Source organism: Pleurodeles waltl, chromosome 10 (assembly GCF_031143425.1).
Source record: "Pleurodeles waltl isolate 20211129_DDA chromosome 10, aPleWal1.hap1.20221129, whole genome shotgun sequence".
Lineage (NCBI taxonomy): Eukaryota > Metazoa > Chordata > Amphibia > Caudata > Salamandridae > Pleurodeles > Pleurodeles waltl.
The window spans coordinates 841078863-841150951 of NC_090449.1; the positions used below are offsets into that span (position 1 = coordinate 841078863).

The 72089-nt window shown below is 43.5% G+C and overlaps 1 protein-coding gene across 1 annotated transcript; it reads left to right on the forward strand.

Annotated features, from left to right (window-relative positions):
• The first annotated feature begins 18038 nt into the window (after positions 1 to 18038).
• On the forward strand, positions 18039 to 58226 carry NPY (neuropeptide Y). The gene is made up of 4 exons (XM_069211518.1): positions 18039 to 18327; positions 19216 to 19412; positions 51973 to 52053; positions 58004 to 58226. Exons 2-4 carry the CDS (start codon positions 19216 to 19218, stop codon positions 58026 to 58028), a joined length of 303 nt encoding a protein of 100 aa, XP_069067619.1. The 5' UTR covers positions 18039 to 18327; the 3' UTR covers positions 58029 to 58226.
• The last annotated feature ends 13863 nt before the right edge of the window (positions 58227 to 72089 follow it).

Genomic DNA, 72089 nt, shown 5'->3' on the forward strand with positions numbered 1-72089 from the left:
CAGACAAAAGACAGCTAGTCAAGTAAAATAAATGGCTTGAATATTTTAAGTAGGTATTAAGGTAGTCTGCAGTTTGCAGGAGGTGTCCTAAAGTTGCAGTCTTCTTTGAATTTTGGCACAACTACATAATTCAAAAGGTAAACTTTGGATTGGCACAACAAAAGCAAACCACACAAAATGCATGGTGTAGGAAGTTGGCTCTGTATGTGCTATTTCAAAGTAAGGAATAGCATGCACAGAGTCCAAGGGTTCCCCTTAGAGGTAAAATAGTGGTAAAAAGAGATAATACTAATGCTCTATTTTGTGGTAGTGTGGTCGAGCAGTAGGCTTATCCAAGGAGTAGTGTTAAGCATTTGTTGTACATACACATAGACAATAAATGAGGTACACACACTCAGAGACAAATCCAGCCAATAGGTTTTGTATAGAAAAATATATTTTCTTAGTTTATTTTAAGAACCACAGGTTCAAATTTAACATGTAATATCTTGTTTGAAAGGTATTGCAGGTAAGTACATTAGGAACTTTGAATCATTTCAATTGTATATATACTTTTCAAGTTATTCACAAATAGCTATTTCAAAAGTGGACACAGTGCAATTTTCACAGTTCCTGGGGGAGGTAAGTTTTTGTTAGTTTTACCAGGTAAGTAAGACACTTACAGGGTTCAGTTCTTGGTCCAAGGTAGCCCACCGTTGGGGGTTCAGAGCAACCCCAAAGTTACCACACCAGCAGCTCAGGGCCGGTCAGGTGCAGAGTTCAAAGTGGTGCCCAAAACGCATAGGCTTCAATGGAGAGAAGGGGGTGCCCCGGTTCCAGTCTGCCAGCAGGTAAGTACCCGCGTCTTCGGAGGGCAGACCAGGGGGGTTTTGTAGGGCACCGGGGGGGACACAAGCCCACACAGAAATTTCACCCTCAGCGGCGCGGGGGCGGCCGGGTGCAGTGTTAGAACAAGCGTCGGGTTCGCAATGGAAGTCAATGAGAGATCAAGGGATCTCTTCAGCGCTGCAGGCAGGCAAGGGGGGGCTTCCTCGGGGAAACCTCCACTTGGGCAAGGGAGAGGGACTCCTGGGGGTCACTTCTGCAGTGAAAGTCCGGTCCTTCAGGTCCTGGGGGCTGCGGGTGCAGGGTCTTTTCCAGGCGTCGGGACTTAGGTTTCAGAGAGTCGCGGTCAGGGGAAGCCTCGGGATTCCCTCTGCAGGCGGCGCTGTGGGGGCTCAGGGGGGACAGGTTTTGGTACTCACAGTCGTAGAGTAGTCCGGGGGTCCTCCCTGAGGTGTTGGTTCTCCACCAGCCGAGTCGGGGTCGCCGGGTGCAGTGTTGCAAGTCTCACGCTTCTTGCGGGGAGATTGCAGGGTTCTTTAAAGCTGCTCCTTTGGATAAAGTTGCAGTCTTTTTGGAGCAGGTCCGCTGTCCTCTGGAGTTTCTTGTTGTCGTCGAAGCAGGGCAGTCCTCAGAGGATGCAGAGGTCGCGGGTCCCTTTGGAAGGCGTCGCTGGAGCAGAGTTCTTTGGAAGGCAGGAGACAGGCCGGTGAGTTTCTGGAGCCAAGGCAGTTGTTGTCTTCTGGTCTTCCTCTGCAGGGGTTTTCAGCTAGGCAGTCCTTCTTCTTGTTGTTGCAGGAATCTAGTTTCTAGGTTCAGGGAGAGCCCTTAAATACTGAATTTAAGGGCGTGTTTAGGTCTGGGGGGTTAGTAGCCAATGGCTACTAGCCCTGAGGGTGGGTACACCCTCTTTGTGCCTCCTCCCAAGGGGAGGGGGTCACATTCCTATCCCTATTGGGGGAATCCTCCTTCTTCAAGATGGAGGATTTCTAAAAGTCAGAGGCACCTCAGCTCAGGACACCTTAGGGGCTGTCCTGACTGGCCAGTGACTCCTCCTTGTTTTTCTCATTATCTCTCCTGGACTTGCCGCCAAAAGTGGGGGCTGGGTCCAGGAGGCGGGCATCCCCACTAGCTGGAGTGCCCTGGGGCATTGTAACACGAAGCTTGAGCCTTTGAAGCTCACTGCTAGGTGTTACAGTTCCTGCAGGGGGGAGGTGTGGAGCACCTCCACCCAGAGCAGGCTTTGTTTCTGTCCTCAGAGAGCACAAAGGCTCTCACCGCATGAGGTCAGACACTCGTCTCTCAGCAGCAGGCTGGCACAGACCAGTCAGTCCTGCACTGAACAATTGGGTAAAATACAGGGGGTATCTCTAAGATGCCCTCTGTGTGCATTTTTTAATAAATCCAACACTGGCATCAGTGTGGGTTTATTATTCTGAGAAGTTTGATACTAAACTTCCCAGTATTCAGTGTAGCCATTATGGAGCTGTGGAGTTCGTTTTTGACAGACTCCCAGCCCATATACTCTTATGGCTACCCTGCACTTACAATGTCTAAGGTTTTGCTTAGACACTGTAGGGGCATAGTGCTCATGCACATATGCCCTCACCTGTGGTATAGTGCACCCTGCCTTAGGGCTGTAAGGCCTACTAGAGGGGTGACTTACCTATGCCACAGGCAGTGGGAGGTTGGCATGGCACCCTGAGGGGAGTGCCATGTCGACTTAGTCATTTTCTCCCCATCAGCACACACAAGCTGGCAAGCAGTGTGTCTGTGCTGAGTAAGGGGTCCCTAGGGTGGCATAAGACATGCTGCAGCCCTTAGAGACCTTCCCTGGCATCAGGGCCCTTGTTACCAGGGGTACCAGTTACAAGGGACTTACCTAGGTGCCAGGGTTGTGCCAATTGTGGAAACAATGGTACATTTTAGGTGAAAGAACACTGGTGCTGGGGCCTGGTTAGCAGGGTCCCAGCACACTTCTCAGTCAAGTCAGCATCAGTATCAGGCAAAAAGTGGGGGGTAACTGCAACAGGGAGCCATTTCTTTACACATGGTATATGAAATTGCAATACAAGATCACCAGCAGATATGCAAGATCAAAAGCTTCACAAAAATAGTGTACTAGTGAATAGTCTCTTTAACCCTTAGTGTAGGTAATGCGGTGTTCACATTCTATGCACTCTCTCCCCGGTATAGAAAATGTGAACATCCTCACAGTAGGGGAAGAGAATCCATCCGATGCTTGCATTAGAGTAATTCCCTTTTCATGCCTACTATGTGGGCAGCAAAGGAAGAGATGTAAGTAGCTGAACCTAAAGGTTCTGGCTGCTTTCAGTTCTGTCATTGCCTTATCATTTCCAAGCTCTGATCTCAGTGGGAGAGGTACCATTGGTAAGAGGAGTCTCTCCCCTTTCCAGAAGTATCTCTCTCTATTACATCCATGCTCATGGATCACCACAGAAGGGTAATACCTAAGAAGGGAGCCACACACTTGAAACCAAGATAATTGAAGAATGGGTCTGAATAGCTCAATGCTCTCCCCACCAATGGCCCACATGACCACGAGGGTTTCGATTTTTATTACCAGTAGGTTTGGGGGCTGGTTCTTCATGGCACGGAAACATCCCACTTGCCTCCCCGTCCCGCCCCCACCCACTGCAGGGATAAACACAACCTTTCTGTTCTTTAACAGCAGATTTGGGAGCTTGCTCCTAAACAGACTGTCCCAGAGGTACCCAAAGGCTCTCAAGACGTCAGGCACATGAGAAAGGAAGAATGGGATGAAAACCAAACTGACCTGGCATTGTGCAGCCCCATCCCTCTCTCCTGCACCCAAGAAAGACTTGATGTCCCCCTATGGTAGCTGATTAGGGGTTTATCTCCAATACGTCTGCCCCAGAGGGGCTGAAAGACCATTGGGGCAACATTGTGTTTTTTGTTTTGTTTTGTTTTGTTTTTAAAAAAGGAATGGGAAGGGGACGGCCAGCTGGCATCATACTGTCTCCACCCACCTGGGCATTAGGCAGTACTTCTGACCTCTCACTCATGGAGCATGTTGGGAGCGCCTACCCCCAGTCTGCCTCCACCAGTGGGAGAGGGCATAAATACCATTAGGCAGCAGAGAGAGGATTTGTTTTTAAAAACGGAATGGTGTGGGGGTTAGCCGATCCTGGAATGCGCCCAACACCACTCTCCATGATCCAAGACAGTCTTTTTTGTCCACCTGAAGCCCAGAGCATGAATACAACCTCCATCCCTTATGGAAAGAGAAAGGAAATGTGGATTACTTTGGGTGCAGTTTAGACATAGTGCTGCAATGAAGAGTGGTTAACTCCCATTCCATTGCCCATGCCATTCCTCTTTTGGACTCCATTCCCTGGTGTCTAGTTGACTTTCTGCCCACTGAAGCAGGAACACTGAAGATGAACCCTCCAATTTGGCCCATAAGGTGGCAATAAGGCTGGTGCTATGATGGGGAGGGACGAGTGGTCAATGCACAAACAGGCACTCCTTTTCCCAATTTATCCCTGGTAGTCTGGCGGATTTTGTGCACCCCTTAGGTGAGCTGAAAGTGGGTAAATGCCCAAGACTGCTTACCAGAGAAAGAGGCAGCAAGTTCATTACATGATCAGGGGAAAAAATGCTAAAACAAAAAGCATGGAGTAGTGAGGGGCTCGCCCATCCTTGCATTGGGCCCAGGTTACCCAGGGTCCAGTCATTCTTTCTGGGCTCCTTCATGGGTAGATTGGGGCATTTACCTCTAATTTGTCCTTGCACATTACAGAAGTTCATCTCACAGAAATGTAAGGACATTCTAACATTTTAGCCCAGCATTTGAAGTAAGAGGAAAGTTGTGGGATGCATCCAAACCTCATCTCTTTGGATTCACCCAAGTGACTAGTTTGCATAAGTGGTGGGTGCTGCTCAACCCCAGGCCCAAGTAAGTACAACAGAACCCACAAGCCCTTAATGATTGAACTTCAAAGGAAAAATAAATCTTTATGTTTCTAAGTTGCATCATGGGAGCAATCCTGCTGGAAGGAATAGGTCACCACGAAAGTGTGGCACTATTTTTAATCGAGAGAAGTGAGGAAACGTTGGGTAATGGGACTGGAGGCAGGCAGTAATTCTACAATGGGGGTGCGGTTACACTTACACACTGTAGGAGGCTGGCCTGGCTTGTAGTGGGTACCAAGGGGTGCTTACACTCTGTACCAGGTCCAGTTATCCCTTATTAGTGTAGAAGAGGTGTTTCTAGCAGCTTAAGCTGATAGAACGTAGCTATAGCAGAGCAGCTTAGGCTGAACTAGGAGACATGCAAAGCACCGACTATACCACTGGTGTCATATGCACAATATCATAAGAAAACACGATACTCAGTATGAGGATGCCAACTATAAACAAGATATATGTACACAATACCAAAAATATGCAGTAATAGCAAAAGGAAGTAATGCAAGCAATGTAAAGTTACAGTAGATTGCAATAGGAGCACATAGGTATAGGGGCAACACAAACCATATACTCCAAAAGTGGAATGCGAACCACGAATGGACCCCAAACCTATGTGAGCTTATAGAGGGTCGCTGGGACTGTAAGAAAACAGTGAGGGTTAGAAAAATAGCCCACCCCAAGACTCTGTAAGGTAGGTGTAAAGTGCACCTACAACCCCCAGAGAGCACAGAAGTCGTGATAGGGGGATTCTACAAGGAAAACCAACACCAGCAATGCAACAACAGTGGATTTCCGGACCTGAGTACCTGTAAGACAAGGGGACCAAGTCCAAGAGTCGCGACAGTGTCGAGAGTGGGCAGGAGCCCAGGAAATGCCAGCTGAGGGTGCAAGGAAGCTGCCACTGGATGGAAGAAGCTTGGTGTTTTGCAAGAACGAAGAGGACTAGGAACTTCCCCTTTGGAGGATGGATGTCCCATGTCGTGAAGAAGCTTGCAGAGGTGTTCCCACGCAGAAAGACCGCACACAAGCCTTGCTAGCTGCAAGGGTCGTAGTTAGGGTTTTTGGATGCTGCTGTGGCCCAGGAGGGACCAGGATGTCGCCACTTAGATGAGGAGACAGAGCGGGCACCCAGCAAGTCAGGGAGCCCTCACAGAAGCAGGCAGCACATGCAGAAGTACCAGAACAGGCACTTAGAAGAGGAGTGAACTGGAGTCCACCCGAAGTCACAAAAGGGAGTCCCACGACGCCGGAGGACAACTCAGAAGGTTGTGCACTGCAGGTTAGAGTGTCGGGACCCAGGCTTGGCTGTGCATGAAGGAAATCCTGGGAGAGTGCACAGGAGCCGGAGCAGCTGCAAATCAAGCGGTACCCAGCAATGCAGTCTAGCGTGGGGAGGCAAGGACTTACCTCCACCAAACTTGGACTGAAGAGTCACTGGACTGTGGGAGTCACTTGGACAGAGTTGCTGAGTTCCAGGGACCACGCTCGTCGTGCTGAGCGGGGACCCAGGGGACCGGTGATGTAGTCTTTTGTTGCCTGCGGTTGCAGGGGGAAGATTCCGTCGACCCACAGGAGATTTCTTCAGAGCTCCTGGTGCAAGAAGGTGGCAGGCTACCCCCAGAGCATGCACCACCAGGAAACAGACGAGAAAGCCGGCAGGATGAAGCGATACAAGGTTGCAGTAGTCGTCTTTGCTACTTTTTTGCGGTTTTGCAGGCGTCCTGAGCAGTCAGCGGTCGATCCTTTGGCAGAAGGTGAAGAGGGAGATGCAGAGGAACTCTGGTGAGCTCTTGCATTCGGTATCTGAAGAATTCCCCAAAGCAGAGACCCTAAATAGCCAGAAAAGGAGGTTTGGCTACCTAGGAAGGCGGATAGGCTAGTAAGAAAGGTAAGAGCCTATCAGAAGGAGTCTCTGACGTCACCTGATGGCACTGGCCACTCAGAGCAGTCCAGTGTGCCAGCAACACCTCTGTTTCCAAGATGGAAGAGGTCTGGGGCACACTGGAGGAGCTCTGGGCACCTCCCCTGGGAGGTGCAGGTCAGGGGAGTGGTCACTCCCCTTTCCTTTGTCCAGTTTCACGCCAGAGCAGGGCTGGAGGATCCCTAAACCGGTGTAGAATGGCTTATGCAGAGATGGGCAGCATCTGTGCCCATCAAAGCATTTCCAGAGGCTGGGGGAGGCTACTCCTCCCCAGCCTTCACACCTATTTCCAAAGGGAGAGGGTGTTACACCCTCTCTCAGAGGAAATCCTTTGTTCTGCCTTCCTGGGCCAGGGCTGCCTGGACCCCAGGAGGGCAGAAACCTGTCTGAGGGGTTGGCAGCAGCAGCAGCTGCAGTGGAGACCCCGGAAAGGCAGTTTGGCAGTACCCGGGTTCTGTGCTAGAGACCCGGGGGATCATGGAATTGTCTCCCCAATGTCAGAATGGCATTGGGGTGACAATTCCATGATCTTAGACATGTTACATGGCCATGTTCGGAGTTACCATTGTGACGCTATACATAGGTAGTGACCTATGTATAGTACACGCGTGTAATGGTGTCCCCGCACTCACAAAGTCTGGGGAATTTGCCCTGAACGATGTGGGGGCACCTTGGCTAGTGCCAGGGTACCCACACACTAAGTAACTTGTAACATGTGGCCCCTAATCCCTAACCTAATGAGAGCTGGGTGTGCTAAACCTAATCTGCCAGTACCATGTAGAAGCGCCCTCCAGCCCTCGTTACCTTGGAATGAGATCTCCAGTTAAGACTTCGTGGTGACACAAAGCTGAATTCTGCAGCGAGGTACTGTGCAGCATAGAAGGCGTAGATGGCATCTGGTGGGAACCCCTCTGATAACTTTGTCTGTGTGAAATGTATTTATACAGATCTTGTAGGACCACTGACACAGGTGTGTTCCCAAACAATAGATAAAGGGGCAGGCTTGTGGCGGCAATAATGTAAACGATTTCCACCAAAAGTACAATATGTTCCTTTCACACATAAGTGGGAAAGGGACATGATGTGAATACCTATGTACATCACTTGATTTTGACTCTGATGGTGACGCCTTGACAGAGTGGCACTGATAATGCAAATCAAAACATTTTTATAACCATAACAAGGGCAGCCATCTTATCTTTTGTTTGGAAACATGAAGGCATCAGGGGTCCTACAAGATCTATCTGTATAAGTACATCTCACACAGACAAAGTTATCAAGGAAAAGAGGAAGAAAGAGACAGGGTACACTTCAAACAGTAACACAGTGAAAACACACCACAAAAAGAGCCCACAACAGAGCTAGAAAAATAGAGTAGTTTTTAATAAATAAAAAGACCAAAATGACAAAAATCTAATTAATAGAAACAGAAATACTTTTTTTTTTTTTTTTTTTTTTTTAGAAAACAGAACCAAAAAGGCGCAAAGTGCAAACTGTGGACATCTGGTCGCACTGGATTGGGACATTGTTATAAATTCAGGCTGACTGCGATGGAGCCCAGGTCGTCTACAGGAACCCCATTAGGTATGCTGAACAAAAGTACAATCAATTCTATTTTGCGGAGTGCTGTGTGGATCCACATCAAAGATGTGTCAGATTCACCAGTCCCAAGATGCGGCAAGGCTGCAGTGTGAGGTCCTGTGGCGTTGGCACCGAGGATCCCATCAATAGGTCTTGTGATGCGAAGACAGGTCTGGGGGATGCAACAAGCGGTCGGGAGCTGCATTGGTTCTGAAGGGCGGCGAAGCTGCGATGTGGAATCCGGCATTGTTGTTTAGGCTGCAGAGAGATGCAAGGGCCTATACCGAGGATGCATCGCTCAGTGGCGGGTCAGAAGGGGACATGGGCTGCAGCAGTAATGCGAGTCTTTGCAATGGGTCCAAACCACACAGCAACAGCAATGGGTCAGTTCTGCTCTGGGTTGCGCCAAGCAGCAGAGGTGATGTGTTGATTCCACTGGGTCCACAGAGGCTGGCAAAGTACCTTCAGCCCACTTCCAAGGGCCCAGAACTGGGGTGGCACCACTTGGCAGGGTAGACTCACAGATGACAGAGTCCAGATGCAGATCCAAAGTTGTTGGAAGCCTATGTCCCTGAGGCTTCAGACCAGGAGCCCAGCCAACTAGCCCATGGAGTCACTCTGGGTTCTTGGATTTAAGAGATGAAGGTCCAGTCCTTCTCACACAGGCAAGTGGGCAGCAGGCAACAGGGCAACACAGCAAAGCACGGGGCCAGCAGATTGCAGTCCAGCAAAGTGGCAGTCTTTAGCAGCACAGCAGTCGTTTTTCCTGGCAGAGTATCCACAGATCCAGAAGTGTACTGAAGTGGTGGTGCATGAGGCTCATTTGTGTACTCTGGTTCTGGAAGGTGGGAGAAGCTTCTAGACAGTGGCTGTGAAGTGCAAGGCATTCCCTGCCTCCCCTGCCCTCCAACCTGGCTGGAGTGACAATGCAGGGCCATTAGGCTATTTGTGTGGGAACATGGCACAGCCTAATCATGTGTGAGGCTGTGTCCAGCTCCTCCTTCCCATCTCGCCAGTGATGGCCCATTCAGTCAAACCTAAGCTCCTATTGTGTGTGTCTTTCTTGGAGGAATACATAAATCCCAAATACACCTAGTCATGTGACCAGAGACAGGCAACAGGCACCACATGGTCAAGGCAAGAAAATGCCAACTTTTTAAAAGTGGCATTTTCAGAATTGCAATTTAAAATCTGACTATATTATAAAATGGGATTCAAAAAATTGAAATTCCAGAGACACTAAACATGAACTACTTATCTCTTGCCATTTGGAAATTACACTTATGAAATGTAACAAGCCAACTTGCTCTGAGCAGCGTCAGGATTGGCCGCAGGGCAGGCTGGAAGCCTGTGCCTACAGCCTTCCTGCATTAGAGGAGCAGCGCGGCGGTGACAGCAGCCACGATTATGGTAAGTTTTTTTTTTTATTATTCATTTCACCCCTCCCTTGTGCATGCCGCCCCGCTCCCTGTTACCACAGCGAGACGCTCCTGATGTAGTTCCTCTTTTGGTGTAAACTGGGCAGGGGCTACATGGTGAAATAAGTAACTCACTGCTGTGTCTGTCACTCACTCAGAGAAAGATGCCCCCTCCCCCCACTGCATTCTGTGTTTTTTGGCTCAGTAAATTAAATCGACGGATATAGGGCTGTCTGGGACCCACGGGACCCATTTCAATTGTTCCTTTTAATTACTGGCACTGCTCAGACACAGCAGAAAAAGTTCCACTTTAATCCCTGATAGAGGGCTTTTGGTCAGTGGGCTTCCTCCATTGGTCTGTTACACTGCCATTCACATTTTACATCCATCCAGTACATCATACTGCATGGTATAATGGGCCAGCCCACTTTACCCACTGGCTCCCTTCACTTTGAATGACTGACCAAAGCCTATTGACATTGATCACAATGGCCTAAAAGAAGTTCCTTTCTATTTGGTGACAAAGCTGGTTCAAATGTGTTTATTATATATTATCTAAAATACAGGCCATTTATCTTGCATGTAAATTGGGTGCCCACTTAGGTGATTTATTTTTCAATTTCCTTTTTAAAGCTGCTGTAATAAAGTGTTTATTTGACATTCTAACATTGTAGCTGTCTGCAATTTGTGTTCTTAGTTTGGTGATGATATATTTTCTTCTACCTAGCAAATAACAATCTTAATAATAAAATGCACAGCAGTACTGAAACCATTGTAATTTAATAAACATCACTAGTAAAGTGGCTGCATCAGTGCATGTTTTTTTTGTTTAATTTAGAACTTTTTATGGAAAGAATATGGCAGCCACATTTGTTTAATTTAATTTTATTTTGCGGCATATGCGTGCTTTCAAAATATAAAAAGAATTACCCATTGAAATAGATTGTGAAGGCCAGACAGGTTTTACAAATGCTTGTGCTGGCCTGTTGCTTGACCCTCCTGTTTATACACTTGCAGCAGTGAGACACCTGTAAATACTATGTTAGTTCATTCACACAACATTTTAATTGAGGTCTTACAGTTTAACAAAGAGAGAACATAACTGTTGACATAAGAGACATTATTACACTGAAACCAGGGAAACCATAACTAAAAGACTGTATTTTAAATGAACAACAGCATCTGTGGGTGCTTCTCAGTGCTAGATGTGAACCAAATTATAAAGCATAGCACACTAAGTATGTGAGAGTTTACTATCCTTTGTGAACACATGAATGTATGGCAGTTCCATAAAAGGTTTAGCTGTTTCTTTTAGGGGTGTTGTACTTCTTGTTTTTAAAGGTACAACAATCCCATGTAACCCCTCTCTCTGCCTCTTTAGTGTTGTTAATGATCTGTGAGGTATCTCGTCTGCACGTGTGAAAGAACTATGAGATATTCCACCTATTGCTGCCACCTGTGCTTTACTTATTCTTTGTGTTAAGTAAGGTTACAGTACTGCTGCCCATGTTATGTGTTGTGAAGCTTGGTATGAAACTTGCCACAACAGAAAAGGCCAAACAATTTGCGTTGTCAATAGCTGTTTTAAAGCATGTCGCAAATGAAACCACAAACCTTTAACAAATATGTGAACAGAGTTTATGATTGGCTCTAAATGTGAAACAAGCAATTATTGAAACAGACTAAGGCCCTCATTATGACATAGATGGTAAATGCTGCCTACCGCCACGGCGACGGCTGCCAAAAGACCGTCGCCGTGGCTAGCAGCCGACCGCCATATTATGACAGTAGCCAGAATTCCACCATAAGGAATTCCCTGGCACTGATAGTGCCTACCGCCATAGTTTTCGTGGCAGTAAAAAAGCCACGGAAACCATGGCGGTGGGCAGGGTCATATTACCGTGGGCGGCCTAGTGACGCCCGCCATGGCGGTCGGTGTGGTACATTGGCGGTTTGGCTTTTGCCAGACCTCCAATGTCATAATATGGCAGTATGTACTACCAGCCTGTTGGTGGTACTACCACCACCATAACACCGACTGCCGGGGTCAAAATGAACCTCTAAATGATTTTGAAACATTTTAAAACATAGCTAATAAATAGCTCCATGTCATGTATAACAGCTTTGGCCAATTCTGGCATTTTAGCCAACAGCACTTTGGATACTAGGGTATGAAGCCCACAATAACAGCATTACCAACACAGCAAGTCCAACAATATAAAATGCTACTGGCTAAAAGCCAGGAATGGCTGATGTCATCCTGCCACTGGGCAGACTTCTGAAGTGCAAAACATAAGTTAGCTCCTGACGTTCTGCCTGTTTTCCTCTATGCAATCCAGAGTTAAACAATACAGTGAGTGAGAGGGCTGAACAAGCTTTTAAATGGAGATGTGAACATCTCTCTGCTAAAGGGCTAACATTAACAGGACTTGGAAAAGCAAACTGCATGTGAAAAAGATGTTATTTGTGCGAGCATAAGCTGAAGATGTCTTAAAAGACAATGAGAATGGAAAAACTATACCCCAGGACTCAAGTTTCTCAGCGAAATCTTGGCCTGCAGGTTCCTGTGATTTAGGTAGAGTACCTACAACACCGCTATGATCATGCCCTGCCTTTTAAAGGTGCAACAAGTGCTGGATGTGCTACGACAATGCACACAAACGCACCTTTTTCAACAGTGCATTTTTATGGACAACACATTTTTACCTGTCTTCTGTTCCACAACAATCTCAGTCAATCACTATTTGTAAAGTGCAGCTACTCACCCGTGAGGGTCTCAAGGCGCTGGGGGTGGGGGACCTCATCCAAAGAGCCACGTCTTGAGGTTCTTCCTGAAGATGGTGAGCAACGGGCTTTGTCTCAGGGGGAGGTTGTTCCAGCTCTTTGCTGCAATGTAGGTGAAAGATCGTCCCCCTATGGTGGTTTTGCAGATGTGAGTGACGGTAACCAGGGCCATCTGGGAGGAGCGGAGGGATCTGGCCGGGGTGTGGAAGGAGACGTGGTGGTTCAGGTAGGCAGGTCCTGCGTTGTTTGGCCTTGTACGTGTGGGTGAGAAGCTTGAAAGTGATCTGCTTCCCGACCGATAGCCAATGGAGGGTCCTCAGGTTTTAGGAGAGGTGTTCTCATCCAGAATGAGTCTGACAGCGGTGTTCTGGATGAGTTGAAGCTTTTTGATGCTCCTAGTTGAGGTGCTGGTGTAGAGGGTATTGTCGTAGTCGAGCTTGCTAGTGACTAAGGCGTGGGCGACTGTCCTGCGACAGTCTGCTGGGATCCATTTGAAGATCTTCTGAAGTTTGTGGAGTGTGTGCCAGCAGGAGGTGGCAACAGGGTTTACCTGGCGTGTCATGGATGGGGAGGGGTCAAGGAGGATTCCTAAGTTGCGGGCGTGCTCGGTCGGGACAGAGGGGGCGTTGAGGGATGTAGGCCACCAGGAGTCGTCCCAAGCTGAGGTGGTGTTTCTGAAGATGATGTGCTCTGTATTGTCGGAGTTGAGTTTGAGGCAGCATTCCCGCATCCAGGTGGTGACGACTACCATTCCTGAGTGAAAGTTTCTTTTGGCCGTGTCTGGGTCTTCAATGAGGGAAATGATGAGTTGTGTGTCATCGGCATATGACATGATGTTCATACCGTGGCTTCTGACAATGGCAGCAAGAGGAGCCATGTATATGTTGAACAGTGTGGGACTCAGTGAGGATCATTGGGCGAATCCGCAGTTGACTCCTGTGGGTCTAGAAAAGTAGGGCGGGAGTCTGACCCTCTGCGTCCTTCTGGAGAGGAAGGAGTGGATCCATTCCGGGGCCCTTCCGCAGATACTTATGTCGTGGAGTCTGGTGCGCAGAATGCTGTAGGAGACCGTGTCGAATACTGCTGAGAGGTCGAGGAGCATGAGTGCTGCAGTGTGGCCATGGCCTAGGAGTAACCGGATGTCATTGGTGGCAGCCAGGAATGCTGTCTCTGTGCTGTGATTGCTGTGGAAGCCGGACTGGGAGCTGTCCAGGGAGTTGTTGGTTTGATGAAATTCCGTATTTGTCAGTTGATAGCTTTCTCCAGAACTTTGGCGGGGTAGGGTAGCAGAGAGATGGGCCGGAAATTCTTACGTCCTGATGGGTCAGACAAAGGTATCTTCAGGAGAGGGCATATTTTGGCGTGTTTCTAGTCCTCGGGGAAGGTACCTGTGCTGATGGGCCAGTTGACTGTGTTACGGAGCTTGTGGGCAATGGATGCAATGGCTCTAATGTATATGTGGTGCGGGCAGAAGTCTGAGGGGGCTCTGGAGTGGGTGCTGTTCATGATGTTGACTGTTTGCTATGTGGTGTGCGTGGACCAGCAGTGGATGGTCTGGGTGGGTTCTGGGGGGGTGGGTCGATCACAGGTTCCAGTGCCAGGATTTTCCAGGAGGAAGCTGTCGTAGATGTCTTGGATCTTGTGGTGGAAAAAGGAGGTGAGTTTGTCGCAGAGGTCCTGTGACGGGGGATGCTGATGGCTTCGGAGGGGAGATCTGTGAACTCGTTGATGACTGAGAAGAGTTCCTTAGAGTTGTGTGCGGAGGAGTTGATGCACTCCCCAAGTGCATCCTTCCTTGCGTTCTTTCTTGGTTTTTCATTGGTGGGCTGCAGTTGCGGCTCTGAATGATGCGAGGTCTTCACTGGATTGGCTGTTCCTCCATTTTTTCTCTAAACGTCTGCAGGTACACTTTGATTCTTGGAGTTCGTTTGGCCGATGTCAGCCAGATAGGGGCTAGGGTGTTGGCGCATTCAGTGATCCATGCGTTGAGTTTACATGCTGCTGTGTTGGCGTCATCAGAAGGGGGAAGGAAGGATTTGGTGATCCATAAGGTGAGTTGCTCGGTGGTGATTTCATTCCAACCCTGTGGAGGGTGCTGGAGGTGTGGGTGCGGCTGCTGGGTGCATTGATTGTGAAGTGTATGCAGCAGTGGTCGGTCCAGTCTGGGGTGGAGATGGTCTCGATGGAGATCCAGCCTCAACTAACATATTAACAAAATAGGCATCAGAGCTATCAAATTGCTCTAGACTTTCCCTCCACTGTTTACAGCTCAGAGAGTGCATACCTGAGGATAACCTGCATTCTCAGATTCCACTCACATGGCTACCACGGCAATCCATTCGTATCACCATTTCCCGCCTAGCATGACTGCTTGCTCCAAAGCTTTAACAAATCCTTTCCAGAACTGGCTGCAGAGCATACAATTCCCTTTTGAAAGTTCCTTCCTCTGGCCTAAGCATGACCCAGGGAGACTGGCAAGCTCCATTTAACACTACGTCAATAGAAAATGTGCTGCCTCTTGGCAATTCCAAGGCTGCTGCTAACCCTCTGCCATTATCTATGCTCTAAGAAGATGATGCATTCTCCAATCTGCTGTCAACTCGCAGGCTACTAACAAGACACTGCTGTGTCCCACGTCCTATGTCACCCATCTTATGTCTGAAAGCTTTCCACTTGTGTAGCTGGGCCTAGTGCCAGCGACAGGAACAGATCCAATCGAGGTCAATAGGAGTCTTCACACAAGAGCTCCCATTGTCCTTGGTTTGATCTGTTCCTGTTGCAGCACGAGGCCGAGTCACACAAGAGGGGCAGCATTTTTATTGGCACTGATGGGACAATGCTGGGTGGTAGGAATTTTGTGGATTCCTGCAGATTCAAGAACTTTCCATCACAGAACTGTACGGAAAATGCATGATTTCAGGAAAAGTTTGAGGTTTGCACGCCATTGTGACAGTGGCGTAACAAAGGCCCCTACAGCCCCTGCGGTGCGGGAGGCCCCGAGCTCCAGGGTGCCCCCTCAGCACAGTACACTGTACATGGGCGGCAGGCCCCTGACTGGGTCCAGGGGGGCAGGGGGGCCCTCCAGATACTTTGCAGGGGGCGCCCTCAAGTTCTGTTACGCCACTGCATTGTAAGAAAACCTACTGGGATCTACGCAAGTCACACACCATCCTGTATTCCCCTAGGTATCTTGATTTCAGAAATGTACAGGTTGGCTAGGTTTCCCTAGGTAGGGCTAATCTAGGGTCCAAAATCTAGAGCTACCCACATCGGAAAAAGAGTCCGTTTTCGGTGAAAAAATGCGCTGCATACATGTTGCATTTTGGGCTGTTTCTTGTCACGGGCCCTAGGCCTACCCTCACAAGTGAGGTACCATTTTTATTGGGAGATTTGTGGGACCATAATATAGTAGAACATTTGTTACTACCAACTGGATTTTGCTGCAGTTGTGCCTTTCAATTGTATGCCAGTGTTTAACAAAGACATTTTAAAAAATATCCTCCAAATAATACGCTAGTACGGATACCCACAAATCCAGAGATGTACACATAACTCCTAAACTCTATATCTTGTGCCTATTTCCGAAATACATAAGCTTCCTTGATACCCATTCTTCACTCTGCCTATTTCGTTATAAGAATTGGTCTATACTTGGTACTCAATGAAAAAACATTGTACGGTACAGCTCAGTTGTTGGCTCTGGGTACCTTAGGTTCTTGGAGAACCTACAAGCCCTATTTATCCCTGTAATCAGAAGGGTCTAGCAGACATAATGGTATTTTGCTTTTGTCAATCGGCTATTTTGACAAAAAAGTTAGATGAAAATGTTGTCACAAATGTCCCCTTTTTTCTACTCATTTTCAATATTTCTTTATTTCAACAGTTATTTTCTTTGGGCAAACCTTAAGGTATCTACAAATGTGACCCCTTGCTGAATTCAGAATGAATGTTGTCTACTTTTTAAATTGTATAGCTTTTCTGGATCACCTCTAGGTTTCCCACTGGTTTCCACAACAAACTGGAAATAGGTGGCGAGCATAAAAAATAGGGCAAATAGGTTACCGCATGGAAAAATGCTAAAACTGTGGTATAAAATCCGTTTTTTTATTCAGCTCTGCATGTTCCTGAAAGCAGGTGACTTTAGTATAGCAAAAGGTTTGTGGATGCCATTTTAGGGAAAAAACGGACACTTTTATCTTGGGCACTTTTTCTCTATTTTTTTCACAAAACTAAAAATCTTGCTATATTTTTTCTATTTCCCCAGTCCCCTCCAGGGGCATCGACAAATCATGGGCACCTTTAGAATCCCCTGGACGTTTGTAAAAAAAGGACGATTTTGGCTTGGATACCTTATGTGCACAAAAAGGTATGGGGAACTAGGAGGGAACTTCCCCAAATAGCCAAAAAAAGGCTTAGCACTGAGGGAGGGGGGCTTTCAGCAAAAGGCTTACACTACTTCAAGGCTGCCACAGTTGCTCCTAGTGCCTAACTAACTAGACCCCACCTGGATATTGTATTTTGCGACTAGTCAAAAAAATGCGAAATTGCCACTTTTGTAAAAATCCTGCTATTTTTACACGTGTCTGTCATTTATTAGCCAATAAATGCGAAATTTACACTTTTGCAAAAATCCTGCGATTTTTACACAAGTGTCTGTCATTTGTGCTCTGGCATCAGGCATCCTCCTGTTTTAAGGTATGATGCTGATGATTGTGACTTGACAGCCCAAGGATCGAGCGGTATAATTGTGACAGTTACATGTTCTACCTGCTGTAAAAATACTACAAATGTACGGGTCTAGGACTGCAAATTAAACTCCTATTAGGCAACGTTTGCCACCCCGGGCTGCAGACTCCTGGATGGCATTTTGCTGAACCAAAGTTAAACAGCTGTACTCCCCTGAACCGTGGGCCCTACCAAACCCAACCGCGAACGCCTCAAAGTCCAACGCAGTGCAGTGTGCCACCTGACTACTTACAAATACGTCAGCACCCTTGGTTTTGGCATTAGTCTCTCAATTTTTAATGCACAAAAATAGCACCTTTCAATGTGGAAATTAATCTCACCCAATTTTGGTTTCTATCTCGCCCTCTTGTTCAGTCACAACTATTAGCATGTGTGTTCAAGGGGTGACGCCGGTTTTCTTCCCCGCACCTATGTCCTAATTTCACAATAACCTGACACTGCCACGACAAAAGCTACAGCAGATGTCCCATGCAATAATTTCGTGACAGTTCAGAATGACTATGAGGGAGTGTTTCAGGGAAAACAATGGGAAATGAACTTCCCAGTTAACTTGCATTGGAGCGAAGGAAGTTTTAGGAAGAAGGAATCTAAAATAAGTTTTGCCCGAATCGTGAGCGCTGGCTGACACACAACCCTTAACGTTAACATGCCACCTGAGCCCGCTCTTCTTAATGTGACATCTACAATCCCACTCTCCCGCGGCGCTCAAAGGGACACTGTGGTCGTGACTTGTCGCTTTCTTGCTGGCGGAGCTCCCCCACTTTCCGTCATGCGTCACAAGTGCAGATCTCCCCAGGTCAATTTGTGCGTGCGCCTTGTGCGCCACAGGGACCTGCGCGTATTACGCGAAGACTCGTCTCCTAGAAGCCCACACTTCACGTGCTGAAGGGGGCAGGTTCATCCGACTGGGTGGACCGTATTTTTATGGGCGGCTCATTTATACTCTCCAATCACAGGCTTCACCGTGAAGCACAGTCACAAAAACCCTACTAATAACCAGCCTCGGATTGCCTCCCTTTGCCTTCGCGTTGAGAAGTTAGTTGGAGCAGCGAGCTGAGTAGAGACTACCGCTGCAGAAACTCGTCTTTCGGGAGACCGAAGGTAAGGCTTGTGTAGAGATTAATAGTAGAAATTCCTATCATATTTGATAGCTTGCTACCTCCGTTGTATTCTGTTGGATGTTTGGGGTGCGGTTATTTTACTACATTCTAATACCAGTCATTTAACACTTTTTTTTCTTAGTTTTCATTTGCTTAGTTTTGGAAACCGGTTCCATTTTGTTATTTTCATCTATCAATCACTTTATCTCTTGCTGTGTGGGATGAGAAAAAGGAAAGTATATCTGCATTGAATTCTTTAAGTGAACCCGTGTTTCTATAATTAATTTACAAGAACAGACCACAGTAGATCATTTTATAAAAAATGAACTAATTCCGAATGAAAACATTTTGTTTTCATGTCATATAGGAAACAGGAATAACTCTGCACACAGTCAGAGGAAAAGGCGTCTGTGTTTTTCAGCAACGTTCTCTTAAATATCATTTAAAAGGACAAAATGAGTAAAGCATTAATGTTTTTATTCAGTGTGCTGCTGTGTACGCTCTTTATTAAGGGCGAATCCACGTTGATAAATTGTGTATTTCGTCATGTTTAGGATCTTTCATTTTAATACTTAAATTCGTGTCGCGATTCACGAACTGTGAGTGGTTAGCTTAAAAGGTTCAATTTTCGGATATTCGATGCTGGAAATAAGCACTTTAAAATCAAGGAATGTTCCTGGCAAGTTTTAGCATCATTCACATTTATATATTTATGTTGCCGTATTTAGGGCACGTGACCTGTAGGAAGTCGTCCACATATGACCTATGGTGTATTAAATTGGATTTCTGATTAGATGAGAGATGGACTCCACTTTTGTCTACCTTCCCTTGTTCATATAGGTGTGCTAGTCCTTAACCCTGCGCTTCCTCCTTTCTCGGTACCGTGCAGATGCAGATGCAAGGGGGCAGCATGAGGTTGTGGCTGTCAGTGCTGACCTTCGCCCTGTCGTTGCTGATCTGCCTGGGGACGCTGGCAGATGCATATCCTTCCAAACCCAACAGTCCTGGAGAAGATGCCCCTGCAGAAGATATGGCCAAATACTACTCTGCACTGAGGCACTACATCAACCTCATCACGAGGCAGAGGTATGATCACACATGTGGCACCGGGGAGGTGTGACACACATCTGTCTCCCTTCATACTAATGATAACTCTCTCAGCCCTTAAGCATCTTCCTAAAGATATCTCACACTGTCTAAAATTCTGGATTTACTAACCCAAAGGGTATTCCTTTGTGTTTCTTTTTTCAATTCCATCTCGAAGCCCAAATACTGTATTCCCATTAGAATCATGATAATTGAGGTAATTTGAAAAGGGGGAACAATGTAGTAACCCAAATTGTGTCTAAAACAATTACATGCATTTTTACTTTAAATAAAGACTTCTTCTGCTAAGGTCACTTTGTGAGCAGAGGGGGGTCAGGCTGTCTGGATAAAACAGCCCAGATTTTAGCAGCTATCTACGTGGGGTTCCTTTCTCTTTTTATCTAAGTCAGACAGACAAATCATTGGAATCATACAGTATTTTTTTAAATGTTCTGTGAGTGAGAGAGTCCATCCATCTCCATTGAAAGGGCAGTGTGGCCCCGGAAGTCTTGGAGAAGCTGCACACATCCAGACCACAGGGACTGTTCTACAAACAAGTTTTTCTAGCCGCCTACACACAGGCAGACTCACACGGGTGAACTATCTTTGATATTAGGTTTTCTAAACAAACATTTTAGTCTATGTCTCACATACAATCACCCATCAAAATCACCCATCAAACCGCCAGGCACTGTGTCCCATAAGATGGCCATCATGCATAGCTTCAAAACTTTTCCCACATAGGCTCAAAACAAAAACAATAATCTTCCAATCACACAACGTACATGGTATGACTTGCTATCCATATGAGCAGGTTCTTAAGCTCCCCACATAGGGAAAGTAAGTGCTATGCAAATGTTAGAATAAAATGCAATCCAGAACTACACGTGCAGAATATAGTTAGAGATGTCTTCGTCACTAGTGGCATTAAGTAGTGCTGGTAATGAAACATAAATCACCAAGGGAACTGTGCTCACCATGGAGGTGGAAGAGAATAGATGGGAGGGGGCAGGATTAGAGCTGGGCATGATCAGTCCAGGTGGCAGACAGCTAGTAGGCTGCTCAAAAGAAACATACTTTTACAACCCATCTCCCCTCCTGCACATTATTGAAACACCTTAACATGATTGGCATACTTTTAAAGTCACACTACCAACACCTCGCAGCAGAACTATTGTACATTATTGGGACAATGGAAGCACTATCCAGCAAGGAGTGTGTTCTTTTATTGGACTATTCCAGCACTTCTCAGAAGCCTGACATGCCCATAAAAGACAATCCCAGCACTACTCAGCATATCTGCAGTACTAGTAATGGGGAGAGCACAGCAGAGGTTCCTATGCTTTTGATGGGGCAGGGCAAGCATTTGTTTAGCAGGACTGTAGTACTGTGGAATAGTACCAGCACTTTATGGAAGAGCTACTAATTCAGCTCCTCTCGTAGGGCTAATATTTTCTAATGAATGGCACCAACACTGTTTAGCACTTGTGCTGTGCCATTAATGGATACTAGAACAGTTCTCTGGAGAGCGGCTATAAATTTAGTGTAACGTAAAAGCATCTCTTGGCATGGGTATTGTCATGTTAACGAGACCAGATATACACTTCTGGAGTCCTGCACTTTAATCAGAGCAGTTACAGCACTTCTCTGCATCAGTATCTTATTTTCAACGGGACAGTGCAAGCACGTCTTTGCAGGTAAAATATATTTAGGGAAGTTTTTGCACCTCTCCAGTTTGTTCAGCGCGTACAAGGATGACCCAGACACAACGTTTACAGATTTTTATCACAGGGCATAGTTTACTTGCCAATAACATGCTTACCACGCATTTCTCTTTTTAAAACCTAACTGCATCTGTTTATACTTTATGTGCCTTCTTGTGTGAAACATCAGAATACAGAAACTGACAGCTCGCCTCAGGACCCACTACAAGTACTTTAATGGAATCTGCCTGAAAAAATAACAATCCCATTGTTAACATTAGGGTGACCACCTCCCCAACAGCGTTTCTAGTCCAGAACTTATCACCTACACTTCACTGTTATCAGGTGTGTCAGTGTATTACATCAGTGAATGCGAGAACACATCACCCTAAACACGCTAGGCTCACAAACAAAGATTGTATACCCTGCCCTAAATGACATGGAATTAGGTTGTCACCCTAACTGAAATGAAGTTCTTTAAAGCCGATCCACTATACTTGGTGACCGTGTCTACTATGCAGACACAGAGGCAGCCACATTGGTATGTTTGTGCTGGAGAGCAGTCGTAAGTGGAGACATTGTGCATCTCCGTGATGAAGGCTCTGGGTCCTTGACTTTGCCAGTCCGCCCCCGTGAGTGGCAGCAGAGCTCCCGCCGTGATATACCAGGAGGTGCCGTGACTGCGGCAAAGATCGATCTGCAGACAGGGATGCCTGCCTGCTTTGATTTCTTCTCCCCTTTTCTGCGTCTCTTAAAAACCTAATTGATGCACTTCCAGATGCAGTAATTGCCACCACGAAACACCATTCCAGGGTGTTGATTGCCTTTCAGAGACGATTTATCAGAATGGCAGCACTGCAACTGAACTTAATGCATGTGTGACAGGCGCTGGTACTGGGCTAGACATCTGCCTGTCCCTGTCACCACATCAACACATTATCCACTGTTTCTGGAATGATGGAAGGATAACGATGTTGGCCAGAAGGAGTGAAATGCAACGGCTTTATCTGCAGCACGGAAATTGATGCACTTAAGAATTTCAATAGGTTTAAGATGCGTAGAGATTTACAGGATGCTGGAATGTGCTGTGTGAAAGAGGGGGATTAGATAGTGTCGATTATAGTTAATTTGACAGTTAATCATTTTTAAAACATGCTGATGGCATACACATATGTTGAAGCCGTCCTCGGAGGGCACACATTTTTGTTAAATGCCTGCCCTGCACTTATGAGATAGAGTCGATGAAGAGACCTTGCAATGACCGACATGGCAATGAGGGTTTGAGATAACTTTTCAATAGTAGTCCAGAGATCACACAATACCCTAGTCACTTTCAGATTGCATCAACGTGACACGAGCATCGTCCCTGTTGACCGAACCCCTTTAGATGCATGAACTATGAGTAATAATAATTTCCGAAAGTTTACTAAAAGCTCTGAAGGACGGCCAAAGGATTACCAAGAATTTTGTAACCTGAAGATTAACGATCTGACTGAGAACTGCACCTGGCATAGCCTAGCAATAACCCCGCCCTTCCTGTCCTGTTTCACGGAGGCGTAGATGATAGCAGATGGAAAAATTGCTATTCTTTTGGTGCACAGAGTAGGCGGTGTGGACTGAGTCAGCCGTTCTACTTCCGAAGTCAATAAAATGAGCCCGAATATTTGCACAACTGCCTCAAACCTTATAAAGCAGCAGAATATAATTTAGTGTGAGGTGTGGAGTAGATTAATGGTATATAGTTTCAAAATAAAGAAAAAATGCTACACCACGGAACGAACTTGAAGGGAAGCTCTCAAAATGTATTGGAGGGTTGCATTGCTCTGATCCCAGCTCTTTTCACATCCATCACCTTTCAAGACCTGTCCAGCTCCATCATGTATCTAAGTTTTAGGTATTTCTATGGGCCATTCACCATCTTGTTTAGAAGACTTCATAGGCCAGCGGGGCAGTCGGACACACATGAAATTAGCTTTATATGTCAGCACCAGCCTTTTTGGAAGGATGTATATAGATTAGCTCATACGGTGGCAGGATGATAACCTTATTTATATGTCATCCTAGCCCTACAAGTGGAAGGTGCTGTTGATCTCAGATACACTGTCCTTTAAGTACATGTCTCAATTTCTGTGCGGCTTAATCATTTCAGAGCCTATAGAAGAACACTTTTCTTGCTTTGTAAGAAGGATCAGTAGGTTAATCACATACCGAATAGACCCTAGGAGAATAGATAGGTCAGGTGGTTAATGCACCTGGGCAAAATGTAGGTCACATTTTCGAAACCAAATTAGCCCAACTCAGCCTTCCATTATTCAGAAGTACATTAAATGTACAGTACTTAGTCTGGCAATAGTAATATCTGTGTGATCCCATTGAGACTGGTCACTGAAGGCTGCTCATGTTGTAAACCAGGAACCACCAAGGTTGGGAGCTGGTAATTGGAAGACACAATAAGGTGCTGCTGTTTTCATTTCCATTTATTTGTCAAATAATTTTCCACCCCATGTGTCCTAGGCAGTGGAAAACAGCTCTAAGGTATTGCCTGGTATACTAGCACCTGACCCACCATATTCGCCCTACGTGAGCACACAAAGAAGCCAGTTGCCCATAGCTGCTTCAACAAATTGAATTGAAATTGCAACATATAGATATATAGTGAGTACTCTCCCTGTGATGAAGCACTGTATGCCCCTGGTTCAGCTTTTTTCGAACATAAAATGATCAACTCGAGGGAGCCACCATAATAAAAAAAAAAAGCTGCTGGTGACCTATGTCCAGTGGGGGCAGTTACCCTAATGTGTTTTAGGCGGCAGGCGTCAGTAATGGCTTATTATGTATGTGAGCATCATTTGGCGGAATTTATCCCAGCATCGGAGCACATATATTAAGTCATTAGATGGGTGCCCCACAATGATGAATATTCATTGAGTTGTGCCCAGTAGGCCGCCCTGTTTGTTATGTCAGACTCTGTTATCACAAAGACAGTCCCTGCTTTGTCCTTAAAGTGCATCTCTGTAACAGCAGAGGCCGGCGCAGACTGCTCATCAGAAACAAGCTTTTGTGTGCTGCGATCCCTGCACAGACATCTTTATAGTAACACTGGATTCACTCATTTCCAGGGACGTGTCTTCTGAGATTCCCACCATTTCGAGCCATTTGGTTTCAAATTCAGTTTTCATATCGATACCACTTTCATATCCCTTCTGTCTATTTTGTCAGTGCAGAGATTGTCTGATGCTTCTATCTCCATTCCAAACTAAAATAAAGTTAGCATCTTCAAGAAGCAAACATCGCTGCACCCAGTAGGAATTATTTGGTAGTAAATCGTTTCATTGCCTATCACAAGTGGGGCCATAGCCTGGTTTTATAAAAGCACCTGGTGCCCTTGAGGCTTTTGCAGTGAAACCTTGAAAGAATGGTGCTTGTTTGAGTTTGTTCTTATGCAGAATATACCGCATATGCATAACTTACAACATGTGACAAGCACATAGGCCATGCTCATGGATAAGTGATGCGGTGATGGGCATGGTTGCGGTGGGTTCAGAAGCAAATGCATGTCTTCGATAGATAAGTCTGAGAGCATATGTGCTCACCCAGGCGCCCCCTTCCGCTGTGGTAGTGAGCGTCTGTCGTACGTCTCTAAATATCTAATAAATATGTATTTTATTCATCTTGAGCTGAGTTACTAAAAAAAAGCCAGGAAGTCCCTTTAGTCTGTAACGTGACTAGGGGGAAATTAAAACCCATAAATACAAAAACTATAATTGTGAAGGGACGGGCGAGTGTATCGCAAAGTGACCATTAGCTTCCTGTACCTGCCGCGATTTGTTGCGGCTTCTTGCTGTCAAATCCAGTCTAATTTTTCAGAGGGGCCAAACTCTGAGATTGAAATGGAGTGCCCTAATCCCGTGCTTGTTTATTCGAAATGTCAGGCTAATGCATTTTTTTTGTATTTTTCTTCTGCAAACTTATTCATGAAATAATTTAATGCCATCGGTTTTCAAGAAATTGGAAAAAAAGATGTACTTTTAATGCACAAGGAGGCTGCTGTCCTATGGTCAGATATGTATCCTTCCAAAATTAGAACCCTTGGACTTTGGGGACTGGTGCAGCAAGGGTTTAGACCCAGGTGCCGCACAGGCTGTGAAGGATAAACCTATTTTCTCAAGTTTGATACACAAGTGTGATCTTGCTGCTCTCTTCAACAATTTGGGCAGTGCTGTGAAATATCTGACTAAAATATTTTAAAATGAACACATTGATTCCAAAAATATTATCTGTTACACCTGTTTTCAGTGGGATTTTTTTGGTGCAAATACTTCTGCAGGTGTGTAGCAAAAATCAATAAAAGCGAATTTGCTGCCAAACCATAACTGAAGAAGAAGAGAGGAGTAAAGGTGGCAGTCGGACAACAAGCGCAAAAGCAAGAAGTTAACGGAGAGAAGTTACGCTAGTAGCTACTCTGTAGCTAAACACGAGAAAAAAGGGTGAGTGTAAGATGTAAATATGCTTCTAGCATAAAACTCAAAAACCAAAAGGGCAGAGGGAATAGAATAAATCTAAAATGCCATCAAAAAAGCTAAAGATGTCTTTCATCCAAAGTGTGGGGTGAAGTAGGGGTCGGCGCTGTTCGCCATTACCTAATTGTATTCTCTATATGATCTGCTTAAGCGCTTTGCATAATGTCATAGCCATGTCTATGACACTTTTATTCATATCTTTTTTATCACCTATGCTCACTTCTCTTTTTATGGTCATCTTTCCTTTCTTTTGCTGGATCAGTGAAAGCAGGCTAACTTTGCGATTTACTTCACATCTACTCTGTTAGGGTGCTGGTTTCAACCAATCCAGGCCTTTGAATGCGGGGACTAGACAGATTGTAGGATCCAAACCAATTAGATTTGTATACATTTTTACCATTGAGGGAGCAATTTAAAAAAGGTGTTGCTTGAATGAGTGTGTAAAGTAGATGTCACAGAGCCAATATTAAAGGGTAAATACGCAACACAGCCTGGATACTTAGGACGTGGGCCTGCATATTCAATAAATTAGCCAAACTTAATTTCCCCAGGCAGATGTGGCTAAACAAGGTGTTCCCAAAACCAACGTACACGTGTATCAAAAGAGCAGCATTTTCACCTTGCATTGGTGAGCTGCATTTGGTCTACAATGGATCATGCAAGCCAACCCTTCTGAGGACACTGCCTATGCACCTATTTGCATTTATAGAGACATGCGAAGGTTTTCTATTCATTTATTTGTCATGCAACAGTCAACAACCAGCAGGAGATTAAAACAAGGAGAATGGTGCTTAAATTACAATGGGCTCTCTATCGATAGGGTTACGCATTAAGCATGCCGAAGTTTCATTGTTTCCAGAGACAATGCAAAATATTTATTGTTTTATTTTACAAAACAACTCAGACTATGTGTGAGTGCATGTTGGGGCCGCACAATAATAATAAACAGTTCACTTTGAAAAGTCGTATTCATGACAAACACTACAGGGCAGTGAGCAGCATACTTCATAAATTGCTTTAGCTATTTTGCTAGGGGAGATAGATAAACTGAAAAATATGCTAGCACTTGGTCTGGACTTGAATCACTGATTAGTAAATTCTAGTTAGGTTTTCCCACAGACTTGCCAGTAATCTGCACTGTCATTCTTTATGTGTAAATTTGCTTGTTACATATGCATTGTAAATCTACTGAAAACTGGACACAATTTTGATATTCAGTTGCTCACCGAGCCAGCCCCTAGCCTACATACAATTGCTGCCTGATAGGCATGACCTACTACATGCCCAGAAGTAAGCACGTTTGTCCCTGACAAATTACTTAAATTCTAAAATGAACGTGACACCATCTTTCTCGGTTGTTGTAAGGATAACACAGATAAATCATGAAGTGATTAGAGCACAAGGGTAAGAGGGTAAATTGGAACCTTGTATTAAATAAGACAACCAGGTTTGACTGAGTGTGTATTACCTTATGAGGTATTCTTCCACTCATTAAACTATCTTATAAAATAGTTTAAACTGAAGGGTTAAGATTGTTGAGGCCGCATTACCATTCGAGTTATTCGTCCAAGGCTTGAATTAACCTGTACAATAGTTTGATCAAATGATCGGGCACATTAAATCACCCTGCTGGGATAGTAGTGAGCGCACCTGATTGGTTTCGTAAGTATTTTTTTTCACTGTGCAATTTACAAATGTAATTCTTCTTTCAGCCAAGTTAGTATAGTCCAGATCTTCCAGTAGACAATTATGGTTTAAAGGGCAGGATCCATCAGTCTTCTAGGTCATCAACTATTCTTCGGAATATGCAGAATATACAGACAAGGAGGAAATATGTATTTAAAGTGTTTGCATTGGAGACTTCTGTATGCCAGTATTTGTAGTCTGTGATGACTACCATTAAGGCTTCAGCAATGCATTAGCATGTGTGCTGGTAACGGCACCAAAGTGGCATACCTCTTTAGTTCTACCCTGGGTCTCTTTGAAGGATCTCAGGAATCTATGCTCAGAGACAAATAGTTTACTAGATTGTGTTGGAAAATAAGATTACTTACCTGTAGACCACGGGGTGGGAGCTCTGCAGCTGTATTTTTAGGAGCCTGCAAGGACATAAAGAACTTAGTTTTATTGGGATGAAACAGTAACCCTGACCCTGCCAAGGTTTTGTGGACTTTGCTTTGCGCAACCTGAAACACCAGTCAATGTTTTAGTGTGTTGTTCTAAGTGGGACCCATGCACACTGTGCCACTGGACAAAGTTATACAAGACTGATGACATCTAACAAGTGTGAAATCGATCTTGGATTGCTTGTGTTCTAGTTCAGGTAGGACCTGATCTGCCAGTTTAGGCAGGGCTGTTGCCATTGCAACAGGGTCAAGACTGATTTACATATGACTGGATCCAAACTGAGGTGGCTTGGTGTGAAAACTAAGAGTGGACTGGGATGCGACCCGAACAAAACTACCAGTAGCTGAAATTAACTCAAGCATTCCATCCATCACTTTTTGTATGCTTCAATGACTAGAGAATGGCATCCACAAGCTGGGCAACGCCTAATGAAAAGAAAACAGTAGCTAGGTTGAAAGAAATAGAAGGGCCAGCAGTAATCGGGAAATGTTATCTTAAAAAACCTAAGACTGATTACTACTCCCTGATAAGTCCCAGCCTAGAACTGCAAGATTATTGAAAGCGGAACAAGTAACAAATCAGAAAGTGAGAAACATGAAAGGAATTGTCAAGCATAAAATCTGGAATTAACTCTCCCACACTGCCATACAAGAGAATATATACAGTTTTAGCTTTTCCCTCCTTGTCCTCACATATCCATTGCCTCAGTCAGAGCCTGCAATGGTTTATTTCCAGTTTCCATTTTCTAGGTTCTTAACTTTTATTCCTCGTACATTTCTGATGTGCATTGGTACATTGTCTTTTGCGCACTGTTTCTAGTGCCATCCATAAAATGTATTTTGGAATACCCTCCCCCTTCCCATCACATGCATTTGTTTGGATCTTATCCCAAGTTGGTGGTGCAGATATGCTTGCAGGCATACCATCTCAGCTAATTCGGATTGGCCTAATGTCCCCTCACCCAAAACAATTGGGGAGCCTGCTTTGCCACAAAACCCTCCAACCCCACCTCACTCGCAGCTTCTGCATAGCGGCCCACTGAGGCCCCATACAGGCACTTGGCAAATGTGAGCTTAATATCCCTCGAATCCAGAAAAGCCTGCAATATATGGTTGAGTAATTCATCATCTGCATGTTTATTCCCCATGTTTACTCCCTGGATCATTAGGTCTGGCCCAGGTGTGCCCCTGCAGAGTACACCGCCAATTAGGAATAAAGAGCAGTGTTCTATATTTTAAAATATTTTTAAAACTGTTTTTCAATATATTTTCTTGTACTGATGCACCAAAATTACAGGCAGCCAACAAGTGCTTACATAAAATGAGCGTGTTTCCGGTTACTCTATGAAGACAATCTATGGCACAATGCCACAGGACGCACGGCTGCTTTGTCTTTGTGAAACGTTTTCCTTTTGGGTGTGACGTGCTGTTTATCACGTGTAGCAGGCAGTTGGTATCTTTAGAGTACAACACCCCTCGGAGAGTTTGTCACAACTGTTGCAGTCGATGAGAGAGAGCTTCCTCTTTTGGGGTTTGAGACTGCTGGGGCATAGCTATTTATAATAGCAGTTCTGGTTGGGCAGGGATATGTATTATCCTGCTGTGAAATATGTTACAGGAGATGTCGTTTTCATTCAATGTTCCTGTCAATTATTGTTGGCCATTATTTCACCAAATGGGGTTTTTCCATTGTTCCCGGTTATAGTTGCAGTAAATAAAACCTTACTTTGTACACATATTCGTTATAAGGGTGTTGTTTTTCTTGCATTTCATTTTTGCGTACATTTGGTTCTGCAGGGGTGGGCCTGTAAATATATACTGAGCACAAGTTTGATTCTGCTGTTTGTGCAGCCTCTTTGGGAATGTGATTCTGGTGCAAGTGCAGAATGTGTGACTTTTTTTTTTTAAGTTGCTGGGTCTTGTTGAGGCCCCTAATAGTGCTCTGGGGCAGACTCTTCATTGGGCATTCTGGATTCAGTGAGCTATACAGATCAGTTCTCAGTTCTTAGCCTGTGGTAGAAAAGTCAGTGATCCAACCCCCTGCTTTCACAGTAGCTACTGCCTGAATATTAATCTTGCTCTCTGTCCTTTATGGAGGAACAGATTGGCAGAGCATGTTAGAGGGACAACGATAAGTGAATGACACAACCAAACTTGCTGTTGCACCATGTGGGATGTACTGTGAAAGTTATGAACAAAAGTAAATCCAGTGTGTGACCTACTAAGTGTATAGGTCGGCTGGCATGTTGGTTGATTCTCAGGGTGCTTTTATACATTGTCCATGGATGGTTTCACTTTGGTCAGTCGAGTCAACAGGGGAAGCATCATTTTAGGACATGTGTTTTTTCAGATTCAAGGCCAAACCAAGAATCTCGACCAGAAAATTGCGGCCATAGCCTGAAGGGCAGTGAATGATAACTACTTTACAAAGAAACTCTTTGAATTTATTGTGCATCACACTGTCAATGAATGTGGCCTGCTTTTTCTTTAGATCTAAGTGTGTTCTGTGGAATAGATAAGTGCTCCTTTGCTTTATTTTTCATAATCTGTGCTTTTATGTAGTTAGGCCACTCAGGAACATAGATTCAAATATGGTGATATAATTCTTTCTGAGCAATGTTTCTGTGAAACTGATTGTGTTACATTCTTTCTCGTTTATAGGGTCTCATACATTGAGTGTAAGTGTATGAGATTATTGCCTGCTGACCAGGTCCATTTTTATATATTTTTAGGGAGGTCCCCATAATCTGAGATATTGAATGGGGTGGAAAAGTGTACCATCATTTGGGGCAATACTACAGTTATCTGATAGTCAGTAGAAAGTGTCAGAGGTGTAATTGGTAGTTCAATAAGGATACAATTGGCAGAAGTGAGTGTCTTTTGCAGTAAATGCATAGTTGCTTAAATGCTTAAAATCTTTGTTGAATAAACTTTATGATACTAAATGGAATGAGGGTCTGGCTTTATGGATCTTTAGTAGTAATATATGGGAGTGTGGCTGTTGAGTATGATGCTGTTGCCATTCAATTATTATTTCGTAAATGGTTGTGTAAGTTTTTTAAGGCTTGTGTGTTTGTCCATTGGCCCGGATCATTGCAAAGGCATTAGTGTAGACATGTATTGCTTGCCCTCTGTAGTTGTATGTTGCTGTCAACTTCATCCAGTGTTTTCAGGACTGTTTCTTCACATGCCTCCGGATGTTTCATGAAAAAAACAAATGGGCTCATGACGAGTTTGGCGGTCTCAACACAGGACCGCCATACTCGCTGGGAGGAAGCCACCGCCTTGGCAGACGCACCCCTCTCCATTATAATACTCCTGCAGGTCTGACCAGTGGGAACATTGTAATATGGTGTTCCACAGTGCAAGAAAAAGCACTTGGCTCCCTTAAAGGAGCCGAAGTGCTATCTTATAGCACAGGGGGGCCAACCAGCACCCACAAAATGCACACTGTCTGCAAAGCAGACAGTGCACATTCCAATGGTCCTGGGCGGGGAGGCCCATGCACTGCCCATGCCATAGGCATGGGCTGACAGCAGTCTAGGTTGTAGTTAGACCGGGCACTGCCCGGTCTAACTACAACCTAGACTACCGTCAGCCCTTTGGGAACCATGTTCCCAGCAGGGACATTGGTCCCCTGCCCTGGTGGATCCGCCCCCTTCACAGTTGTAATTGGGTGGTCAAACCGCCCGGAGTGTGGCAGTCCGACCATCAACACAAGTGTGGTGGTCCTCGGACCACCACACTCGTAATGAGGCCCTAATTCTATATTTCTTGCACCTACTTTCTGCTTGTGTACACTTCTGAAATCATGGTCTTTGGGTACTTCGGCAGAATGGCAACCTTGAATCTTTACTTTGTCTTTTTTAAATAGATTTTGGATAAGCTGTCACAGAGCTCTCTAGGGCAGCATAGCATATAGTACTGTTTGCACTTTCTTCCCTAGCTAAATGTGGAATTGCACTTTTTGTGGGTCTGTCGACTGAGAGGGGAGGAGAGAGTAACTGAGACTCCTAAGATGTAAGACTTGGCATTTGGGTGCACCATAAAATGGGGATGCCATATGGAGAGCACGCACAACAAAGGGACAATAGGATACAAATAGCATACTGGTGCTGTTGACAGAGCATTAAAGAGAATTACATATTTGTATTGTCAGTGAGTGTAGACAGATGAGAATTAGGTCAGGCTAGGTAAAGTGGGTCAATAAACAGACAGTCTTACTGCAGCATAGGTGTTCAGGCTGTTGTAGGAGGGCTTCATACAGCTTGTTATTGTTATTGGGGATTTGCATTTTCTGTATCCTTATTTAGGTAGTCCAAGACAGGATATTGACTCTGCAACATGAAAAGAGGTTCTATGACATTTGCAACAAGCAAATGAAATTTGCAACAGGCAAATTAAATTATGTCAGCAGGTCAGTGGGCTCCAGGCACAGTGAAATGGGTGTTATAATGATAGGCTCTTACACATATTGATGAACACAAATGTTCAAATAGGTACAAATATGCATGGCGTAGGTCATGATATATAAAAAGGGGCTTATGCCACATTAAAAAATATATTCTAAGCTCTCCACTACAGCTAGATCACATTATGTCAGCAGGTTAGTTGGCTATTGTTGAAGATGCCATAAACATATCTAAAACGTGCTCAACACATGCACTGCAGAACATGCAATCAGTCCACTTTCTCTGGTGTCAAATGTGTTGTGATTTGAGAGCATGAGTGAGGGTATGTTGCAAGCATTTATACTTTGTCATTGCATGTGTGGTCTATCATATTAGTAAAGTACCATTGATTGAATGGGAGGCCAGTACATTCCTTTTTCCAGGTCTGTGAATTTCTGTATGCAGTTATGCCAAGTGACGGTATGAAAACGCTTATCAGGTTAGTGGCAGAGAACAAAGGTATCAGAATCATGGCAGTCAGCTTGATAGTATGGCTAGCAGAGTAATAGGGTCAAGCCTGCTGTCAAGGGTCCGGAAGGGTGTGTTAGGATATGTTAAGTCCATCTCCAGCCCAGCCAGTATTACAGGCAACTGTGGAACCCAAAGATGGAGCCGACTGAGAGAAACACTCAGGAAAGTATAAATGCCACATGAGAGGTGGCAGGAGCACTAATGAATAGCAGAGTTAGGTGTTTAACAACAGTGAGCAGGATTCAGAGGTAAGTCTTGGCGTAGGCTTCCTAGAACATCAAGTTACAGGGTGCTGTTGTAGGCTGCTAAGGCAAGTTACAAGGGGAGGTGCATAATAGTGAGGTTCTGGCTGATCTGGGCTTCAGTGCAGTGTTATTAACCAGGCTTCCTCAGTTATCTTTCCAAGGAATCGTAGTTGTCTGACAGGTTGGCAATTGCAAACTCATCAGGGCTGAGGTTTTCTATGTTCAGTTGCCGGAGGACCTATCCTATTGTAGGCAAATTGATTATGTTCAGGAGGTGAATGGGGTCTTCTGTGAAGGTGAATGTTAAGACAAAGTATGGAAGAATATAATCTTTTTACATGGTATCTTTAAGGCACTTTTTTCACAAACAGAGACTCCCAAATTAGAAGAAAGTCTTCAAACAATAATGTCCTTAATGTATTGTATAGGTTTCTCTCAGCATCCTGGAGCATTTGCATACATTTCCTGTCTGAAACTACAACTGTGTCCATGGTGTAACCAACCTGACAGCAAAAGAAAGCCAATGTACAAACTGTCAGAAGTGGTGCTCCAATTAGGGTGGTATGTGGACCATCATGCATAACCAAGGCCTTTCCAACTAGAGGGTTTTCCAAATGGTGGAAATGGCATCATCACCTGTACTCGACATGAGTTAAGAGATTTGTGACGTGGGCAGATGGAACAGGCAAATTCTTCTGCCATTTGTCTCATTTCAACACACCTTTAAATTAGGCATGATTAATTTATTTCTTAACTATAATGGTGTTTTGGTGTTGTTGGACAGATAACCCACATCTATTTTTCCCCAGATGAAAGCTGATATGTTTGTGCAAATAGACCAATGGAGAGTCCAGCATTTCTCACAAAAAACAATTTTTTAGGAATCAGATCTATTTGGCTTTCTGAGAACTCAGCCACATCATGAAGACTGCTGCCTCTCTCATAGTATAATAATCTGGTTTTCTACACTAACTTCACGAAAAGTTTGTGACAATTTAGCCAAACATTGCGTCAATTGCTAAGCCAGATATTCCCCAGGTGTGACATTCCTTTGCAGTCCCTCCTTCTCATTTCTTTGAATTTATGCGTGTAACCCATAACGCAGTTTAGGGCATGTCAAGTAAAATCAAAGCCACTGACCAAGGGCTTGAGATGTGGGACTAGGCTGGGTGTTTTATTCCTACATACACTTCTCTATAAGAGAAAGGTCAAACCTGCGTATGGGAAGTCCTTGTCCAGCTAAAAATGACAAAAACAATACTACTGCTGATAAACCCAGCATAACTCCTGCATACCTTAGCAGCTAGCATCCCACTGCTGAACTCCCAGAACTGGGTAAGATGCTGGGACAACTGGTCAGCAGGCACTATCAAGATTATCCATACAAACACGTGCTGCATGGCCCCCAACAAGTGGATTTCAAACCAATGTAGGCATCAAGGATTGGATATTGAGGCACTCATTAGGAATTTGGCAGGTGGAAAAGGCCGCCCGCCAAACTGCCGCAAGTCAAGAGACTGGCAGTGCGGTCTCCTTCCCACTGGTCCTATTATGAGTTCCCAGCGGGCCCAGCGGGAAATGCACAACAGCAGTGATGCCGGCTCGTAATATGGCAAGCGGCAATGCTATTGTCCGTCGGGTGCACCAGCACCCGTCATGCAAATCACTGTATGCCAGCAGGGCCTCTGGGGCCCCCAGCACCCCGTCTCCACCAGCATTTACATGGCGGTTTCACTGCCATGGAAGCACCAGCGGAGCGAGGGGTCGTAATCCCCAGGGTAGCTCTGCTTGCAGCGCTGCCCTGATGGATTGGGACCGCCTACACCGCCAGGCCACCTGCTGGCCGAAAAGTGGCAGTGCCAGCAGGCCGACCTCGGCATTTTAACATGGTCATAATGTTGTGGTCAGACTGGTGCTTTGGTGGCGGTCTGACCGTGATCCTGGTGGTCTGGTGATGGCCAGGGTCATAATGAGGCCCTGAATGTCTGGCAAGTTTTGTTCTTGTTTGTCCAAAGAACTGACTCCTCCTCTCAGTAGTCAGTATTACCCTGCACTTAATAGTACATGTAAAAGATGTAAACTTTCTCCTTTAGAAGGTCTACGTTAGAAGGAGAAAAAAAAAAAAACTCCTTGGCAGTCTTTTAGCTCTTGAGTGAAGGTGGATATTTGAGCAGAAGGCAATAAGCAAGGCATCAAACTGCTCTTGATCAACCAAGCAGGGTATTTCCAGAAGAAAATCCCAGGGAAATCTGCCTGCAAAATCAGGAGTAGAATTACAAGCAAGCAAGCAGTGAAAGCACTGAAAAACAAATGAGCCAATACACTGCATCACATCCATGGCCCTTGAATTACGTATGTATGTATATCCATCTCTCTCTCTCTCTCTCTCTCTCTCTCTCTATATATATATATATATATATATATATATATATATATAGATGTGATCAAGACCTTTGGTGGTTGAAACGTGTTGGTGAAGTTTGGGTTTCTTTTCTCTTTTGGAAGAATAAATTCTTCAAACACAAGGTTTCCTGTGTGTGCCGTGTTTGACCTTGTGTAATTTGGTGGAGAAAGTAATTACAGGGTTGGCCCGTCCCTGACACGAGCACCAACTTAATGGAGCGCGCTTTGATTGGGGCCACTTGGGAAAAAAATATATATATATATATTTATATATTGCCACTAGGTAGTTATAGTTAGGACCTAGTTTCTATATAAACATGTTTTTTACTTGCCTAAATCTTTGGCGCAGCTTAATGAATCTTCAGGAAACTTCCCCAAAAAAATTGCCCTTCACGTCAGTGGGGGCTGAGAAAAAGGGAGGGTCCAAAAACTTTGTCCCCATTCATTTTTATATAGGGATTTTGAACAGTAATAGCTACTGGACAGAATTACACCAAATTTAGCAGAAAGGTAGATCTTGGTCCAGAAACCAACCTTTTTTCGTTTTGTGTGAATCCGTTCAGTAGTTTTGAGAAATTACAGGGAAAATAAATTTGTATATATAGGGATGTAAAGGATTGGCGACCCCTCCCGATCTCGTGCTGAAATCTGATTGGCTGTCAGCACTTCAACCAGGAAGTGTTGGCAGCCATATTGGGACTCAGCAGCCAAGACCCCAGAGAAAAATGTAAAAAAAAAAAAAGAAAAGGGGCCCCTTAACTCCCCCCTCCCTCGGGCTAAAAAGCATTTTCTTTTTATTTTCAATGCGTTTTGTGGCAGATCCATGGATCTGGTGAAGTTTAAAAAAAAAACAAATCATGGGTTCCCGCGCTTTGTCTTTTTTAAGCCCCCAGGTGGGCCAAGTCCAGGGGGCATTCTTTTGTTGGAGTGTGGAGTGGGTGCCTGCCAAACAGGTCCCACTGTCAGAAAGGAGATATGCGTGCAGGGAACAGAGATAAAAGCTTTGCTTCAGCAACCAGGAAGCTGCTACTTAAAGCAACTCCTTGGTTGCTGGAGCAATGGGACTGTCCCAGATAGCCCAGAAATGACACGTAATAAAATAAAGGAAAAAAATAGTCAGGTACAGTGGGTGAGGCCTTGAGGCTCCCCTGTGGTCCCAGGTAGCTTGTAAAGGGCTCTAATAAATTTAAAAAAAAAGAATAGTCAGGGACCAAGGGGGAGGCCTTGAGGCTTCCTCACGGTCCCAGATAGCAAGTGAAGGGCATATTGTAAAATAAAAATACAAATCTGCAGGGACTCGTGCCCTGAGCAACTATAACTTGCCCCCTCACCATGCAGTGCTAATTATGCCACAAATTATGGCACTTATGACATCTTAATATCAATGTAATATTTGCAGTAACATTTTTGACGAAAGACTGTGTAGAGTGAGGACGTGAGTTATAGTTATCTTGGGGCATGAGTTAAAATTACTTGAGGTGACTAACTATAACTTGTGAATTACTATGGTTTTGTATGTTTAAAATGTAAGCCTAACTATAACATACCTGTAGCGTTTGTTTTTTTAAGTGAATATATATAGACATACATACACAAATCAATTCCTCTATTTATGCCATATATATATATATCCTACAAATCAACTTCTTCTTTCTCCATGAAAACCCAACGAGTGTGGTGCACATAAACGAGCCCAAAGAGCCCGGCATCAAATATACAGAATTTGACCCAATATAACAGTGCGCACTCTAAAACCACAATATGATGTTGTTTATTTATTCTGACAAGACAAACATCCAACACGTTTTGGCATAATGTCTTTGACCCTTGAGCAAGGCTGTCAGGCCAAAATGCTTTGAGTCTCTATCGTGCCAGAATAAATACACAACAGCATATCGTAGCTTCAGAGCGCATGTCTCTTCTGTTATGGGGGTGCCCTCACATCAGTGTCTGGAAAGTTTCGGGGTGATCAACCAAGCGGGGGCCAAGAAAAAGGGGGAGGGTGTCCAAAACTCTTTTTCCCCATGCATTTTTCCATAGGGATTTTGAACAGAAATAGCCGATGAACCACTGGACGTAATTACACCAATGTAGCAGTAGGGTAGCTCTAGGTTCAGTAAGCGACTTTTTAGTTATTTGGTGTAAATCAGTTCAGTAGTTTTTTAGTAATTAAAAAAACTAATTTGTATATATAGGAACATGAAGGCTCCGCGAACCCTTCCTGATTTCGTGCTGAGATCTGATTGGCTGCCATGTTGGGATTCAGCTTCAGATGAGTCCCAGAAAAAAATATAAAAAATAAGAAAAGGGACCAGGGTAGGACAACTTGACCCTCTTAGCATTTGTGATGGGGTCCCAGAGGGAACCCCCCCAAAGCAAAACAACATTTTATATAGAATTTTCAGTTGGAGCTGTGGTGGATCCACTGAAACTTGGAAAAAAACAATCTTGGGCTCCTGTGCCTCCTTAACTGCATCCCCCAGGTGGGCCAGGTTCCGGGGGCATTCAATTCTTGGATGCGGGGGAGGGCTGCCCCGGCCCCCGCAGCCCTGAGGACCGCCACCTTCCCGGGGCAGATTGAGAAAAACAAATGCGGGGGCGTCCGACCCCCGCATCCCTCAGGTTGCCACTTCCCTGGGGCACAATGTGGAAAGGAATGCAGGGTGCTGCCCTGCCCTACTCCAGCCCCTGGGTGCACCACCTTCCTGGGCCAGATTGTGAACAACAAATGCGGAGGGGATGCCCAAGCTCCCCCCCATGCATCCCTGAGACCGCCACCTCCACGGGGCACAAGTTCTATTGTTATGCAGAGGGCCTCATGTCACTACATGGCCCAAGGGACCGCCACCTCCCTGGGGCTACTTTCATTGGAAGGAGGCTGTGTGGAGCCCCTCAAGGAGCCACTGATAGCTCTGGAGACGGCCACCTCCCAGTCACGGCTCCTGATATGTCCCAGGATGAACACCCCAGGGACATAGCTGTTTGCTCTGATTTGGCTGGAGCTTTGACAGCTCCCACCAAGTCAGAGGAAACACACTTAAAAAACTAAGACTACAGGGACGTAATAGTTAGGCTCATTTTAAACATAGAAAACCATAGAAATTCAGGTGTTACAGTTACAGTTATCTCAAGTAACTATAACTCATGCCTAAGGTAACTATAACCCACGCCCTCGCCATGCACTGCTAATTACCCCACAAATTACAGCACTCATGACATCTTTGATAACATCATTGATAATATTAATGTAATATTTGCAGTGACATTTTTTGATAACTCTAACTATAACAGTTGAATTTCTATGGTTTTATATGTTTAAAATATGAGCCTAGCTGTAAAGACCCTGTGACCTTTGTTTTTTTTAAAGTGAATTTTTATGTTTTTTTAAACTCTATTTCCTAATTATAACGTCCCTTTAACCTTTGTGTTTTTTCAGTGAATACACACACACATCCACACACAAACACACACACACACACTTTCTAAACAGTAAATGACTTAATGGGAAAGATTGAACTTCATCTTCAAATGGATTGGAGACATGGCAAAACCACCATATTCAAAATTTTGTTTTTTATGGTTTGGCTATGCCCCATTCTTCTAACTCATGATGTCCACAAGGCAGGCAAAGGAGAAACCAAACTTTGACATCTTTCCTTGTTGCTCTTCCCTGTTGTTGCTCCATGCAAGTCATGGAACACCCCTCAGGATTACCACAGTCATAAAAATATTGATGCAGTCTCCAGTCCAGGCAGTGATGACTCCCAGGCTTGCTGAGCGCGACCTGTCTGACTGCATAATAAGCACAACTTCTTAACACACACTGCTTCAAGTAAACTCCCAGTGCTGGTGTGACAATATCACAGCTGCCCCAGCCAAGTGTAATAGACAAATGAATATTGTGAGAGAAAAGCATCCTCATCTGCTTCTATGAGAACTGCCAAAACTATGGGATCTTGGGAAGATATGACAAGTCCTTATGTGTCCAACATACAATTGACAGACTATCCCACCATGAATTGGAAAGAGCATCTCAAAAACTGAATTAAAGAGAAAAATGTACTTTCATTAAAAAATTATGTTACAAAAGAAGTAGCACTCTTGGCAGGTAATAGATACTCCTTGGATTCTCCATAAGAAGATTTTCTGCTCTGATTCTTAGAGGCTATCAACTGGTTGACCCTTTCATGATTTGGTAGGCGCTTCTATATTTGGGGTTTTAGTAAAGATGTAGTCATGAGAATGAAGATCAAAGCTGAAAACTTCAAACTTTTTTGGAACAGAATACAAGAGGATTCTTGAAATCTCAGATTAGGAGATCTTCTAGAATGTATCCCTGATAGAGGCAAAATTAGCAACGTATTCAAAAGTGTTTATGTAACAGCTAAATATGCCAGAAGAAAAGAAAGGGAGGAATCCATCAGATGGGATAACTGTAGTACTCACCTCTTTTGCTTACAAGGACACTGGAAAATTAAATCTCAGCAGTAACGTTCCAGCACAGCAAGCTATGTCAAAAGAAATTACGTTCTGAAACATAACATTGACTGGCTGTGCCAACAGATTCAAGAATTCACCAGCAAGCATTCCACACAGAATTGGACCTCTTGATTAAAACTATCCATACAAAACATTGATTTGTTTCAAGTTAGAATTGTTATTTACAAGGTGCCTAATTTATGAAAATCGTTAGAGGGCTGAAAGAGTACAGTTATAAGTTGCACAGATCCATCCTGGTTCTGAAAGTAAAAAATCATGGTTCAAGATGGAACAATTTTGAACATTTGGGAAGTGAAGTGGTGGCGGAAGCAGAATCGGAATCAGAGCGCCACTGCCTGAGCGGGTGGCAGTCAGCATCCACACAGCGTTTCTCCGGCTTTGTTGGGGGCCGGCGGCTCGGCGGACAGCTCAGCGGCCGGGCAACCAGGCAGGCCGGCATCCCGGCAATCTGGCAATCCGAGGGCCAGGAGCCGGTGTCTGAGCCTGGTCGGAGCGTGTCGGAGCCAGTCGAGGCTTCGAGGTGGCAGCCCGCAGCAGCCTGCCCAGCCAGAGCTTGGAGAGCCGAAGCTTGGGGAGCTTGGGCGTCGGAGGCATTGGAGGCTCGGAGTCGAGTGGCCAGGCAGGCTGGCAGCACCCTGAGCACCCCGAGTCCAAGGAGTCCAAGAGCCTAAGGGAAGCGGTAAGAGGACCAGGGCTAGGACTGGGAACAGCTGGGACGAGCTGAGCCAGCCGGCCGGCCTAGTGAGCACCCGGCAGGCAGACGCAGGAGCGAGGTGTGGGCAGGGGAAGAGCGAAGCTGAACCTCGCAGCAGCGGCGGCGGTGGGCTGCAGGAGCTCCGGAGGACCGGGGAGCCGTTGCGGGGGCATTTGTCTCCCCCTCAGTGCGTCAGGGGAAAAAAACAGAGCAGCAAGTAGCAGTGAAGAGAAGGACGCCGCAAACCAGAGGTTCCATGAGGAAGACACCGCCGCTGGGCACAACAACGCAAGAAGGATCACAGAGAAGCAGGGCTGTGGGGACCCGCCGGTTTCACTGCATCCTTCTGCAGGGGGTACAAAGCGCAGGCGCGCTAGAGAAGGAATCCACAAACTGCTGCCAGCGTGGAGCAGAAAGTCCCTTTCTTCACCAGCCTTCCCCGCTAGATTGGAGCTGCTTGACTCCACTCGGCTCTCTTCCTCGCAAAGAAAATTAGTGTAACGAGTTTTGCCAATCAGGATTGGTCTGAAGTGGGGAAGGAGAGGCTTTCGCACGAGTGCGCTTGGGACACATTTCCCGGATACTGTATGGGTTTCCGCACATAAAGGCCACGAGTTAAAAGGCAGAGGAAGAGCAGTGGAGTTCTGTGCTTGATGTGGGCAGTGACACGGATGTGAGACTCTACCCACCAGCAGCTCCCGACCTCGCCAATCCTGCAGGGCAGACTCCGTGCCAGATCACCTACTATTACAAGCTTTGAAAACCATAAAAACACACTCCTAGCAAGGTACTGAAGATGTACAATTATTCCGCTTACAACTGATACAGCTAAAGCGATGTTTCGGAGGTGCGCAAGGCAAGGCACATCTAGTTCCCAGGTCTCCAGGCACCCTCAGAGTGCAGAGCGTAGATCTCCTGGGACAAAGAACACACAATAAACACAGTGAAACTCAGTGACTGTGTGGGAACTGGCAAACTAGCAGCAAGCCCGTGATCACAAATCACCTAAAGCACGTGGCTGCACGCCGCCCTTCCAGCGCTAAAGCAGCCAGGAATAGTTCATCATGATTAGCACACACACAATTTTAAATCAATCACCAGTCGAAAGCACTCAGATATTGCCTGTCAACCCAGAGGCGACAGCAAGGATGACATTAACACGTGGAAGGAAAAAAGCAGTAAAGAGGCAAGGCTCCCCAGGGGAAGGCCAGCACGAGCCAAAAAACGAATCAACAGAAAGGAGAGTACCCACAAATCCGGCACAAACAAAGAAACCGCCTTGCAAATCTCCAAGCAAGGGAAAAAAAGCAGGATACAAAATCACAGACTTCTTGCTCACTAAAAAGGAATCAAATTCTTCCAGCTCCCTAACGGGCATAACTCCTGCCAACGACTACGAGACAATATGTATAGCCGACAAGAAGGCTGTGCAGGACACTGAAAGGACCTGTGCGGACTTGGGAAAAATCAACATGCCAATTCCCCAGCCAAATAAAACCGGCTTAATGATCAGCGCAGAAATCCACAGATGTTACCTAGATGACACTTTTTCTACTTTAAACCTCAGTGACTGGAACAATTGGGGTGAGAGCCCCACTCCTTTTTCCAAACAACTCTTGCAAGTAGAGAACGACACAGACTGTATCATAATTGAGGAATTTCCGCTGATAGACCTTTCAGATACCTGCCCAGATGCACCTCAGGGCACTCAGACTACAAACAACAAAACACAAATGAGATCTACCTGTAATGCAAGCACACAACGAAAAGATCTCTCACCATGTAATATAACAACTACAACAACACTCGACACGCATGTATCCTCAGCTGGCATGGCAATGGAGCAACCAGAGCAATTAGAGGAATTTGAAGACTCACTAGACCACACAATGGGGGCTAAAGCAAATGTAGTACCATCAACATCTGGAGACTTGTGGAAGGCCTTGTTAGCAACAATGGACGCAATATCAGCAGCCATCCAATTTCAAGCAGACAAGCAAGACACTCAGGTAGATTTACTTAACATCCTGGCCATCCATATTGTGAGCATCGACAATAAGCTACAATCCTTGAATGATCTGATAAAGAGGGCTCAAACCCACTCATACACCCAGCAAGTGACATGTCAGTGCTCCATCACAGGCGATAATTCACAAAGATCCCTGGACATCCTAAATGCCATCTTGAAAGAGGTAAAAATCCAGACCCTTAGAACGGAAGAGCATTTTAGAAGTAGTGGCGAGAAGATCCCCAAAAACCTAACGAATAAGGAAAACCCACAAAACGCAAAGAAATCCTATGAGGAAAGCAATAATATCAAGGATATTCATTTATCCGGACAGGGAACGTCTCAGAGCAACACAGAGGGCAGATCATGCCTTAGTACACAAGAAACGGGATCCCCCACGGGAGGATCGAAGGACTTAACTTTCAACAACTCAATAGTGGAGGAGACATCTCTCACGAAACGGGAAAAGAAACAAAAAAGGAAGGCATGGAAAAAAACAAAGGGGGTCCTGCAAAGCTGCATATGGAAATAATTTGCTAAATTAAATGGTACGCAGTCTAAGGAATCAGAACGCACTGAAAACAGAACCAAGAGCTGCCAATCTAGACAGATCAGGTCAGAACGGCCAGTCAGCGAGGATAATTCTACAGGCGAACCAAGTGCTTTAGTTCATCAATCAACATCAGAGCAACAGTCTCCGAAAAAACCCGTTCCAGTAATAAGCAGGGTAGCAGCCTTTTGCACGGAGAGTTGGCCTCAAAAGAATTCCAGGGAAACAGAACAATCACCAGGCAGTGCCCAAAACAGGAAATTCAGCGGTCTACTGACAGACAGGAAACTGGCAAACCCTGGGCACATAACCCTCAACGCATAAGCTCCGTACATAACATGACTATAACTAACCAACCTGCAGGTAACAACAAACAAATTTTAGATCATGGTTACCATCTCTGGTCAGATGTTTGCACAAAGAGCGTGGCACAAAAAAGAATCCCAGGACACCAGATAACGCAGGACAATGCGGCCTCAGAGGAAAATAAATTACTTTTCATACCTTGCTATAATTCGAAGGGGGCTTCTGACATTCTAAATAGAGGCACCATATTTAAGTTAATAAATACAATTTTGCCCCTGGCTCACATTTCAACAACAGAACTGATGACTGTGGAGTTCACTCCCCATCCAAACAATAAAGACAAAGAGGCAACGCTGACATCCTGGGCCACGTCTGCCATTATTGATCAAATTCTAGTACATCAAGATACGTTTAGCACATGAGGCATCGTCCTGCAAAAACTAGAACCGCCCAGATACCCTAACCTTCTGGTACCACAACAAAAGAAGGGCGGCTCAATCTTAAAAGGGGCCGTGGGAGTAGAAACCTCCCCAAGCAGTTGGGACCACATAACAATTGTAAAGCACCAAAGCATGCTCCATTCTGGCATGCACCAACAGATCTTCGTCGGTACTTCCTCAACAGTCAAACAGGCTGGAAGGCAAAATCTAGCAAACAACAATCATAAATGGTCCTGCCGAAAACCCAGAATATCTCCATATTTGCTCCTGGAACACTCACGGTTTAAAAGATTTGGTTACCGACAGGGCGGCTCTGAGTTTCCTTCAGCAGTTTGAAATTGTCATGTTGCAGGAAACATAGTGCATGGAGCCGATACAAATTTAGGGTTTTTCTGGGATAGACGTCTCTGCCAAACAACCTCAAAAACATGGTCACCCCAAGGGGGGGCCTCACAACGTATTGCTCCACAAAAATCAACTGGGTGATCAAACAGATCGACCTGGGAATCGACTGGCTGCTACCAATAAAATTGGAACACCGGGCGCCACTAGGCAACAACAGAACTTTGCTATTGATCAACGTATACATACACCCTAACAAAACCCAAAACAGTGGAAACATTGAAACATTGACCAGTATTTTAAAAATGCTGCAGAAACAAAACAAGGACGCAATCCGCATTTTGTCTGGCGATTTCAATTTTGATTTGAGAAAAGGCAGCACAAAATACCCTAACAGAGCATGCACATATACAAAGTTTGAAACCCTGGGCTTGCGCTGCCTGACGCCTCCCCCTGAGGACGCCTCATCTGCACAAGTAACCTTTTCAAGCAGCACAAAAAAATCCAATATTGACTTTACATTAATAAACGAAATCGCATTGCCACTGGTCTCAGCATATAGGATCCAACAACGCACCGAGAGCGATCACTGTCCACAACTTATTAAGATCCGGAATAAATGTAATCGTCTCCCCACCGCCAACATCATAATTTCTGCCCCAGTGACTTATGATACAAAAAAACTGAAATGGAAGGGGCCGGGACTCGACAAAGTAATGGAAGAAGTGTACCACAGTGCAGGCACAACTAAAGAGCTCAAAGAGTTGCTAAGAGTGCAGGAACTAGAAGCCCACCCCCCAAGGAGAACGAGTGATCGCTTGGATGTACTTGTGTGACTCCTTAATAAATACATTTTCCATCAAAAAACGTCTCCGAATTAAGGTCATAGAGTCAAAAAATAAAGTCAAGAGTCGCACAGAAGAGAAGAGAAGTCATGGTGCAACAGGACATTGCGCAATCAGAAAAATCAAGTCTCTAGAGAATTAAAAGAAGTCCTAAAGGACGTACACTGGGGGAGGAAATCTGATGACACAAGGCTTTCTGAACAAAGAGCCAAATATAAGAAAAACTGCTGGATGGCAAAACAGAGTTATCACGAGGATCTGTGGACCAAGCAGCTTATGTCCAACAAACAGAAAAATAACAAAAAGTTCTGGGAACTAATAAATGGACTTACTAAGGGAAGAAATCGACACACGAATGCAGGTATCGATGCAGCCACATGGGAAGCCCACATACAGACAATGTTCTCACTTCCAGAGCACCATGTGAAGGAGGAGGCCACACAGATAGCCAACGACTTAAGCAAGATTCATTTTGGCTTCAGAGTAACAACGCAAACAGACTCATCCCCAAACAGAAACAAAGGAAAGCACGCATTAATGACCATTGACATAGAAATGCTGATAAACCTTATCAAGAAACAAAAAATGGAAGGGGCAGCTGGTCAGAACGGTATTCCGAACGCCTTGTTTAGAGGAGACTCTTCATTCGGGGTGCACTATTTGGCGTTGCTTTTTAACGATCTACGAGGCACTACGGGTCTTCCAGATGCATGGAAAGGCAGCATTATCCACCCTATATACAAAGCAGGTAACCCCGCAAATCCTTCAAACTACAGGCTAATTGCATTGATAGATGTGGAAGCAAAACTCTACGCATCCTGTCTACTGCAACAACTAGCAGAATGGATTCATGACAGACAACTAATTCCACAACGCCAGACAGGTTTCAGAGCTGGTATGGGTGCTTCCACCAACCTGACAACCCTGGCTCTGCTGGGAAACAAATCCAGGCTTAAGAAAAAAAGGTTACTTGCTTGCTTTATTGATCTAAAGGCAGCTTTTGATTGCGTACCAAGAACCAGCCTATGGGAGAAACTGAAAGGTTGGGGCCTACCATGCGGCATTCTTGGCGCAATGATGGACTTGTACACAGGTACTTGGGCGCAAGTAAAAATCGTAGAGGGAAGCCACCTCACCAACAGAACATTAACAGCAAAAGGACTTAAACAAGGGTGTGTATTGGCTCCCACGCTGTTCAACTTATATCTTGCAGACCTAGCCAAGGCTCTAGCTCCTGTAAATAGCCATCCGCCAGTGTTGGCCAAGAAAGGAATTGTATGGCTACAGTACGCAGATGACATAGTTCTACTCAGCCAAACACCTGTTGGGCTACAGCATAGCATTGATGCATTTTATACTTATATAACAATACAAGGCCTAGAATTGAATTTGAGTAAAACTAAGGTTGTCCGCCTAGTTGACAGGAAGTTTAAATCTGCTTCATGGTTCATAAATGGATCCCGGGTGGAGGTTGCACCCACATATAAGTACTTGGGATTCACTATGGACCGTCTCTTGTCTTTCAAGCCGCAGCTTGCTGTCACTCAAGCAAAAGTTCTCTCATTGACCTATGGCTTTAAAGTTCTAAAACAAAAACTGAGCTGCACTTCATACACTCACCTGCCTTCTGTCATGGCAGCGCGGCTAATGCCCACCACCACTTATGGCGCCAAAATCATGCTAGGGAAGGAGGCAGTTTCTATCAATCGAGTCCAGACAAAGGCTTGCAAAACAGTTTTTCGGATACCACGACCAGAATCTCCAACTCAGGTTCGTTTAGAATTGGGTCTGAAAAACTATGAATTTCAGAGGAGATGTGCCTTCCTTAAACTATGCTGGAGGATGTGTGCAGCTGAGACTGGTACACTAAACAACCTATGTTGGATGGAAATTGAGGAGCAACAGCGTCATAATGATAAAAGCACCTGTGGTCATCACTTAAATAGCTGCATTATAGCACTAGGTTTGCTAGAGGCCTGGGACCTGAACTCAGACAAAAAGTAGTTTTTTCGAAAGGCAAACGCTGTCACTAAGAAGAAATCTTTAAATTCTGACAAACAAAAACTGGCAAGTAGACAGCACGCCTGGATTATAATAACATCATACAAAACCTTACGGACACAGGAATATCTAGCAGCAACCTTCAACCAGTCGCTGAAACATCGGTTCATGCTTATCCGCTTTGGGTTGATGGAAACGAAGGATATGGTCCCTTCATGGAAACAGCAGGACATGACATACTCCTGTCGACTGTGTGGGTACAGTAAAGAGTCATTAGAACATATTTTTTGTGTGTGCCTGAAACCACAGAATATTTTATCTGAAAAACATTTTTAAGACACTGAACATATGCTCATGTAGACCGGCCATTATTAGCTGGCTTAGCGGACTTTCAATCCCGTTTTCTTGTGTAGGGACCAAATTCTTGGTACAGGCCCAGAAAGAATTAGTGAACAAAGTTGAAGCCAAGTGTGCAAGGGCCATCATTTTATGACTAGTAAAGCTCTGAAAGTTTTGTTCCAGCCAGGAAACAGCCCTAGGTACTATTTAAGATGCTCTCTCAGCTTCACTCATCTACTATTACAATGGTCGTAAGGGAGCAAGAAAGTCCTAAAGTAAAGTTTAAGACCAGGTTTTGGAATCAGTGGAGAACATTTTAGTTATGCACAACTCTTTACCATTCCATGTTTTAGTTTTAAGCTTTTATGTTTTTACGGGTGTCCATTAACATAATGAGAAGGCAAAGTTTTATGTCATTATGTATTTTGGAAATTGCGATGGTTTTAATTAACTGTATCAATAAACTTAAACTTTAACTTGAACTTGAACATTTGGTTCTTCTTTTCTTGCCTTTTTCCTGGATTCCCAACATCCATTTTCAAGTGCATAAGCCTGCTGTTCTATTGAGACCCCAGAGTAAAAAATTACATTTTGGTCCTTTCTCCTACCTAATGTTTATATTATCTCTTTCCTGTATAAAATGAACTAAGGGTTTTGGGCACTTAGCACTGGTTATTCGCCCTAGGTTATTCGCACATCAGTTAATTTTTTTCCTATTTGCTTTTAAGAGCACCTTTTGTGCTTTTTTAATTATGATTTATTAAAATGTGCGTATGATATGAATTACAGTTAAGGTAATCCAATTTCTTTTGGAATTCTGAAAGGGATATGTGTTTCAAAGCACATGTTCAGAGATTCTGTACATATGCTGATATTAAGTACATATGAAGATGATTATGGCTACCAGTGATGGGGAACTAGAATTACAATGATGGTACTAGTCCTTTTTCTGGCCAGCCACTATTTTCATATTGGTTAGACATTAGGGGGAATTACATATGACTTTGTAAGGTGCTCCGTGGCTCTCTTCTCCACTTCAACCCAGTGCCTAATTTGTAAAAATAAATTATATATATATAGATATATATCTCTAGATATATATCTATATATATTTTAACCTAGTGGCAGATGCCACTAGGTAGACATAGTAAAGACCTAGTTTCCAGAGTCTGAGCTTTTTTGTTTTGCCTACAACTTTGTCAGAGCTAGAAGAATCTTTACAAAATTTTCAAAACGTATACTTTGGTCAGTTCAGCTTCTGTCTTAAAAGTTTCAGGGTGATTTGTCAATGGGGGGCTGAGAAAAAGGGGGGACCCAAATCACGTTCTCCCTGTTCATTTTTCCATAGGACCTTTAGGCACACCTACAGCCTGAACCACTGAACAGAAGTATGCCAAATTTGGCAAGAACCTAGATTCTGTTCCACAGATTACTCTTTTTGTGGTTTGGTGCAAATCTGTTCAGTAGTTTTGGAGTAATGTAAGGCCAAAAAATATACTTATCTAGTGACACGGATCCTGTGCAGATCCAACTGACCCCGTGCCTATATCTGCTTGTCTGCCAACACTTCAACAAGAAAGTGTTGGCAGCCATCTTAAGACTTGGCTTCACTCGAGTCTATAAGCAAAACAAAAAGAAAGGGGGCCAGGGTACAGTCACCCTGACCCCTTAGCTCTGGTGCTGGGGTACCTGAGGCCCCTGGCCCGGGCTAAAAAGCATTTTTTCTTTTTTAATCGGAAAATTCCACGGATGGATCCACAGATATTTCTGAGATTTGTTTTTTTTAAACATGGTCTTCCACGCTTTCATTATTTTTTTTGTCCCCAGGTGGGCCAGGTCCTGGGGGCATTTGTGGCTTAATAGAGGAGGGGGTGCATGGGGCCCCCCTCCTTGGGCTCTAATAGGCCCTGGGGACCACCACCTCCCCTGGGCAATTAAGTAATGTGAGCATGGGGTTGTGTGGCCACCTGTGCCTCGGAACCCACCACCCCGGGTCAAAATGCTTTTTTGTTTTTTAAGTGGGAGAGGCCCATTTCCCTCCCCTAGAGCCCCAGGGACCGCCACCTCACTGGGGCGAATATTGAAATATGAGCGGGGGACCGTGCAGCCCTCTGTGTCTGGGGACCACCACCCCCGGGGGGCATTCAAGAAATTAAGTGCAGGGGCACTCTGGCCCCCCTCACAGCCCTGGGGACCACCACCTCCCCAGGTCAGTCAAGCAGTAGGGTGCAGGGGGGCCCTGTGGCACCCCCAACCCAGGGATCACCACCCCCCCCGGCAAATACAAAATAATGTAAAGGGGGTCTGTTTCAGAACCCCCATTAGCCCCAGGGGCTTATATACATCTCTCTGTTTTCCCATTAATCCTGTCCTTTTTTTCTGCTCTAGGCAAACTTAAGTAGGTTGATTTTCTCAATGCCCCCTTAAGCAAAGATTTTTTCCTAAAATTCTGATTCCCCTTCTCACTTATTCCCTTCCTTGTTTATTTTCTCCAATGTGCATCTCTCGCTAATAAAAGGAAAATGTTATCCTGATTAGGTACAGTTAACTGTTGTCATTCTTCAAAGACAACTGTATAATTCTTCTGAAATGTTTCCAATTCATTGGCTCTTTAATTTCACCTTTATATTTTTGTCATGACTGAGTAGCTTCCTGATAATAGTAAACAAAAAAATTGAAAAAACATGTAAATTTTTCTATTAGTTATGAATAAATTGATATAAATCCACCGAATCTTCTATCCACATCTTCTATCAGAAAACTGTATGAGAAACATTTTACAAAAATATGTTGTTACTTACTGTGGTTCCATATAAAAATATTACAGATTTGTTTCTCTTTGCTAGTAGGTTCATATTTATGCCTAATCATATCAAATGTTCCTCCTAGTAAAAATATTTTATATTTAGTCATATCCAGCATGTTTGAGATTTGCTTGTTTGCATATACTCACTTATCATATAAATCAGTTGATGTTTATTAGTCCACCATTTCAACCTGTTTGTTACATCATTAGCAGTAGCACATGACACAAATCAGGACTATGGGCCAGAATGATCATTTTAACCGGATTTATTTTAATAAACTATTCCAATTCCACATTTTAAGAAGGGCAAACATATGCTTAAAAATCCTTTCTAAGTATTTGAAATTATTCAGGCCCTCATTACGACTTTAGTCTATCCGCCCTATTAGGTGTTTTCTGCTGGGTCAGCGGGCGAAAACAGTGATTCCACCTGCTGGTCCAGCAGAAAACTCATTCATATCCATTTATTAGGTTATCTATAACCTTTCAAACTTTTGAATCAGTATTATAAATATGTAGCACCCTTGTGCATTGCAATTTTGAGTGTGGTTTCATTACATTAAGCTTTTTTTTATTGGGTCTCATTCCTACTAATTATTGTTTATGGCTCTGTATAGTAATTGAAAGGGCAGGAGGCAGGGGATAGACATGTAACATGTCCCTAATAATCCAAATGCTCTTTGAGAGATGTCATTAACCACCTAATTCTTTTGTTTTACTATATAGGAATTGAAAAACTTTTATAATTTTATCTCAAATCTGACATTTTCATAACACAACCCAAATAAATTCATAGGAGATATTTTCAAAATCCCTTTCGGCATCTATAAGTACCATAGCAAGAGTTACATTGTGTTGTGCCTTATCTGCTACTGTTAATAAGGTATTGCCCTATCAAAACGGGCTGCCAAATATAAAAATGAAATAGATATTACTCACCACTAAGGTTTACCTTCCTCACACAAGATGCTAAGAGTTTATAAAATAACTTGAAATCTATGGTCAGCAACAATACAGCAATGATATGTCAATAATGAATTATGTGAACAAGTTACCTTTTTCACTTGATGTTACAAGTGTTCCATTATTCTCTTTTTTGTCTTTTCTTATAAAGTTCTTCAATTCAGGTTTCTTCAGCTTATTTCTATAAATTATATGTGAAGACATTTTGTCTCTGATATAGCCTTGCATATTTCACATGCAACTCCATAAATCCCTGCATGAAGATGCACAAATAACATTACATAATTAGATTATACTCATGTAAATGAATTATGAAGTATTCAACAAGCTCATTCTACCACATATGTAGTTGGACAATAAAGTAATAGAAATAGTTCTCTTACCAAAACCTCAGGAACAAATCTAGACATACTACAGCTACACAAATACCTTTTTAATGCCATTTAATATCTGTATTTTGCTATGTAATCATAATTCAGTTCGCTCTTCCTTCTATAAATTGCTAGTTAGCCCTCTTGAAAAATCATTGGGTTTTGCTGCCTCTTATTAAAAATGTAAATTAAAAAAAAATTCTAATGTAAGTCATGTTTTATGTTGTTGATCATTAATGATGAAAAGATTTGACATATTTGCCATAGCTTACACAATGAATAACAAGGCAATCCATGTTGATTACTTATATTAATTAAAAGTGTAAACACTTGGTGGACTTAATAAACTATAACTCTTGAAGATATTTGTATTATTAAGATGTAACTGGGTGTTTTCAGGGTCACCCAATATATGTCCTTTTAAGCTTGGTGAACATTTTAAACTTGACTTGTACATTTCTTCTTTAATACAACAGATACGGTAAAAGATCCAATCCAGAGACAATGCTTTCCGATGTTTGGTGGCGGGAAAGCACAGAAAATCTACCGAGAAGCCGGTAAGATATAGCATTATATTTTGTCATATTGGAAGCTGTGCAGCTCCACAAGAGAGTCACTGAGCATTCCTAAGTGAGGTATACAATAAAAGGTTCATCTGACCATGGGTTTTTTCAAAGGAAATGAAAATGTAGACTAGGGAATGAGATTACATTATAGTATCTCGATACCTACAAATGTTGGTGTATATGAAATCTGTACATATTAAAATTATTTATACATGGTGAAGTCACAGTTCTTTTAGCATATGGCTAATACTGTGTCACACTTGGGAATCAAAGGTTAATGAAAGTGAGATAAGGGAACTCAGTACATGTGTGGGCAATTTTTTTTTGTAATAAATATAAAATGGAAAGGGTATAGGTAGAATGGGATGCTAATTCAAAGCTTTTAATCAAGAGATGAGAGTATTTGAAAAAAGGCACCCTTCGAGAGCCCTAGTATACATTCTAAAAAGTTGCTAGTTTAAATTACATTGTGGAGCTTTTCTGGAAAAATTATATATTGCTTGCAAATCTGCTCATTAGTGGTGGCCAAACCCCCGTTTTAAATCATATGGGAAAAGCATGTCCCACAACATCGGCAAATGATACATAACTCTGCGCTTTCCAATATATGTTATCTTCTTATTTGATATTGAGAAGGAGAAACAAAGGGAATGCTGGTCTCTGGGGCCTGACATTTCTATATGAATAAGACGGGGGTCATAGAGCGTGTATCATGGGGAAACAAGTTGACTGCTATCTAGTAGGGCACACACTTTTTTTAAGAGTAGGTGGTGGTCAATTAATTCTAGGCTCACACTGGCATCCACAAAACATGCTAACAGCTGGAGCATGCACTGTACTCCCTGGGTGACCTTGCCTGGTTGGAGTTTTTGAGGCATAAAAAGAAAGAAGGGTGCTGACATTTCCCAAAGATGCTAAAGGGAAAACAGAGGCAGTCATACTGGTGGCACCCCCCCAAGTGTATTACAATGTTCCTGCTAGGCTGTCCGGCAGGAGCATTGTATTACACGTTCCTGTCGGGCTGACTGGCAGGGACAGTGCTACGATATTGGTCTTGTCTCCCTTCAGGGAGCCAAGGCCAATACCGTGGCACTACAGCACCATTGGAATGTGCACTGTATGCAGATCAGACAGTGCACATTCTGATGGTGCTGGGCTGGGGGGGCCTGCACTGCCCATGCTGTTCAATTGGCTGAGCATTGCTTATTGCACCTTCTACAAAAGACGACCACCTTTCATAGCAGCCAAATTCCATTACTATACCCCTGCCATAATCCCCTCTTTTTCTGAACATTAGCTTTCCATTCTGCCTTTAGAGATCTCAATGGCTTCAGAACTTTGGAACTTCCCTTCCTTTATTGGACCATAACATACTTAATAACCTTTTCTTACAACGCTTTAAAAAAAAATAGCAATTACAACAGTAACCACCCAAACTATCCTGCCTACCTGGTTCTTTGCTCCATCTTAGGCACATTAACTTGGTGATCAGTGTTAAATCAGAAATACGCTAAAGCTAAAAAAAAAATAATAATAATGATGGTAATAATAATATTATGAACAATGGTGCTCTCTGAAGCATCCTTGCAATCATTGGTGGTCTCGTCATATCTTGACAATGTGCCCTCTTCTGTTAGCAACATGCCAAATAATATAGCACATAAAAATGCTGTCACACCATGCATTTGATAAACAAGCACATATCCCTTTATTAACCTAGAATGAATCTACTTTCCTGATATGTAATAAGAACGTGCTGAGCTAGGCTCACATAATCCTCATTGGTTTCCTGAGTTTATCCACTGCAACAATATTTTCTTGATTTAAATCTACCTCCTTCATTTCTTTCCGATGGACAGGTTTCTTCTTCTTCAAGGCCAGTCCTTTTCCCTTGGAGACAATCATATTTTCCTCTGAATGCCAATGTCACTGGCTACCCTGGGCATAGGGTACATAACTTGCACACCATTGCCCTCATTTACATTAGTATCATAATCAAGAGAAAGATACATCATTATCTTCATCTATGTAGGATCTTACTTTTATGTGATCCTTTTACATGCTCATCAGGGGCCATAGGTACAAACACATTTTCCCATAGACATAGTATGGGGAAAACCCTTTCGTACATCTGGCCCCAGGTCCCTTGCTATCTGCTGATGGAATCTCCACTGGAACATCTCTATTCCCGACCTCCTAAATAACTGTTCTCCCTTTTGCTGCCTATTCTTCAGCTCATCCTGTCCTCTTGAGCACAATCTCCTGAAATATCTTTTTTTCATTCAAGATATTGTCATCACTATGAAAATACTCGCCAAAATCTTTATTTTTAATTTACCAGACATAACCCATATTTGTTTTGCATTCCATTCAGATATCAAAGTGTGGCTCACTTGTTTCCCTTTTCATACAAATTTTATTTCTGGCTTAGCAGGAAGACACTGTTTTAGATTAGTGACTTCATATGGCCCCTGGTTTTAAAGATAGGCCTAAGAATATTTTGGTACTTCACCCTTATATCACCTGCAAAGTATCATGGTACCAGAATATTGTTAAACAAATTATCGAATAAACAAGGAAAAAATATTGATGGTGTGTTTATATACTTAAGTACAGATTTACTTTATGTAACTCCACATGCATGTATCTTGATAAGTATATCTTCAAGGTGTATAGATGTTAAGTTAAGAATAATAAATCTGTATTTAGCTATTCAGCATTTTTGGCCTCAATATTCTTGACTCAATATATTGGTACTACAATATTTTTGTTGTTGATATTTAGACATACTACCAATTGTTTGATACCTTTTTCATTATGGTTTTGTTTATGCTCTGTACTTTATTTGTGATGATGTTATTGAATAATATTTTTAGCTGGCTATAGACTCAATAACAATATAGAGTTACTGAAAATCACCTTTAAAGCATCTTTGTTCAAGCCTTTTGAGATTCTGATTTGGACTTTGGCAGATATATACTCTATCACAAACATGATGGATATCCTGTACACCTTATTACAAGTGTCAGACTCTAAAGCAAGCTACTTGTCTCTGTCACAGATAGCAAAGTGATGTTTTGTCAGCTTCAAAGCATAGGCCTCCCCTTGTGGTGACTGAATGAAAGGTTGATTGTTTCGTATGTGATGTTAGGAAGTATTATCTAGCCAATTGTACCTTTCGTGACTGCCTCCAGCAAACAAGAGCTGATGAATATGTTTACAGCTGTGAGTATGTTCTGTGGAAATACAAAAAAGTGTAGGTTTGATGCTGCAGTCAAAAAAGCTTAAAGGTGGCCCAAGGCTGTCCATTGTGCCTTTGTGTCTTGTCATCTCTTGGTCCATGCTGATGTTGCTAGTGATTTATTGAGGTGCACTTTCATCTCTGCTGTTCAAATGTCTATGTAGAACAGGTTTTTACCAACTGCTGTGTACAGAAAATCCTTGTGTTTTGAATTAGAAGAATAGGTTGAGTTAAATATTACTACAACATGACTGTCCTGGGGTTTTACCAAAACAAAGTGCCTACTTTGTTGCTTAGCTAATAGGTGGCCAAAATTTGACGTTCTTGTGCATTGTCTCGGATACTGGACTAACTGTTGATGTCAATGCAGATGGACACTGCTGTGGAAACGTTGACTATCTTGTCAATGACTGGTTTTTGATTAATATGTGCATCTTCATTTATGCATATAACATTAAATTCAGATTCAGCTAACTGAAAAGCTCCACTCTTGAAAATAAGCTCCTTTAAGTTCAAGTGTTGAATCTAGCAGCTGGTTTACCTTTTCGATTTTTTACTGTGTTAATGTGAATTCCTCTTGGGTACATACTTAAAGAAAAAAATTGAAAATTAGATTTAAATTGCTTCATACCTGATCGCCCGGTTCATCCTTCAGTCCAATCGAAGATAATTTTGCCTTTCCCAGTATCCCTACAGCCTGAAAACTTCACTTTCTGAGAAATATAAAGTTCCTCCTTTTTTTAAACAATTTAAAACTTTGACCCTTTTTCAGTCTTCTCCTGAGTACATTGGTTGTAACCTTAAGTTTTCAGTCAATGGATGGATTGCCTGGGCTTCCTATCCCAGTAATATGCATCGTAGTTACCCACCACTGTCTAAAACATATATTTCCTGACACTGACATATAATTTTCATTCTCTATTCATTAGTGTTAACCCTGTTATATTTCGTAATAGATAGCAAAATGAATTACATTCTTTTTTAGCTTTTAATCTGACTTAGTTCCAGAGACATTGTACTTCATTTCACCTTAGTATCCATCGATATAAGCTCATATGGATGTTTCTTTGTCTTATCCTGAAAAAAAAATGAATATTGTTTAAAACACTTTTTTAGTTCCTCTACCTTCAGGACCTTTTTAAGATTGCTATTCTTTTACCCTCTTCAAATATTTCTTAAGATCCTCACATTTTTTGTTGAAGAGAGTAGCTTGATGTTCAAGCTGTGGGATTCTTGCTTCCATGTAGGGTAGGGGCCTGGGTTCAGAGATGTTGGCAACTGCTTCTCTGAGTTCTTTCAACTTTGCTGACACCAGAACAAACATTTTAGCCAAAAAATGGCCTGTGAGGCAGCATTCTGACTATACTGTTGTCTGCATAGATTAGAGTATTTCACCCTTCCATTTTTTAAGGTAGTCTCCTGCCCTCATGATACCAGATGAACATGACCTATCCATTAGTGATTCTCACATTCTTCTCGGTCACAGCAATTGTGATAAGCATGTCAGGTACTGTAGAGGGTGACTCTTTAGGTTGCTTTGTCTTGGGCATTAGCCACTCCACCGCCAGCTGTAGTCTCCTTTTCCTAGAAGCAAGCTTTGCCGTAAGTGGATGTGTCATATGTTGGGAAATTAGGTTAATAGAAAGTACCTGGATAAAAGTCGCTATGGTGAGTAAACTATGATTTTGCATCCATTGGCGCGGCCTGTTGTATGGAGAGCTGCTCTGTATTGAACTGCTAGCCATATTTAGCTAACAATGTTTCACTGGAGAAAGATTTTGAAAATGTTTTTAGTATATTATCTGCACATGTATTTATATTGTACTACATTCACAGATATTTTAAAAAAAACTATTTTTTTATGCTCTAAAGAGACTGATAAAGACCACACAGAATATATTCATGACTTCTGAAGATTCATTTGTCTCTTTGTCAAAAAAATAGGTTTTCTCCATCAGTGAGAAAAAAGAAAACATTTCAGTTCTAAAGACCTTTGCTTATCTGGCCAGCCCTAGTCATGAAACCCAGTAACTTTGCCTAAGTTACATTATGATGGACCACAGTAGAAGTGATGCTGTTTACAAGACAAATATATTGCAGAACAAAGAGAAACGCAGGGTGTGTTCTTGAGGAATGTGGCAATGCTGATTCTCCACCTCTGGTGGCTGAATTTTTTGTCCATGTCAGACATCCAACCAACCAATAGGGCACAAACGTCCCAGGATTCAGGTCCGTCACTGTGCAGCACTAGCCGACATAGATGGTGGTGCAGCGAGTTATCAATTGAGGGTGACTGGTCTACTGCCGTGTCTGCAGAGTTAACTCTATGAAACTTTATCACAGAAAATATGTTGATTTGTCAGTAAGCTGTTAATGTAGCACCATAATCTGCTGTGCAACACCGCCAAATACACAGTTTTAGGCAACATTTTCAAAATCCACCTCTGGAATTTCCATCACTAAATTGGCAGAGATTGCCTTTTAGGTGGAGGACACTTCATTGTCAGTATTCATTGCCAACATTGCCACACCGGCGGCCAGAACAATTTGCGAGCAAAACTCTAATTCAACCTTTTTAGAATTTTGTGATAAAACCTGCGCTTCATAAATCAAATCTGCAGTTAAAAGTGCCACATTTATGTTTACAGTATATAAACCATATTAATAGGAAATTAACGGTGTTTTCTACCTTTGTTCTAGGTTTGGCGAACTTTCCATGTGGTGATGGAAATCGAAGCACAACACCTGTATTCCCCTATTTTTAAAACCATATTTGAAGCAGATTTCTTCTCACCGCCAAATAGAGCCAGAGCATGCAGGCATTAACTTGAATTCTGTTGAGCTTTTTCTCTTCGTTAAACTGCACATAAATGAATTTAAATAAATTATTTGAGCATTCAAAGTTGTTACAGAGTAACACAAATTAGCAGTTATTGTTATGTTATTCTTGACTTTGAGTTTCAAGTGCACCCCATCTCCACACTGTCGCACCAGCCGTCTAATAGCATGTACAATTAACGTTTCATGAAATGATATTTATTGTACATGGTTCATTACTTGGTCCATCTTGTGTATGCAGCTCACAATATTTATTTATATCCAGTTAATTATGTTTGACTATCAATGATGTTCAAGCTATGATGCATCACTCAAGAAATGAAATCCTGTAAAGTACTTATTTCACACTTAGTTTCAAACCGTAATTTGTTTCTCTCAGAAACACTCGGATCAGCAAAATATTAAGATGACATTTAAACCAGTAACATTACATTCCTTTTAATGTCTTTTTTGGCAGTGCTGTTTATAATTACTCAAGAAACGTGCCTCCGTTTTTGTTTAGAAAATGCTGTTGTTTTAATGCAATGTTTTTATTACTCTTTCTACATTCCTTTCATGTTACACTCATCACCGCTTTCTCTGATGATATTTGTCACAACCAGGCAAGCACGTATAGAAGTGAATGGACAAAATGAAGAAATATATTTAAAACGCAGTTTCTAAAAGGTTGCAAACAGAGAAGGCATCAATGTGTAGAACCTATTGATGAAAATATCCAAATGGCATTAATATTAATTATACATCAGCAAGATCTGAAGCTGATGTTTATGGAAGTGTACTGGTATTTGTTTTCATAAATTACATAGTGTTAATATTGCTGATAATGACTGAGGGGTCATTACAGCTTTGGTGGTCCCACCCTGGGACCCCCAAAGCTGCAGGGAGGACGCTGCCGTCATGCCAGCACACCCCCCATAATATTACAATGTTCCCGCCGGGCTGACTGTCGGGAACATTGTATTAGGAGGTTTCCGCCGGGCTGACTGGCAGGAACAGTCCTACGGGATTGGTCTCAGCTCCCTTAAGGTAGCTGAGGCCAATACTGTATCACAACATCACCCTCGGAATGTACACTGTACACAGCAGACGGTGCACATTATGAAAGTGCTGGTCATATGGGACCCTGCACTGCCCATGCCAAAGACCCCCCATGTAGCCCCCAACAATGGGGGGTCCCTGCCAAGGAAAGGCTGGTAGAAACAGCATGGCAGTGCTGAGTTCAGCGCCACCATGGCTGACCACGAGTCCGACCGCCGTCAGACCATCAGGAACCTTGTTCTTGGTGCGGACGGCGGTCCCCTGGTGACCTTACCGCCAGGGTCGTAATGTGCCGTTCGGACCGCCTGGAGTCTGGTGGTCCATCCACCACCACGAGTCTGGTGTCCTTGAACTGCCAGACTCATAATGAGGCCCTAAATCATGCCATGTCCTGAGATAGGTGTACAGGAAGGAAACCCTGGTGAGAAGATAAAAAGGAACTAGTGGTTTGGGTAGTTGGTACCTTGCAAGAGTTAGTTAGGAAAGATAAGAGAATGCAGTAACATACGTTGATGGGGCTTTGTATTTTCCATAAGACCTACTGGAACAAAGACTGGCATCCTCACCAAAGCTGTTCCCTATTACATGACCAATAAGGAATCTTTGACCAGCATCCTTACATTTAATTCCTCAGTTTCCTCCCAGTTGTCACAAACATAGTGAACCCTCTCTGGGAATTGTCCTAAACTCTGGTTCTGTTATCACGTAGGGTTCTAGAGTGTTCCATACCCACTCAAATTCAGGAAACGCCTTAAAACTGAACTCTTCAGGAGGTAATTTTCCTTGTGTCTGTAATCAAAGAATGCCACATAGAAATTCCCTCCCCATCATGCTATACTGACTTATGATTATTTTGATTCTTGATGGTGTCAACTAAATGTAAAAACAAGGTGGGAGAATCGTAACAGGAACAAACCAAGATTGTGAAGAATATTTGATGTAGTCACTCCTCGTTAAGTCAAGGAGTGGTGATGATGATAACCCATCTGTGATTCACCTTTATCAGTTTGGTAAAAAATGTCACTTTCTGGAGAACATCAAATTTGATCCATGTTTGACCTTGTGCAAAAGGAGTGACAACACAGGCTTTAGTTTGGAATCTTCCTAATGGATAGCACTGTTAAGACAACTTTTGGGTCCATGTCTTAAACTCTAAATGATGCATCTGCAGTTTTAGAGTTGGCATGTAAATGGGCATTGTTCATCGGATTGGTATCATTTATGCATCTTGGAAATTTATAAACCACATTATTCCATAAGACCTCAAGTTACCCAGTGGCATGGTAATTAAGGAGATGTACGAATTTGGGTTAAGGGATTTAGAAAAGAGTTATGTCCTGAGCTCTTTGCTGAATCTGGAGAGGGGGTTAATGTCGCTGAATTGTTGAACTGCAACATTTGAAGAGTTTGCTGCCAGTCTTCAGATATTAGGCTCCATAGACAGAGTATGTGAATGAAGGAGATGTAAACAGTGTCAAGTGCAAAACACAGTATTTTTGAGTGAGAGTAGATAAAACCTAGTTATTTGAATATTGTACGTCAACATGAGCAGCAATTGATAACCTGTTTATTACAAATTCTAAGACAAATCCTACAATGAAGAAGAACAGCACTTTCTCACAAGCTCATGTTTCATATTCCAGGGTTATTTAACATGCATAGGTTTCTGCTTCTAGGGGGAGAGGTGTTTCTGCCATTTAAACCATATTTAAATCTGTTGTTCTTATGTAAAACAACCACCATTAATTACTGCAGTCATTACATTTCTTCTGTCAGAATAGCAGTGGGCATCACAGTTTCCTCAGCGTCCCCATGGTGATCTTGGTTAAGGTCCATTTTGTTCAAGAAACTAAGTTTGAAATGGGAGTTAAAGAAGTATATTTTGTTTGAATTTGGGTAAGGGAGAAATCAATGGCCAAATCTAATTGTTGCCACATTCCACCAGATTCTCAATTGGAGAGAAATAATGACTCTTCAGTGGTAATTAGGAATAGCCCAGCACAGATCTACAATCTATTTTTTATTAAATTAAGATGTATTTAGATGGTCATTTTTTGTCCACTTCCTACACCTCGGAAAGCAACACTGTAATCTTTTGGAGACTATTCCATGTGGTCCATCCTATACTTCAGGTATCCCAAACTGAAAAATCTGCATTAGCTACTAAAGAGACATTTGTACTCATGCAAATGTGTTAAATGTTACCGTTGATTTCCATCTGTGAATTTAAATTTCTGGATCCAGTGGTAAAAGTTCGACAGAAACCTGAATCAAAAAGCTGAAGATGCAGTAAATAACCAACTTCATGTGTAAATGTGTTTATTCTACTCAATAAAAATCTGAATATAAAAGAGAGCATAAAGGTGGATTTTCATGATCTAGTATGAACATATCACTTTGTTGCTATAATTATTTATTTCCACAATATCCACGTGGAGCAATTTTAGAAGTTTTAAAGTTGTATTGTCATTAAACTATCTGTGCTTCCTAGAGAGTGTACACTTGTAGGTTTGTTTGTTCACTGAAATATACTGCATTGAACCTTAAAATTGAAGTACTGCCCAGAAATATTCAAATAGGGAGAATGATTATTACTCACCTCTTTGTACTTGTATTTTGATCTGAGAGTTCTTCCACATTATGAGCCTTTGTCTAAAAAACAAAATAGTGAATCTGCACCCGCAAAAATATACCCATAAGTGGTGCAGATATTCTAGTTTTTGGCATTCACAAACAAACCCAGAAGTACGCATAGAAAGCTTGAATGTGAAAAGGCTTTTTGTAAATAATGAAAATCCTCCCCTGCATAGTTCTCCATAGCAGAAATCATCAAACAAGTGAAGTCATCTGTGCAAATGTGCTTTTATTCTCTGTGGGGTAAACATTTTTCCATGTGGAGAAATCCTTTTGCCTACTCTACCAGCAAGTCTAGGATCCCCCCTTTTCATCCTGGAAGGGAAGTTACTCCAAGCCTTGGTTAGAGTAAATCTCTGACTATTTCCAGGGTGGATCAGAGTCTGTATATGCCCATAAAAATACATGTGTGTGAGTACTTCCAAACGTCCTATGCAAACCATGACTTGGCATACTGATTTCCTACCACTTGAGTGGGGTACGGTACTGTGGATTTTCCACATTTGTGATGGAGAAATCAGCAGTAGTTAATGTTTTTGTGCCTTTGAGGAATCCATTTGTGGATTCTTGGCTGATATAAAAGGTAATTTTGGTAATAAGCTTACATTTATGACTGAATTTATCTTTGTGAATGCGTTCTATACATTTTCTAATATACATTGTGTGTGTTTTCCTCTGACCAGAATCAGTGAATATTGCATTTGTTACCCACCTTTTCAATGTATGAACACCACTTCATCGGCAGACAAGGGGACAGATTTACTAACCTTTCACACAATGCAGTGCAGCAAGGCAACTTGCTGCACTGTGTTGCATGAGAGGGCGAGAGCAAAAATGTGCATATCAACTAATATATGGTACACTAGTCCTCTGTCCTTGCACTGGTGCACCTGTGGTGGCTTAGCATCAATCAAGGTACCCTTTAGCCATGTTGCAAGGGTGCCTGCATTATGGGCAGGATTGTTTTTGTGCAGGAAGGCATAACTTCCTGCACAAAAACAACCATTAAGCCATATTGCTCTTTCTGTGTGTGCTCAGAGTGCAATACATATGGAAGCAGGAAGTAAAAAGGAGAAATGAAGATGTTTCTCTTGTTACGCCTCTCTCTGGTAGGCAAACCATTTTGGCACAAATTCAGGTTTAGTGACCAGTCTGGATTTTCATCAAAATCCATGGGTGGAGGCACAGGAATGCCCTCGCTTCACCCATGGAATATCTCCCTGAGGCAAAGTACCACAAGGCAGCTCTACACAATGTTGCTTTACTTTTTCTTTTTTTTACTAAACCGAGTAAATTTAGTTTGTGTGGCTTATTAAATCCCGATATGCTTTTTGCGTCAGTGCTGCATCTAAAAAATGATGCAAACCCAACACAAAATGTTAGTAAATCTGGGCCTTAGTTTTAAGTGTTAACGATTGGAGTCACACACAAAGTTTCTTGTTGAATGATGACATAAGGACGTCTCTTAAATATGCACAGTAATACCATGGATCAAGACTACAGTGTCATCCCAAAAAAGAGTATCCCGCAAGAGTTAGTTAGGAAAGATAAGAGGATGCAGTAACATACGTTGATGGGGCTTTGTATTTTCCATAAAACCTACTGGAACAAAGACTGGCATCCTCACCAAAGCTGTTCCCCATTACATGATTAAAAAGGAACCTTTGACCAGCATCCTTACATTTCATGCCTCAGTTTCCTCCCAGTTGGCAGAAACATAGTGAACCCTCTCTGGGCATTTTCCTGAACTCTGGTTCTGTTCTCAGGATATGGTTCTAGAGTATTTCAAACCCACTCCAATTCAGGAAATGCCTTAAAACTGAACTATTCAGGAGGTCATTTTCCTTGAGTCTGTGATCGAAGAATGCCACATGGAAATTCCCTCCCCATCATGCTACATTCTACTGACTTATGATTATTATGATTCTTCATGGTGTCAACTAAATATAAAAACAAGGTGGGAGAATTGTAACAGGAACGAACCAAGATTGTGAAGAATATTTCATGTAGTCACTCCTGGTTAAATCAAGGAGTGATGATAACCCATCTGCGATTGACCTTTATCAGTTTGGTTAAAAAAAAAATCACTTTCTGGAGAACATCAAAATTGATCCATGTTTGACCTGGTGCAACAGGAGTGGCAACACAGGCTTCAATTTGGAGCCTTCCTAATAGATAGCACTGTTAAGCACTACTTTTGGGGCCATGTTTTAAACTCTAAATGATGCATCTGGATTTTTAGAGTTGGCATGTAAATGGGCATTGTTCATCAGAATGGTATCATTTATGTATCTTGGAAATTTATAAGCCACATTGTTCCATATGACCTCAAGTTACCCAGTGGCATGGCAATTAAGGAGATGTACGAAGGTTAAAGGTTGTAGAAGAGTGCTATGTCCTCAGCTCTTTGCTGAATCTAGAGAGGTGGTTAATGTCTCTGAATTGTTGAAGTGCAGCCTTTGAAGAGCTTTCTGCCAGTCTTCAGATATTTAGCCTCCATAGCTCGAGTATGTAAATGAAGGAAATGTAAGCAGTGTCAAGTGCAAAACACAGTATTTTAGAGTGGGAGTAGATAAAACCTAGTTAGCTGAAAATTGTACTTCAACATGAGCAGCAACCAAGAATCTATTTATTGCAAATTCTAAGACAAATGCTACAATGAAGAACAGCACTTTCTCACAAGCTCATGTTTCATATTCCCGGGGTTATTTAACAGGCATGGTTTTCTGCTTTTAGTGGGAAAGGTATTTCTGCCATTTAAACCATATTTAAATATGTTGTTCTTATATGAAATAACCACCATTAATTACTGCAGTTGGTAAATTTCTTCTGTCAGAATAGCAGTGGGCATCACAGTTTCCTCAGCGTCCCCATGGTGATCTTGGTTAAGGCCCATCATGTTCAACAAACTAAGTTTGAAATGGGAGTTAAAGATGTATATTTTGTTTGCATTTGGGTAAGGGAGAAATCAATGGCCAAATCTCATTTTTGCCACATTCCACCAGATTGTCAATTGGAGAGAAAAGAATGACTCTTCAGTGGTAATTAGGAATAGCCCAGCACAGATCTACAATCTATACTTTATTAAATTCAGATGGCTTTAGATTGTCACTTTTTGTCCACTTCCTACACCTCTGAAAATTACACTGTAATCTTTTGGAAACTATTCCATGTGGTCCATCCTATTCTTCAGCTATCCCGAACTGAAAAATCTGCATTAGCTGCTAAAGAGACATTTGTACTCATGCAAATGTGTTAAATGTTACCGTCGATTTCCATCAGTGAATTTAAATCTATGGATCCAATGGTAAAACTTCGACAGAAACAGGAATCAAAAAGCGGAAGATACAGTAAATAACCAACTTTATGTGTAAATGTGTTTATTCTACTCAATAAAAAAATGAATATAAAGGAGAGCATAAAGATGGATTTCCATGACCTAGTATGAACATATCACTTTGTTGCTATAACATTTATTTCTACAACATCCAAGTGAAGCAATTTTAGAAGTTTTAAAGTTGTATTGTCATTAAACTATCTGTGCTTCCTAGAGAGTGTACACTTGTACACTCGCAGAAACATACCCAGATGTGGTGCAGATATACTAGTTTTTGGCACTCACAAACAAACCCAGAAGTACGCATAGAAAGCTGGAATGTGAAGAGAAGTTTTGTAAAGAATGGAATTCCTCCCTTGCATAGTTCTCCATAGCAGAAAACGTCACATCAGAATCCATCAAAGTGAACCCGTCTGTGCAAATGTGGTTTTATTCTCTGTGGGGTAAACATTTTTCCCTGTGGAGAAATCCTCTCGCCTACTCCCCAGCAAGTCTAGGATTCCCCCTTTTCATCCTGGACGGGGAGTTACTCCAAGCCTTGGCTAGAGCAAATCTCTGACTATTTCAAGGGTGGATCAGAGTTTGTATATGCCCATAAAAATACATGTGTGTGAGTGCTTCCAAACGTCCTATGCAAACCATGATTTGGCATACTGATTTCCTTCCATTTGAGTGGGGTACACTACTGTGGATTTTCCACATTTGTGATGGAGAATTCAGCAGTAGTTCATGTTTTTGTGCCTTTGAGGAATCCATTTGTGGATTCTTGCCTGATATAAAATGTAATTTTGGTAAAAATCTTACATTTATGACTGAATTTATCTTCATGAATGTGTTCTATCCATTTTCTAATATACATTGTGTGTGTTTTCCTCTGACCAAAAGCAGTGAATATTGCATTCGTTACCCACCTTTTCAATGTATGAACACCACTTCATCAGCAGACAAGGGGACAGATTTACTATCCTTTCACACAATGCAGTGCAGCAAGGCAACTTGCTGTACCGTGTTGCATGAGAGGGAGAGAGCAAAACTGTGCATATCAACTAATATATGGTGTACTACTCCTCTGTTCTTGCGCTGGTGCACCTGTGGCGGCTTAGCATCAATCAAGGTACCCTTTAGCCATGTTGCAAGGGTGCCTGCATTATGGGCAGGATTGTTTTTGTGCAGGAAGGCATAACTTCCTGGATAAAAACAATCATTGAGTCATATTGCTCTTTCTGTGTGTGCTCAGAGTGCAATACAGATGGAACAGTAAGTAACAAGGAGAAGATGTTTCTCTTATTACGCCTCTCTCTGGTAGGCGAACCATTTTGGCACAAACCCAGGTTTACTGACCAGTCTGGGTTTGAGTCAAAATCCAAGGGTGGATGCACAGGAATGCACAAGATTCACCCACGGAACATTTCCCTGACGCACTGTATCACAAGGCAGCTCTACACATTGTTGCTTTACTTTTGTTTTAACTAACCAAAGTAAATTGAGCTTTGTGTGGCTTATTAAATCCCGAAATACATTTCGTTTCAGGGCTGCATCTGAAAAGTGATGCAAACCCATTGCATAGTGTTAGTAAATCTGGGCCTTGATTTTAGGTGTTAACGGTTGGAGTCACACACAAAGTTTCTTGCTGAATAATGGCATAAGGAGGTCTCTTAAACAAATATGCACAGTAATACTATGGATCAAGACTACTGTGTCATCCCAAAAAAGAGTAAAATCCTTTCAGGCTTTCAGAAAGTCGACAAGTAATATGCATGAGACGAATTTACATTTAAATAGGGCCTGACATTGCCATTTCTGCTTGATTTCAAGAGAATGTGTGTACACAGTAGGCCAAACTTTTTGTTCTTTTTTGCTTAGGACTACGATGAAGTAGGAGAGTTAGTAAACTTATTACTTTACATTTTGTAGCTCCCTAAAGTGGGAAATTTTGAGCTGTGGTTTTTTTTGCAAGTCAAATATTGGTATTTAGTTACCTGGTCTACTTTGAAAAGAAATAGAACTTCTTCCAAAAATTTATTACAACCCACATTCCTCATCACATACTACACCAACTGATCTCTAACATAGCAGCAGGTTCTAAGCCAAACAAGCCTATGCCCAACAAACTACAACAAGAGCAATGATGATGGTCACCACTGACATAAACTGCTACTAGTGGTATTCTGAATAAAGAAAATCAGTTTAAAATCTTACATTGTATAGTAGTGAACGCCCCTCACACTAAAGTTGGTCCTAAAACACCCTCATTCCATCCACTTCAAAATCACGCACACACCTCTCTTTCACAGGAATCACACACACTAACCACAATGGAAACAATAATTTAACACTAAATCATTGAAGTGCTTTCGTACCTTATGACATCTAGATGTTTGTCTTAATCCACCCTCTAAAACAGAACGTGCCTGTGAACTCCCCCACATTACTCTCAGGACCATGCCCGGAGCAGGCTTGTTGGCTGCCCCTACTGGAAATGGCAAAACCAGAATGTAGGAAGTTGGCTCTGTATGTGCTATTTCAAAGTAAGGAATAGCAGGCACAGAGTCCAAGGGTTCCCCTTAGAGGTAAGATAGTGGCAAAAAGAGATAATACTAATGCTCTATTTTGTGGTAGTGTGGTCGAGCAGTAGGCTTATCCAAGGAGTAGTGTTAAGCATTTGTTGTACATACACCTAGACAATAAATGAGGTACACACACTCAGAGACAAATCCAGCCAATAGGTTTTGTTATAGAAAAATAGCTTTTCTTAGTTTATTTTAAGAACCACAGGTTCAAATTCTACATGTAATATCTCATTCGAAAGGTATTGCAGGTAAGTACTTTAGGAACTTCAAATCATCAAAATTGCATGTATACTTTTCAAGTTATTCACAAATAGCTGTTTTAAAAGTGGACACAGTGCAATTTTCACAGTTCCTAGGGGAGGTAAGTATTTGTTAGGTTAACCAGGTAAGTAAGACACTTACAGGGCTTAGTTCTTGGTCCAAGGTAGCCCACCGTTGGGGGTTCAGAGCAACCCCAAAGTCACCACACCAGCAGCTCAGGGCCGGTCAGGTGCAGAGTTCAAAGTGGTGCCCAAAACGCATAGGCTAGAATGGAGAGAAGGGGGTGCCCCGGTTCCGGTCTGCTTGCAGGTAAGTACCCGCGTCTTCGGAGGGCAGACCAGGGGGGTTTTGTAGGGCACCGGGGGGGACACAAGCCCACACAGAAATTTCACCCTCAGCAGCGCGGGGGCGGCCGGGTGCAGTGTAGACACAAGCGTCGGGTTTGTAATGGAAGTCAATGGGAGATCTAGGGATCTCTTCAGCGCTGCAGGCAGGCAAGGGGGGGGTTCCTCGGGGAAACCTCCACTTGGTCAAGGGAGAGGGACTCCTGGGGGTCACTCCTCCAGTGAAAGTCCGGTCCTTCAGGTCCTGGGGGCTGCGGGTGCAGGGTCTCTCCCAGGTGTCGGGACTTAGGACTCAAAGAGTCGCGGTCAGGGGAAGCCTCGGGATTCCCTCTGCAGGCGGCGCTGTGGGGGCTCAGGGGGGACAGGTTTTTGTACTCACAGTCTTAGAGTAGTCCTGGGGTCCCTCCTGAGGTGTTGGATCGCCACCAGCCGAGTCGGGGTCGCCGGGTGCCGTGTTGCAAGTCTCACGCTTCTTGCGGGGAGCTTGCAGGGTTCTTTAAAGCTGCTGGAAACAAAGTTGCAGCTTTTCTTGGAGCAGGTCCGCTGTCCTCGGGAGTTTCTTGTCTTTTCGAAGCAGGGGCAAGTCCTCAGAGGATGTCGAGGTCGCTGGTCCCTTTGGAAGGCGTCGCTGGAGCAGGATCTTTGGAAGGCAGGAGACAGGCCGGTGAGTTTCTGGAGCCAAGGCAGTTGTCGTCTTCTGGTCTTCCTCTGCAGGGGTTTTCAGCTAGGCAGTCCTTCTTCTTGTAGTTGCAGGAATCTAATTTTCTAGGGTTCAGGGTAGCCCTTAAATACTAAATTTAAGGGCGTGTTTAGGTCTGGGGGGTTAGTAGCCAATGGCTACTAGCCCTGAGGGTGGGTACACCCTCTTTGTGCCTCCTCCCAAGGGGAGGGGGTCACAATCCTAACCCTATTGGGGGAATCCTCCATCTGCAAGATGGAGGATTTCTAAAAGTTAGAGTCACTTCAGCTCAGGACACCTTAGGGGCTGTCCTGACTGGCCAGTGACTCCTCCTTGTTGCTTTCTTTGTTCCCTCCAGCCTTGCCGCCAAAAGTGGGGGCCGTGGCCGGAGGGGGCGGTCAACTCCACTAAGCTGGAGTGCCCTGCTGGGCTGTGACAAAGGGGTGAGCCTTTGAGGCTCACCGCCAGGTGTCACAGCTCCTGCCTGGGGGAGGTGTTAGCATCTCCACCCAGTGCAGGCTTTGTTACTGGCCTCAGAGTGACAAAGGCACTCTCCCCATGGGGCCAGCAACATGTCTCTAGTGTGGCAGGCTGCTGGAACCAGTCAGCCTACACAGCTAGTTGGTTAAGTTTCAGGGGGCACCTCTAAGGTGCCCTCTGTGGTGTATTTTACACTAAAATGTACACTGGCATCAGTGTGCATTTATTGTGCTGAGAAGTTTGATACCAAACTTCCCAGTTTTCAGTGTAGCCATTATGGTGCTGTGGAGTTCGTGTAAAACAGACTCCCAGACCATATACTCTTATGGCTACCCTGCACTTACAATGTCTAAGGTTTTGTTTAGACACTGTAGGGGCACAGTGCTCATGCACTGGTACCCTCACCTATGGTATAGTGCACCCTGCCTTACGGCTGTAAGGCCTGCTAGAGGGGTGTCTTACCTATACTGCATAGGCAGTGAGAGGCTGGCATGGCACCCTGAGGGGAGTGCCATGTCGACTTACTCATTTTGTTCTCACTAGCACACACAGGCTTGTAAGCAGTGTGTCTGTGCTGAGTGAGGGGTCTCTAGGGTGGCATAAGACATGCTGCAGCCCTTAGAGACCTTCCTTGGCATCAGGGCCCTTGGTACTAGAAGTACCAGTTACAAGGGACTTATCTGAATGCCAGGGTGTGCCAATTGTGGATACAATGGTACATTTTAGGTGAAGGAACACTGGTGCTGGGGCCTGGTTAGCAGGGTCCCAGCACACTTCTCAGTCAAGTCAGCATCAGTATCAGGCAAAAAGTGGGGGGTAACTGCAACAGGGAGCCATTTCTTTACACAGAAATATTAAGGAAGTCACACAGAATGTTAGCACTGGCATCAGTATCACTTACAGCTCCTACCATATCAACACACCCATTAGCTTCATCATCTTTATTTATACCTCCATCAATCCTACTCCTGTTGTCAGTATTATGATATAACGAAATTCTATGTAGATTGCATACCTTCTCTTCTTCCATTATCACAGCATACTTTGTGACTTCCAACACACTCAGAGGATCAGGCCAAAAGGCACATTCTATGTCAAGCAAACCTAGGTGGTCATTCCGACCCTGGCGGTCATGGACCGCCAGGGCCGGGGACCGCGGGAGCACCGCCAACAGGCTGGCGGTGCTCCCAAGGGCATTCTGATTGCGGCGGTACAGCTGCGGTCAGAAACGGAAAACTGGCGGTGTACCGCCGGTTTTCCGCTGCCATGGGGATTCCGACCGCCATCCTGTTCCTGGCGGTTTTGGCCGCCAGGAACAGGATGGCGGTATGGGGTGTCGTGGGGCCATGCACCCGTCGCACCCCTTCCACTCCGCCGGCTCCATTCGGAGCCGGCATCCTTGTGGAAGGGTGTTTCCCGCTGGGCTGGCGGGCGGCCATCTGGCGGTCGCCCACCAGCCCAGCGGGAAACCCAGAATACCCGCGGCGGTCTTGTGACCGCGCAGTGGTATTCTGGCGGCTCCCGCCGGCCCTGCGGATACCGCGGACGGCGGGAGTCAGAATGACCCCCCTAGTCTCCTGACCCTTACATACTGTCCAACCAAACCATCAGGATGGCTGATTTTAGTCTCTCAAGTACTTTTACCCATACAGTCCCACATTTTCTTCTGGTACCTCTTCTCATTTCATCATCCCGATCTGTGTTTTTCTTTCATCTGTCAATGAATTAACCACCAGGCACCAACTTGGCAGCTGGTTGATGCCCTCTCAACAGTTCAACTGAGTACTTACTAGTGACCAGATTGGATGTAACAAGAGCATACCATTTAAAGATTTCCACCAACAAATACCCAACGTGAGTGTCAACTGTAGAGATTCCTTCAGAGTCTGGTTGAAATGCTCAACTTGGCCACTGGCCTCAGATGATAACCACATGTGAATTCATCACTCCACAACTCTAACTGTTGCATTTTTTCAAACATAAGCTGCACCTAATTATCCAACAGAATTTCCTCGGGAGAACCCTCTCTGCAAAATACATCTGAGAAGTTAATGACTGCTTCTGTGGTTATACTCCCAAACATGCTTACTTCAGTCCAGTTTGAAAGGTAATCAACTAAAACAACGGCATAGGATTCTTTTTGGAGCAACATGGAAACTGGCCCCATTAAATCAATAGTTTATTTAATTTACCCCATAGGCGATCAGGCTACTCAACTGATGTCTCAGGTGTACTACATGCCTGAGCTGACTCATCACCTCTAATAAATAATACACAATTAAACACCCACCTATGGATTGTAGTGATCCATCCCAGGTCCCCAAATACTCTATCTGTCCTTTTTCTTAGATGTAAACATGCCAGAGTGTTTTTCATGGCACAAAATAATTATCAAGGGGCGTAATCCAACCAGATTTACAGCTTTCCCCCATCATGACTGCATCATCACCAACCATTAATTCATATTTAATCTTCAAAAAACACACACTCCTCTCTTAAATCATTTTTCTCAGGCCATCCACCCACCAGGTAACCTCAAAATACTCCTTAACACAGTAGCCTTCTCCATGTTCTGCTTACACCCAACTTCAATGAGGCATTGTCC

What these genes read in the sequence shown, in the direction of transcription:
- NPY (XM_069211518.1), top strand. Translation starts at nt 19,216, where the DNA reads ATGCAGATGCAAGGGGGCAGCATGAGGTTGTGGCTGTCAGTGCTGACC. An exon ending in AACCTCATCACGAGGCAGAG is followed by an intron (nt 19,413 to 51,972) that starts GTATGATCACAC and finishes TTAATACAACAG; the next exon opens with ATACGGTAAAAGATCCAATC. An exon ending in GAAAATCTACCGAGAAGCCG is followed by an intron (nt 52,054 to 58,003) that starts GTAAGATATAGC and finishes CCTTTGTTCTAG; the next exon opens with GTTTGGCGAACTTTCCATGT.